General features: G+C 46.6%; 1 protein-coding gene and 1 pseudogene across 1 annotated transcript; one reads left to right on the top strand and one right to left on the bottom strand.

Moving 5' to 3' along the window:
* Positions 1-24,147: 24,147 nt before the first annotated feature.
* LOC148091924 (LHFPL tetraspan subfamily member 7 protein-like) lies at positions 24,148-25,613 on the bottom strand. The gene is given in 2 exon segments (XM_087822142.1): positions 24,148-24,410; positions 25,610-25,613. Coding segments are annotated over 2 exon segments (267 nt in total).
* LOC148091925 (m7GpppN-mRNA hydrolase-like) lies at positions 25,612-26,829 on the top strand (annotated as a pseudogene).
* The last annotated feature ends 45,260 nt before the right edge of the window (positions 26,830-72,089 follow it).

The following is a 72,089-nucleotide window of genomic DNA, read 5'->3' on the forward strand; positions in this document are numbered from 1 at the left end:
ATAAAGGGCTTGTGATCGAGCTGGGAACCAACTTGGTGGATTCTTTAGAAACAAATTATTACTAACAAATGATTACTTACTGACACAAGGCACTGCTTCTATACTCCTGGCACTATGCTGAGTGTTTCACATGCATCATGGCCTCAAATTCTCTCCACAATCCTGGATTCTGGAAGCTCACTGATTTAGTGTTGTGGAAGCGTTAACAGATAATGAATTAATGAGTTAATGAATGAGAGAATGGGAGCCCTGAGGGTAGTCTGAGGAGGCAGGGCCCCTGGTTGAATGTGAAAAGAGGGCAAAGGTCAGAGATTATTAACCCCACATTTACAGGTCTGGATCCTCATTGCACTGAGTTGCTTCTTTCTGGAAAAAAGGGGGGACTGGAAACATACTGAATAATTGATCCCAGTACCGATGGGGTACCTTATTGAAAAGGAAAGACAAAACTTTATTGTGAGGGAAGAAACAAGATGGCACCTTAGGGAACAGCTGCACCCACTGCCTCCCAAAACCACATCAAAATGACAACTAAAATACAGAACCACCATCACTGAGAACCTCCTGAGATCTGGCTGAACAGAAGCCCTACAACCAGGGAACAGAAGAAGCACCGAGACCCGTAGGAGGGGCGGCGACTCAGGCGGATCGGAGGTGGACCTGGGAGAGGCGACCACAGGACCACCCCCAGTGCCGCGGTTTACACCCTCAGGAACATCTGGGGGGTGGAGGTTTCCTGGAGGAGTGGGGTGTCCCAGCCACACATTGAGCCCCCAGACCAGGGGTCTAGGGCTGAGAAGATAAGCCTCCAAAACTTCGGGCAGTAGAAACCAGCAAGGACTCTCGCTGAGTGTCATGGAGGCTGTGGGAGCCCCAGCAGCTTCCCTTAATGGGCGGGACACGGACTCACTCGGACGCGCTCCCTCTGAGCCCAGCACCAGGCAGCAGCCTGAAAGGACCTGGGACACTTAGGGAGGAACTAACCTGCCTGAAGTCAGGGCGAGAGCTGGAGGGGCACCTTCCTCCCTGATAGAGGAGCTGGCAGAGGCCATTGCTCCTTTGGCGAGTCCTCCTGGCACAGCCCGCAGGCAGGAGCCATATTTGAATGGCCAGCACCTGACTCACCTTTGGCCCAGCCCCATGATTCTTGTAGGCCCCACCCCTCCCTACCTGCAAGCTCATCCTGGTTATTTCAAGGGGCTTTTCTATGTAAGTGGCCTCTCAAGCCTCATGCTTAGGTCTTTCCTAAAATCTGAAAAGAAGCAACAGTTGGCCCCATACGGCTTGATAAGTGGTCCCAGGACTGGCACTAGCAGCAACCTGCATTGGCTTGTAGCGTGGTCTCTCCTGGACTCCTCCAAGCCTAGCACAAGAAGCAGCCAGCTACACTTTCTAGTGTAGCTCATGCTGTGTGGCCCTGGGTAAGGTACTGGCAGAGCCTGACCTTGCACTTCCTGGGAGGCCCCAGAGGCTCCCTTTACACCTGGTGGTCAGACCCACCATGCTGGATTTAATCCTTCCACTTTCAAGAGCGACACACTTAAGGGGGGCACTTGGTGAACACCAAAGCTCCACTGAAGTAAATCCTGCTCCATAGGGGTGTCTCCAGCACAGCAGCTCTTTGGCTGTAGTTGCAGCTGGTCCTCACAGCTGATTGGCCTGGGGGTCAATGCCTCTCAGTGATGCCAACAGTAACCAAGGCTAAACTACAACAGGTCAGAACACGCAGCCCACACAGGGGAGCACCTAGAAGGCCCCACTCAGCAGACTGGGGAGGCTGAGCCACTGGACCCTACAGTACACTTACTACACAAAGCCACTCTACAAGTTCCAGGAGACATAGCAGCTCTACAGAATACATAGAAACAAACACCTGGGGGCTACCAAAATGTGGAGGCAATGAAACATATCACAAAGGAAAGAACAGGAGAAATCTCTAGAAGAGGAAATAAATGAAATAGAAGCAGGCAAGCTAACAGATACAGAGTTCAGAATTTTGTTTATAAGGATCCTCAACCATATTCATAAGAGTATGATGAAAACAACTGAGAAAATCGATGACATAATAAGGCACCAATTTGAAATGAAGGCTACACAAACTGAAATGAAGAATCATTTACAGGGAAGAAACGACAGAGTACAGGACGCTGAGAATCAAACCAGCAATTTGGAACATGAGGAAACAAAAAACACTCAACCAGAAGAGCACAAAGAAAAAAGAATCCATAAATGTGAAGATAGTATGTGGAGCCTCTGGGACAACAACAGCGGCCCAACATTCATCTGATTGGTGTGCCAGAATGAGAAGAAAGAGAGCAAGACATTGAAAACCTATATGAAAAAATAATTACAGAAAAGTTCCCTTACCTGGGGAAAGCAATAGACGTATAAGTCGAGGAAGCACAGAGGGTCCCAGACAAGAGGAACCCCAAGAGGCCCAGAGCAAGACACATCATCATTAAAATGACAAAGGTTAAAGACAAAGAGAGAATCTTAATAGCAGCAAGAGAAGAGCACTTAGTTACCTACAAGGGAGCACCCATACCACTGTCAGCTGATTGCTCAACAGAAACTTTGTAGGCCAGAAGGGAGTGGCAAGAAATATTCAAAGTGATGAAAAACATGGAACTACAACTAAGATTGCTCTACCCAGCAAAGCTATCCTTTAGAACTGAAGGTCAGATAAAGAGCTTCACAGATAAGAAAAAGCTAAAGAAGTTCACCACCACCACACCAGCACTACAGGACATGTTGAAGGGTCTTCTTTAACAAGAAGCTAATGAACAAAAGAATCTGATGAACTAAATAGATCCAGAGACATTGACAGATGTAACAGACTATCATATTTCAGAGGAAAGAGGGAAGGAGGGTGGAAGGTAGGAAGAGATTAACCAAAGCAGTTATATGCATATAAGCATAACCCACGGACACAGTCAATAACGGGGTGAAGGTCTGGGGAGGGGGTGGGAGTGAGGTGGAGGGGGTCAACTGGGGGAAAAAATGGGACACCTGTAATACTTTCAACAATAAATATTAAACAAACAAAAAAAACCCACAAAACTTTATTTTGAAATAGTTGTGGCTTCACATGCAGTTGTGGAAAACAATGCAAAGACATCTATGGATCCTGCACCCAATGGTAACATTGGGTGATTTCGCCAATGGAAACATTGTATGGAAATATTGTACAAGATACTGACAGTGATAGAGTCAAGATGCCGACCAGATCCATCACCATTAGGATCCCTCATGCAGCCTTTTGATAGCCACGTCCACCCTCCTCTCACTGGTTTCCAGCCGATCCTTATTTGCCGGTTTGACCATTTTGAGGATGGCTGCTTTAAAATCTTTGTCCAGTGTTTCCAACCTCTCTGTCATCTCCGGGTTGGCAGCTCTTGATCATCTCAGTTCAGCCCACTGGAGATCTTCCTGGTTCTTGGTAGGATGAGTCTCTTTTTATTGAAAACTGGACATTTAGGGTCTGATGAAGGAGAGTCTGGGTCTTATTTAAACGTTCCGTTTTCGCTTGACTTTCTGACACAGCTCCGGAGGTGAGGGTCCTGCCTCGTTTCTGCCAGGTGAGCCTGGACACCCAGGTCCCACTTGGCCTTCAGGAGCCCTGAGCGCTGAGGTTGTCCTGAGCGATGGAGGCTGGATGGAGGTCCAGCTCGCATTAGGCCCCCGTGACATCTGGATCTGAGGAACCTGTATGAGGCAGGCAGAGCCTCTCTTAACCGAGTGGGAACCCTGTCCTTGTCTTTTGCGCCAGTTCTAGACAAGTTTAAAGACGCTCTGCGGGCCCCCCATCCCCCCAGAGAGGTCCGTTCTGCGCATGCGCGGGTGGCACACCGCTCCAAGGCCAAGTGCCTTTGGAAAGCAGAGCTCCGCTTGGCGCATGGGCTGATACCCGACCCCGTGCTGGGCCTCGCAAAGATTCCTGAAACCAAACAGCTCTGCTTGGCACCTGTGCGGTAGATGCCAGCCCACGGCGGGGCCAGGACAGTTGCCACCTGCGTGTGGGCAGCGGCTCGAGCACCTGCTGTGTGGGGTCCCCGCCCTCGCTGGTCAGAACCGCTCCCTCCTTCGCGCTGCCCAGGGGCTTCCGCGGGGCTGCAGGGCCGGCGGGATGCGGGGGCCTCTGCCTGTCAGATGCTCATGGCCCCGAGGCCACCACAGCCAGCCCGCCGCAGATCGGGCACCGCGGACTCCAGGACCAGCTGCACTTGGCTGGCCCGGGTGCTCGCGACTGTGCTGCACGCGCCCCTCCCCAGGATTCTTGCACCGCCCCCATTCCTCGCGGCCCTGTCCCTGGAGGGTTCCAGGGGATCCCAGCAACAGGCCCAACTGTTCGTTTTTGGTTCTTTGCTCCTGGCTGCTGAAGGAGCCGCCCGGAGCCCGCTCTGCCAGAAGCCAGACCTTCCGAAGTTGCCCAGCGCCCAACCTGCGGTTCCCTGGGCAGGCTCCGCCCCGCCCCGGCCCTGGGGTCCCGGCCCCTCGCTAAGAGGGCGCCCTCTCCCCGGCCCCGTTTTCCCTGGGTGAGCCCGTGGCAGCCAGCTGTCCCTGTGCCGCCGTCTCCTGGCAGGCCACCCTGCGCTAAGTATCTGCCGACTGGCGCCCACCCGTGTCACAGCCACGCTGAGACTGTTCCTGGATCCTGCAGTCCCTGCTGGGCTTGCTGTGCATCGGGACCTCAGTCCGCAGGCGTCCTCCCCATCAGAGGAAGGAGGTGCTGTCTGCTCCCACATCCAAGGTCCCCTGTAGGTCCTTGTGTCTTCCCGACAGAGTCTCTCTCTGTGTGGCCCAGGAGCAGGCAGTCACCCCCATGTGGCCCACAACACTCAGGGCTGTCCAACAGGCCCGCCCAGAGCAGATGGACTTGAGGGCCTGTGGAGAGAGCAGGACAGAGATGGGAAGGGGCCCTGCTGGCTCTGGAGAGGCGCGGTCAGCCTTTAGGTCCCTGAGGATCCATGGACGCCTTACTTCTTTCTTTCCCAGGCCTGGGCCTCTGCAGACAAGCCACAGGAAACCCCAGGTCTCTGTCCTGAGCTACTGCCCCCAAAGAAACCCGATCACGAGCTCCTACAGCTCCACTAGAGGTTTCCAACCAATACAGAGGAAGAAGGGACCCACATCTTGCCAGGCCAGGCTGCCCCAGGGATCCCCAAAGAGAGGGAGCCAGGAGGGCCCTCCAGCTCCCTCTTGCGCTTCCATGACACCCCCGGGAAAGAGCCAGCAGGAAAAGGACCACGATGGCACCAGTGGGCAGACAGGATCCATGAGGAACCCCTCACCTGACCCTGACAGTTCCAGGCCCCGAAGACGCAAAGTTCCTCTTCTGCGACGCAGGCGAGGGGATCCTCTGAGGCTGCCACCAGCTCCTAAGCTGGGCTACAGAGTCACGGCCCAAGACCTGGATGCAGAGAAGAGAGCAGTGCTCCAGAGCATCGACAGGGCTCTGCGGGGTGAGGCTGAGGCCATGCCGGGCTGCTGTGCTCCAGAGCCTCGCAGCCCTTCCCTCCTGCCTGCTGCCAGGACTGCTCCTGTCACCATTCCTAGGACCCCTCCCCCCACCAACCTGTCAATCACTTCTGTGGTCAGTGCGGGCCCCTCAGCCAGCACTTTTGGAGGCTTGGCTCCCCAGCCAGCCTCTGAAACTGAGGCCACCCCCACGGACATCACCCCACCCATCTATGCTGTCCTCTGGGGGGCCCCAGCGGCCTGTAGTGGTGGAAAACAGGCAGCCCAGGTGGCCTCCCACACCGAGGTCACCCCCATGGGCATCACCGCACCTATTGATGCTGTCCCCTCAGGGGGTCCACTGGGCCCTAGTGGTGGAAAACAGGTAGCTCTGTCCCCAGCGCAGGCCCCAACCTCTGCTCCAGGCCAGCCAGCCTTGGGGAGCATCACCCAGGGGACTGTGTGGGCCTCAATACCCACCACTTGCTTCTTGGGCACCCATGCCAGCACCAGGCCAGCCTTTGCCACCACCCCAGCTGTAGTCTTCTCTGGCACAACCACTCACTGCTCTGGGGGGAGTTTGGGTCGGAACCCCCGTAAGCGCCCTCACCAGAGCTCTGTCACAGTGACCAGCACCGACAGCTCCAGCGCTAAGAAAAGCCATAAGTCCTGTTCAGAGGGGAGCAGCCACCCAGGGCCACTCTCCTTTCAGCTGCGGGACTAGCGCCAGGGCTAGCAAGGCTGCCTCTAGCGGGGTGTCCATCCTGGGCTCCACCCCCAGCAGCCCTGCCTCTGGTCGGTACAGCGAGGAAGAACCTTGCCTTTAGGGCCCCCTCATCCCTTGGTCCAGGACTTGGTGGACTGAAAACTGTTGGGCCCTGAACCGGATCATTTTCCTGCAGGTCAGCACCCACTCCCTTGGGGTCTAACAGGCAAATGCTGGCCAGAAAGAACAGCTTCCTCCACAAAAAACCAGTGTCCACCTACCTCGGAGGGTGGACTTCCTTTGGGCCCTGTTTACACAGGCACAGGAATTCTAGGCCTGACCCCTGCCACTTGGAAGCTAAGTGGGTACCCAGAGATACCGCGTCCCACTCCCAGCACTGCCCTGCAGATTTCCCCAAAGCTGGGTGATATGAGGCTGTTGTCCAATCCCACTGGCCAGAGGCCTCAGGACACTACACAGAGGCTCTTGGACATTTCCCTTTGCTTGTCACAAAACTGTGATTCTACGGGGCCCCACGCTCTTCCAGATGCCTGTGTGACTTGCACTCTTACTGAGCTGGGTGCTGGGGAGCATGGGTGAGGCAGGGCCTGTGGAGCATCGTGTCCCTGTCCCTGCTGTGGAGGCCTGTGTCCTGCACAGACTCGCAGCGGGTGGCTGGCGTCCTGCACAGCAACAAGATCGCAGCCTCTTCATGAAGGTGGGCGAGGGCTTCCAGCCAGCTGTGGAGCTGAGCCTAAGGGGCGGGACCCGGACCAGCTGCTAGAGAAGCGTGAGTGCAGAGCATGGGGTACAGGCTGGGGCAGTGCCCCAGAGAGCCCATGCTCCTCCCTGGGCTCCTTGAGAGCTCACGTCTCCCAGCCCTCTCCCTGCTTTCCTTTCTGCTCCTCACGCCTCCAGGCTGTTCCACCCCTGGGCCTTTGCTCATGCTGTACCCGCCACCTGGGCCACATCCCTCATTTTCCAGGTCCGGTTTTTGTCATATTTAGGACCTCCCCTCTCTCAGGGCAAATTCCCAACCTCCCCACTTCTCTCTCCCATGGCCTTGTTCATTTTCTTCTCAAATGTCACCTCTGTGATTCTTCATTTATTCGTTCGTCTGCTATTTATGTGACTTTGTCTGTCCCCCCTTTATGCCTGAACTCCACGAGGACAGGCACCTACATCTGTGTTATTCCCCATTATGGACCCATGGCCCTGGAGAGCCCGGAGCCTGGTAAACGCCCAGGAAACAAGTGTTGCATGAGTGCCTCCTGTGAGCCAAGCCCTGTTCTAAATGCAGGGAGACCAATGTTTATTAGAAGCAATGCCATCTCTGATCACATGGGCATCGGCTTAAAGCTCACATTGAGGCAGCCACTAGAGGGGAGAGGTGGCTTTGCTGGATCATCTTGGTGGCTAATTGCGTGTGTTCAGGGGAGGCTCATGGCCTGAGTGCTTGTACATAAGTGCCTCCCACCAGTGTCACTCCTAGAGTTCTGACTGCACAGCCAAACCCCCAACCTGGAGCCTGGTCAGGGATGGCAAGTCGGCTGCAGCTCCAGTTGGTGCAGCTGGCTGCCTGGAGGACCGTGTTGTGAAAGATTCTGCAGCTGTGACTGGGCTTCTTGGGAAAGAGGGATGGAGTGATTGGCCATGTCTGTTACGGGCAAGGGAAGGGAGAGAGACATGCAGGCCATGCGTTTCCCATCTCTGCGATGGCAGTCACTCCACTTCACTGGATGGAAAATGGCCCTTTCCTTGGTCTTCAGGCCCTGCCTGGCCAGGGCTGCTGGCATGAGCTGCATGTCGGGCAGGGCTCTGACTTTGGCATCACCAGGCCGCATTTGGTATGTTGTTATCCCCCAGCCACCTTGGCTTCGTGGCCTTCTGCTAAGTTCCCAGGTGTTGCTGAGAACTTCTTAAAGGGATAGTTTTCTAGGCCTTCCATAATGTTGGGGTGACTGGTTACTGGAGAAATTAGAGATGCCCATGCCAGGTGGGGAAGGAGAGCCGTTGATTCCTTCATGCAGCCAGTTATTTATGAACATATATCCTGAGCCCCATCCATATGCCAGGCACTGTGCTAAGCCCTGGAGATACAGACATGAAGAGGAACCATTCTTGTCCTATGGTAGACTCTGAGGAAGTATTATATGTTTGAAAAATAATTGAGTCCCTTGGTCCATGTCCCCAAGACCACACTGTGGAGGGGAAAACAGGAAAGTGAGCAGTAAGTTAGGCTGAGAGTCTGAGGGGGCATAGAGGAGGTCCCTCCCCCACCTCTGACTAGTCTGAGAGGGCTTCCTGCAGGAGATGTCCTCACTGAGCCCTAAAGAGTGAGAAGGGGTTAGCCTGGGAATGGGGTGGGGAGGGAAGGCAGGAAGAAGCAGCAGCTCATGGGAAGTCCTCAGATAGAGCCTGGTGTCCTCAGGGATCTGCAGATATCTCTGTGTGGGTAGATCATGGGTTTAGAAATGGGAGTGATAAGGGGATGGATGGAGAGCGGAACAGGAGCAAGGTCATGGGGCGCCCTGTCTGTCATGTTAAGCTGACTTCTCCAGGGCAGACGGGTGTCACTGAAGGATCTATACTACAAGACTCCTCTTGTACAGCACTCCTTTCCAGCAGAAATAGATGATAAATGATGATAGATAGATGATAGATAGATAGATAGATAGATAGATAGATAGATAGATAGATAGATAGACAATGGATAGGTGATAGATATTGTGAGAGGGAGAAATATCCCTATGAGACTTGGCTCACCCATCAACAGTCTATAAAGTAGTGTTTTTCCACATCTTCACCCTCACTGGGTATTATTATTGTTCCAATTCTTTACCCATTTTCCAGGAGAAATAGGATTTGTTTTAGTTGCCATTTCTTTATTTCCTACAGAGGTTGAACATTTTTCATCTATATTGGTCCTTTCGGATTTTCCCTTTTGTTAATTTCCTGGTCTCGAAGGCGAAACCAGACCCGGGGCCCCCAGGAGAATGTGTGAAGCTGCCAAAGTTGCCTAGCCTGTCCCCACTTGCCATGAAGCACCTGTGGATGCGCACGGCCTTCTTTCGGAAGGTCCCTGACAAAATTGTGCCTCCCCTTGTGGCAAACAGCAGGTGACCTGGAAAGGCAGCCACCTGGGTGCCCTCTGCCTGCCCTGCTGGCAGCCTCTGGAATCGCACCCCTTACCCAAAACCACTTTCTCTATTTCCCCTTGAGATGCAGTTGATCTTAAAGTTATTAAATAGTGGTCGTCTGGATAGTTGAATCTGAACTATTCCAGCTTAGAACCTTGGGGGATTCAGGTGTTTAGTGGCAATGCAGCGTCTTCGCATTCGGTATGGGGTAGAGCCTGGATCTTGGTGACTCCTTCTCTAGTGAATTAGGCCCACAGTCTAATCCCAACCATGTGGCCATGGGGAGGTCACTTAACTTCCCTGTGCCTCTGTTTTCTCTTTGGGTAACTAGGGTAAGGATTGTTGCCGCTCCGAAGAAAAAGAGAAGAAAGGGGAGTTAGTGAGGACATAGCATTCTGGAAGTGTGTAGTGTCTCTTTTGACCTTTTCTCTCCTGGCCCGAATTACCTGATGAAACGCTTTTAGAGTATGACTGTCTGTGGCAAGCACTCATCCAGCAGGTATTTAGTGATCATCTACAGTGGGCCAGGCACTCACCTAGATACTAGGGATACATGCATCTCATCTCTCCTTTGATGCCAAGAGCAGTGGGGAGCCCCTGAAGAATCTATAATCTGAGACTCCTCCTGGGCAGCACTTTTTTCCAGCCAGAGAGAGACAGACACACAGACAGAAGTTCTGTGACCCTCCCATCTTTTGGTCTATGAAAGTGCCCATTTCACTGGATCTTCACACACGGTGGGTATTATCTTCTATTCGTTGCCGCTTTGCTAGGAAAATATGTATGAAAGCACAGAGCAAGGTCCTTCCCCTCAGGAAGCTCACGTTGTAGCAGGGAAAACAGTGAAATAGTGATTGTGATAAATGTTGTGCGTGTCCCAATGTTGTGAGGTGGGCGGTGTTCAGTCTCCTCCAGGTGGCCATGAACAGTGTCCTGGAAGCTATGACAGTTCAGCTTCCATTGGAGGGTGCTGAGGCTTATCCCAGGGAGAGGGTGGGGAACTGTTCCCAGCCGGGGGAAGGAGAGGAGCACAGGCCTCGAGGCAGGAGAGGAGCTGACAGGCATCTAGGCTCCGGGGCTGCAGTTAGTCCTTCAGCTGCCTGTAAACTGCAGCGGGACCCCCCTGCCCTGTCAGGGGTCCACGGCCTCTGAAGTTATGGCCTTTGGTGTAGGACCTTGTGGTTTCCTACCGAATATGTCAGTCAAAAGGATTTGGAAATTGTCTGGGGAGCAATGCCCACCTACTGTTGCTTCATTAAACATTTTGTTTTGAATTTTAGATTCACATGGAAGTTGCAACATTAGTACAGAGAGTTCTTGCCCCCCCTCAGTGATATCATTCTACACAAACAGAGCACAGGTCAAAACAAAAAGTTGCCCTTGCTGCAGTCCTTTTAACTAAGCTACAAACGTTATTTGGATTCCACCAGTCTTTACATATATTTATTTTTTGTTGCTATATCAGTGTTTGAAATGTTAATACATGTACTATTTCACATAAGCAACACACTCAGGAAGAAGAAATGTTTGAAAGGAACATGTCACCTTAGGTCCCATTTATTGTCATATCTTGCTCCCAACTCTCCCTGCTGTATATTTTTAAAGAGTTTTAATTGCCTTTTTATAGAATGAGAGTAAAGGAGAGGGAGAGAGAGAGAAACTTAGGTGTGAGAGAGAAACACTGACCAGCTGCCTCCTGCACACCCTTTACTGGGATTGAGCCGCCATCCGGGCCTGTGACCTGACCGGGAATTGAACCCCCACCTTTCAGTGCCCAGGATGACACCCAGCTAACTGAGCTGCACCGGCCAGGACCCTCCCTGCTATTTTAAAGGCAGCACTTACAAGGTTTATGGTCAGGGATCTTGATCTTTGGGAGGGAGAGGGAATGGTGGAGTGGAAAGTGTCTTGAAGTATGATCCTCATGTCTCACAGCAAAGTAGAATCACAGGGATGTTGCAGCCAGTTAGGGAGAACTTCCTGGGGTCAGACTCTGTGCTCTTGGTGCACATGCAGGTCAACATTTGAGGCTCCCAACAGCCTGGGCAGATGCTTCTGTCATTCTTCCCATTCTGCCCTGATGCTCAGAGAGGGTGGTCACCCGCCCAGGGGCACACAGGGATGGAGGGAGTGCCGAGGTGGGCTCCCATTCAGCCTGCCTGACTCCAGAGCTGTTGTCTTCCACCCTGGGTTGTAGGATGGGAAGAGCCAGGCCACCTGGGGGCAGCCCATGCCTGCATCCACCGCTGTGTGGCTTCCAGCAAGTCACTGACCCTCTCTGGGCCTGAGGTCCCTCAGGAGGTCAGAACAAGGTCCTTTCCATCTCTGAAATTCTGTTTACTCTCTAGACTGCTTGAGGTTTGCAAAGACTTAGAAAGCACTACACAGCAACTCACTCAAAGCCCAAATCCCATCCCTGCCCAGGGGCACACAGGGATGGAGGGAGTGGCCGATCACCATCGGATGCTGGTCACCATCCAAACTTGCAGGTTTTTTCTCTTGCTAATAAATACCATGAAAGGAAGCTGTCCTGGTGGACCCTGTGGATGGCCCCATCATTGCATCTTTGTTGCGTAAGTGGTCCCGGGCTATGAGTCTCACGGGGCATCTCCTAAGGGACTCTCTCTCACCTCCCTCCAGTCTTTCCCATCCATACTTACCTGTTCTCTGTGTCTTGCATGCAGGGTCTTGTGCTGGCCTCTCCTTAGCAAGACCCGGGGGCATCCAGCTGTCTAAAGGGGGGGAGGGGCAGTGAAATGGGTGGCACATCTGGTGGCACACGGGAGGGTGAACTTTGTGTGAGTAAGGATTGCCAGCTCCGCCTGCTTTGCAGGGGGCCCTGTGCACAGAAATACACTGAGATGGGGACTGCAGATTCCTCCTGCCCGATCCCTCCGCTGACCAGTGAGTCCAGAGGCACCGCAGCCACAATTCGCACCTGCGACAGGACTCGCCCACCAAGTGCACAGCCCTCTGTGTGAGTGCGGCGGGTAGTGGGACCCTGTGGGGAGTTCTTGCCTTGATGTGGGGCGGGGAATGGAGTCAGGCCTTGAAGGTCACTCCAACCCTCACCACCTACCTCCTCTCACACCTCAGATCCAGAAGAGGCTTTCCGGTGGCAACCTGGGTGTCCGCCCCTTTGGCAGCATGTCCCCCGTCTTCATGGGCCCTGCCTGACCGTGGTTCCTGTGGGCTGTTCTGTGCTGGTGGTGGTCAACAGCAGTCGGTGGGTGCAAACCAGATGGAACACCACCCTCCCCACATTGGGCTTGAAGCAGCAGCCCCCCATTAATGTCTGGGCTCCCTCACCCCTTTGGCTGTGCGCTGGCCACCTCTGCCATATTGTCATTTGAGTCTTGGTCCCAGTGGAGATGGAAGCGAAACACAAATAGACGCCTTTGTGCTGTTCAGCCTCCACTGTGCAGGATGCAGCTTGGAGCTCTGTGGGCTCAGTAGGGAAGGGATCCCCAGGGCGGGAGGGCCTGGGGGCAGAGGCATGCTTGCCACACCTGGGTGCAACTCATCAGCCCTTCCCTGAGATGGGCTGAGAACTGGGGCCATCTTTCTCGAACAGTTTACAGGGGCTTACTGGTCTTTCTTGGCAGCTCATTGGTGAGTCTCCTTGGGGAGGAGTAGTGTAACAAACCAGTTTTGTTGGCCCCCAAAATCTCAATCTGAAGGCAGCCTTCTACTCTGTCATTGGGTAGAGGCTGACCTTGTCAGCTACTGAGCTGTGATGACAAGTGGTGCTCAGTGCACAAGTCCTTCCCCCTTTGGAGCCCAAGGAGGAGGCCAGGATTACCAGTCACCCTTGCAGACCCATGGCATAGGGGCAAATATTCACCCCTCTTAATTTCCTACACCAGAGCTTGTCAAACTAAGGTCTGTAGGCCAAACCCAGATCATTCTGTACAGCCCAAGAGGCAAGAATGGTTCTTACATTTTTGAGTAACTGGGAGAAAAAATCAAAAGAAGGTTATTTTGTGAGAGGTGACAATGATATGAAACTGACATTTCAGTTCCCATAAAGTTTAATTAGAACACACTCATGCTCATTTGTTTCCATTTTGCTTATGGCCATTTTTGCACTCTGATAGCAGAGTGGAGCAGTTAAATAGCAACCAAATGGCTCAGGAAAGTAAAGACATTTTCTGTGTGGTTGTTTACAGGAAATATTTATTGAGCCTTGTCCTAGAGAAGAGAAAATGAATTTTTTTCACTTTTCTGGAACGACCATGAGGCCAGGAAGTGAACTATAGAAATTGTAATGCATGTGTTATTGTTATGTGTGTCCTGCAGCATTGAAGTTGCTGCGGTTTTCATGGCGCTGGAAAAGACAACAGGAATGGAAACTGCAAGTGCTGTGTCCTAGGAGCAGTTGATCAGGAATCACCAGTGTCCAGGAGTTAGGTCAGTCATGCTTTCTTGGTTCTCAAATGTTGCTGGTATGTCAAAATTGTTTTTGAAATAGAGACTCAAAGGTTGTATCACCAGGGGGTTTTAATCCGTGGGTTAGGGGTGGGATCCAGGCTTATGGCTTTTTAATAAGCCTCCACATGATTCTGAAGGGTCGCCAACCTGTGCGAGACCTGAGTGGTGGAGCAGCTCTATGGGTCAGGGCCAGGGACAGCGCAGGTGCCCTCAGTAGTGGGGACTCCCCTGGGTCCTTGCCCTTGGGTGCCCTCCCTCCTCAGATGAGTGAGGCTTCCTCCAGGTCACCAACAGAGACTCGCTCACCCAGAGAGTCCATTGCTGGAGACGGAGGCCTCCAGCCTTCCCCGAAGCCACTGGTGGCCTCCCCTTCGTTCACGTCACCCTCTTGTGAGGACAGCAGAATGGCATGGTGAGGCCTGGCCTCTTGCTCTGAAACTGACCCTCTGTTCTTGGCTCTGCTCTTTCTCTCGTTGTTGTCTTCTCTCTTCATTGTCGTCAGCTCTGTGTATTTCCTGGGGGCCCTAAGTCTTGGTGCTGGCTTTCATTGGATCAGGTGGGCTCAAGGACTTGGTTCAGACAATGATTGGAACCACTGTTTCCTAATGTGACACTCAGGGGCAGACCTATCTCTGTGCTGGTCTAAGGGTGAGCTGCTTGCTTTGGGGTGAGGTTTGTGTGACCAAAATAGGCTGTCCCTCTGCCCCTTCTACCCACCATAGTGCCCCAGGACCTCATGGATGTCATTATGTGCAAACTGCCATCCCTGGGGAAACCCAGTCCATGCAAATCCTCTTGCTTATCCTGTTCACAGAGTGGTTCGCTGATGGTGGCTCAACCATGAGAGGTATGAGGGGCTTGGCCTGTGGATGGAAGGAATGGAAGGACTTACCAAAGATTTGGAGATGTCCATTGCTTGCTTTGTACTGACCTCAGAGGCTATAGAATCATCCAAGTTTAGGCTGAATCCTACCTTTTGAAGTCCGAGCTGTTGGAGCTTCCTTACATGTGTCAGTCAGGATGATCAAGCTATGTCACAGTAACAAACAGCCCTGAAAATCTCAGTTGCTATTACAGCAAAGGTTCATTGGCCATGCATACCATGTGCCTGTTATGGATCAGTTGGGGACTCTGCTTTCTCCACATTAAAGGGTCCTGATGATGGAGCCACCACCATCTTAAATATTGCCAGTTACACTTACAGAGGGAAAGGTAGCTTGGAGGGCCTCGAACCAACAATTAAATGCTCCAGCCCAAGTGAGGCACCTGTCATTTCCACTCACAACTCACTGGCCCATCCACAAGGGGCCAGGTAGTGCAGTCCTCTCATGCTCCTAGAAGGCAGAAACCAGAAATATTACTTGATGACAACCACCCATGCCTCAGTTTGCTTCTCCAGCCAAGGGGACACTAATGCTTACTTTGTATAGCTATTGTAAGGACAAATCAAATAATGGTTTAAAGTGGCTAACAAGCGGTACCTTGATTTTATAAGGTTAAAACTCTTTCCTTGCAGCACATAGAGCTTTGGTGTCTTTGGAACTACCTAGCCCATTCATGAGCATGGTCCTGTTCCCCACTGCCCTGGCCTAGCCTGGCCTGTGAGAATAGAATCCTTTTTTCCTTCCTGGTCCTCTGTCCCAATGGATGGTCTAATCTTTAGGCATCGGAGCATGAGAAGTGGGGGCTGGATTCCAATTTTTGGAGTCTTCTAAGCCCTGTGGACCAGAAACATGATCACCTGAGCAGATTCTCAGTTCCTCATTCCAGACCCACTGAGGCAGAATCTGCATTTAAAAAGACCCCAAGTCCATGTGTGTAATTTCAAGTCTGAGAGGCAGTGATATAACTGGAGAGTGTCATATTTTAAATGGCATCAGACCCACCTGGGGGAGGTAGCAAAACCTACTGGTTCCTCGACTGCTTCCTAGAGGTCGTGATTAAGCAGGTCTGTGCAGGGCCTAGGAAGCCACGCAGTGGAGAATTTCCAGTGATTATGGATCACTGAAACTGCCTTTCTGACCTACTCCCCTCTCTCATTGTATCTGCTTACACGCCTCTAGTGACAGGGAGCTCGCCACCTTGCACATAGTCAGGGACACTGTGGAAGACCTGTCAGTGAGATGCTGTCCTCATGCAATCTGAGCAAGCCTGAGCCTCACCAACTTGAGGATACAAAGAAGGTGAGTTTAAAGTTTAATGCGTCCATGTATAACTGGAGGCCTTCGGGCATGCCTATTCCTCAGTCTCCCTGGATTTTCCTGACTGTCCCCCAATGTCTTGGGGATAATTATGCAGATATTGCTCTACTCTGTTGTTTGGAAGAACACACAGCATTCCCTTCAGCAGTCCTTGTTGATTCCAACAGTGCCGGGGCCTCATTCCTCTCTCTTCTCTCAGCCAACAGAGCCCCACAAAATTTCCATGCAAGGAAAATCTCTGAGCCATCACTACTTTGTAATCAGCCAGGCTCTAAATCCCAGTTTGGTTCAGTTCGGTTTCCGCTGGGTCACTTCAGAAGTCAGAATTCTCTGTGAAAGTGTCTGAAACTGAGTTCAGATTAGTTCAAGTAAAACAGAAAATCTGCTGACAGAAATGAGATGTCCATAGGTGCTGGGGCCTCAGGTATGGCTGGATCCAGATGCTCAAAACAGGAATCTCTGTTTCTTGAGCTCTTGCCTCTGCTTGCCACTATGATGGTTTCATTCTCAGGTTGATCCTTCTATGCATGCACCAGCAAAAAATGGATCCCAGCTACCACTGTCCCATATCCCATTGGCTTAGGAACTCAATCAGGGAAAAGAGTGTGTGTTTCCCAGTTGTTTCAACAAAAGTCCCAGGGCTGATTCTCATTGGCCCAGGTTGGATCACATGACAGCCTCTAATTCAATCACTGTGACTCCAGTGTGAGTCACATATGGGGTAGATTCAATACCACCTAAACTATCGGGACAGAGTTGGGGTGGAGGTGACTCCCAAGGTTATTGTAGAAGGGCCAGTGTTGCTGTGTAGTTGCAAACAATACTCCTGCAGTTCCCTTGACCAGCTGGCTTTAATCTGCTCCTAGAGATAATGAGTTGTGCTTTCTCCAGGAAACCTGGGCTTGTGTTGATTTGCTCTTAGTATCTCTGTTTTTTCCACCTATGGGCACCCCTGAAGCTTCTCTGTGACAATGTGAAGTACCAGATCCTTTCTGGAGCCTCCTATGGGTGTGCATATTGGCCTTATTTGCTATCGTGGTCTCCAGGCAGCATTCATTGAATGCCTACTCCATGCCAGCAATTCCAGAGAAAGCAGCCTGGCTCTGGAGTTTGGGTCTAGTTGTGCAGTTCTCTAGTTTAGGTGAAGTTACATTAACTTTATGAGTCTCAGTGTCCTCATGTACAGACTGGGAATAAATTGTCTTTTTTGGTCCTAAGAGAGGGTAGTGCACAATAGGGTTCCTTGGTGGCAGGGCTTTGGTTAATCACCGCAGCATTCCCAGTGCCCACCTTAGAGGGTTTGTTTTCAAGATTGAAGGAGAAGCATGTGTAGTGAGGACCCTGGAACCCAGCATTGCATGTCATTGGCTCTCAATAAATGTCAGTTCCTTCTGCTGAGGGCAGTAGCAGAAGAAAAAGGTGTTTTGTTCAATCCCTTGCCAAGAACTTAAAAATTAAATTCACAATACAAGTACCCTGATTATTTCACTTTTACAGATGAGGAAACTAAGGCACAGAGAGACAAATTGACTGTCCCAAGGTCACACAGCTAATAATCAACAGAGCTGGGAGTCAAACCCAGGCCTGCCTGACTGCAGAGGCTCAGTTTTTTCCACTCTGCTATATCAAATCTTAGAAGGTTTTATTTCCCCAGCCTCTCAGCCTGGATGAGGAAGATAAAACTTTTGTATTTTCAAAATTCTAGAAAAGTGTTAAACCATCCTGCATGGGCCTGTGAAATAGCACAGCAGGTCCTACCCCTGAGTGCCTGGAGATCAAGGTTGCTGCTTGTTCTGTTCCCACCCATCCCCAGTGCCTAATGCAGGGCTCCATGGAGCAGGCATTGGGTATTCATGGAACCCAAATGGAAGAGCTTCCTGGAGGAAGGGGAGGGGTTGAGATGGGTCTCGGGTGATGTCATCACACGATGTGGCTCAGTCCCGATGGTGGTTGATAGCCCAGGTTCTGGAGCCACCCAGTTGGGGTTCAAATTCCAACTCCACACTTCTTAGCACTGTGACCTGGACAAGTGATGTAACCAGTTTGTACCTCAGTTTCTCCACCTATAAGATGGGGATAAGAGTACATACTTCATAGACTGGGGGTGGAACTCAATGAGTAGGTTATGTAAGCTCCTGAACAGCTCCTTGGCACTTGGATGAGCTGTGTAAGTGTTCACCATTATAGCAGCAGCAGCCACTCAGACTCTAAGACTAGAGTCAGGTTGTAAACTATGCTTTTAATTTTGGAATGTGAAGTTCAGAGGTGAGAGGAAACAGGATCCCAGTGCCCTTCAGAGTAGCCTTCCAGCAGCCTTTTGCACTTTACACACACGCACCGACACACTCACAGATAGGACCTGCTGGTCCCCCTGCTTGACGGACTGTAACTGCAGAGCCCTTGCCTCAAAAAGGAATTTAAAAAAAGAAAGCAGAGAAAATCTACTCCACAAAAGAACAAACCATTGTTAAAGTCATCCTAGTGTGCCCCCAAATTACTAGTGTAAGCAGAACCAGCTGTAATTGTTCATTGTGGATTTATTTGCTTTAAAACAATTTTCTTAGAACTTACTCAAGATGAAAAACTCTAAGATAATATTCCCAAATAAGCACAATGTATGAAACGGACTGAAAATTAAGTAGAAATAGAAGTTTAGTGTCCACTGGCCTTTTCTTCATTTTCCTTTCTGTAACAAAATAGGGCCCACACTAGACACGACCTGCAGGTTGTTTCCCTTTACAATACACATCAAACAGCTTTTTGGGTAGGTTCGCATAGACGCATGTCTCACCCTTTTTACTCTGTGTGGTTCCCATGTGGGGGTGCACTGTACCCCGCTGCTGGGGTATGGAGGGGCTCCCCGGGTTTTTCCCTTTCATGCTATTTTACTGTGGATACTGGGTTCATATGGCTTTGCTCCCTGTGCCAGGATCTCTAAGGGCTAAGTCTGAAAAGCAGAACTGCTGGTTCACAGTCTACCCCTGGCTTTCTGTGGACCACACCCTTTGCTCTCCCCTGTCCCCCCACCGCAGAGTTACAAGAGCAGGAGCCCTGAGGAGCAGGAGCTGCTGTGCCTCATCCACTATGGGCATCCAGCCTGGGGTGTGCAGGGCCACGTGGCCCTTCCTGCCGGGCACTACCAGTTCGGGGTGACAGAAATAGAAAGAAAGGACGTTGGTTACCCCTGAGGGCAGAGGGTGTTTGGCAAAACAAATGAGCCAGGTACTGTGGGCTGGGGGAGCTCCGGTACCATGTTGGACAAGGCGGGGAGGGAGATACGGGGAGGCCGGGGAGCTCGAGGGGGGCGCTGTGCAAGAGTGATACAGCACAAGCCACAGCTGTCTGTTTAAATGTGATTTCTACAATTTTGAGATCATTGTAGATTCACATGCAGAGAGATGTCGAGTATCCTTTCCCCAATTTCCCCCAAGGGAACATCTTGCAGAACCACAGTATAACATCACAACCAGGGCACTGACTGGGTGCAGTGTGCCAATCTTGTTTAGACTTCTGGAGTTACTTGTCCTCGTGTGTGTGTGTGTTTGGTTCTCTACAGTTTTATCGCACTTGTAGGTTTGTGTGTCACCAGCACAGCAACATAGTGAACCTTTCTGGCGCTGTGAGGGTCTTGGTGCCTCACACCCACCCCGTCCCTACCCCTGGAAACTGATGCAGTCCCCATGTCTATAATTTTGTCACGTCAGGAATGTTGTATCGGTGGAATCAGAGAGTATGTAACCTTCGGGGATTCCCTTTTTCCCCTCAGCGTAATTCTCTGGCGCTCCATCCAAGCCCTGTGGGTGTCAGTGGCCGGTCGCTCTCCCGGCTGAGAGGGCTCCGTGCGTGGGTGCCGCACAGTGTGCTCGCCTCCCCCTGTCGCTGGGCCGGGGCGCTGTTTCCAGGGCTTCGGGCTCTTACAAATAAAGGTGCGCTGAGCATGTGTGTACAGGTTTTGTGTGAACTTAAGTTGTCATTTCTGTGGGATAAATGCTCAAGTGTGTACTTGCTTGGTCATCTGGTTAGTTTAATAAGAAACATAAATGCTTGCTTTTGCCTGCTTAGTTTCATAGGAAACTGCCAAGCGTTTGCAGTGGATGTGGGGTTTTATATTCGCACCAGCAATATATGAGTGGGCGCCACCTGCATCCTCACCAGGGCTGGGTGGTGTCACCAGTGTCAACGCCCTGGTTGTGATATTGTCCTACGGTTCTGTTGAACACAGGTTAAAATTTTTGATGAGATTCAATTTATCAATTTTTCCTCTATGGATTGTTTTTGGGGTCAAGCCTAAGAATTATTTTGCCCTAGATCATGAAGATTTTCTCCTATTTTTTTTTCAAAAATTTTAATACTTTTTCCGTTTATGTCTGTGACCCATTTGAGTTCATTGCTGTATACAATGTGCTATTTAGGTCGAGGTTCAGCTCTTGCCTATGGACGTCTGGTTCCTCATGAACCATTTGCTGAAAGGCTCTCCTTCCTCCGGTGAATCGCTTTTGCATCTTTGTGAAAAACCAATGGGGCACGTGAGTGTGGGCCTATTTCTGGATTCTCTGTTCTGTTGCATTGATATATACTACACTGTAGTTAGTAATCTTCAGCTAATACCATGCTGTAATTTTAAATGGTTTAGGAGTTTAAAATAAACAAGAAACAGATACCATTAATATTTTACACTTATTCTTTTGAAATAAGTGTAAGTTCACAAGAAGTTACAACAAGATTATAGATGTCCTGTGTCCCCTTAACCCAGCTTCCCCCAGTGGAAACTAGAACTGTAGTGAGTTATGAAACCAGGACATTGACATCAGCACAATAGCACTGACTAGATGACAGACTCTACTAGGATCTGCTCCAGTTTTTGCATCTGCTCGTGTGTGTCTGCACTTGTGTGTCATTTCATCAGTGACATTAATTTTCATAATATACTTTATTTAACCCAGTATATCCAATAGGATACCATTTCAGCATATATTCTGTAGAAAAGTTGTTAATGAGGAATTCTAGATTCTTTTATTCCTACTAAATTTTCAAATCCTCATGGTATTTTATACTGCATAGCTGTGCCCCATCTGTGCTATTTACCTAATATTTGTCTTTGAAACTGGACTCACTTAAAATGTCTATAACTCACTTAAGAAGTGATTTTATACCCGTGTTGTCAATATGACTTGCCCTGAATAAGAGGAAACAATAAGAATGAGTAGAATATGAAAACATGATATATTCCATCTACATAGGAGCAGTAGCCTGTCTGAGGCCTGGTCTCTCTTCAAGGGCAGATTATAAAGTGTTAAGGAGCCTGCTGTCCTCTGATCAGAGAAGTCGAAGGAGAGTTGAGAATGGAAACTTTCCCACAGTGCGGTTCCATAGGATGAGGCGGTGCCAGTGAACTGTCATCTCGGTGCCAGCCTGAGGCCCCTCCACGCTTCACCCCCTGCCAGCGGGTCCTGGGCAGACAGTAACTGAGAAGTCCGTCGTGCCGGGCCCTGTGCTCAGGCCTGGGGACCCGAAGCTGCCTTAGATGAAGTCCTTGCCAGGTGAGAGGGGTTGTGCAGTCAGACGGAGGCAAACCCAGGGCCTGTGTGATCACCCAGAAGGCACCTGTGCCAGGCAGAATGCCACCCGAATTCTTGAAAGGAATTTCCTTCCAGGCAAGGAGGGTGAGGAAGGGCCTCTAGGAAGAGGGGACAGAGGAGCAGATCCCCAGAGGAGGCTGTTGCGTGATGTGGGGTGTGTGCGGGTGTGCTTGTGTGGGGAGGGGTGGAAGGGCGAGATGGAGGTGGGTGGCAGGAACATCCAAATGGGTGAGGGGCAGTGGTGAGAGGTGGGCTGCAGCGGAAACAAGGGGTAAGGCTGCTGAGTGGTGGATGGCGGAGGGGCCAGGCTGGGACAAGCAGGCGCCGGAAGGAGGCTGCTGGGGTCGTCAGGTGCAGGGCCATGGAGGCCTAGCCCAGGGCGGCGGTGGGAATGGGGAGGTGGGTTTGGGCGAGTCTTCAGGAGGTTGATGGGAAGGAGCCACTCGGGAGAGGCCCTCGGGCAGGGCAGACCCAGAACCTCTCTGCTAAAGCCCTGAATAGCTAAAGGATCCCCCCAACTGGGCAGGGGACAGTGTCCCTGCCCCCTGACCTCCCGTCCTTCCCCTCCACGTCCTTCCATCAGCTTTCTGCTCCGTCTGTGCCCAGAGGTCTGGCCGACCCAGAACCTGGGTCACCTGGGCTGTGCAGCACAGAAACAACTCGAAGGCCCTGCTCTCTGCTGAAACCCCACGAGGGAAGGGGGTGAAATCTGCACTCTGCTCTGAGGCCACTGCTGTAAGGGAAGGACGTGGGCAGCTTTGCTCAGGTTTGTGACCTCAGCACCCAGCCCCGTGCTGGGCGTGTGGGAGGCCCTCGGTACTTCCAGCGGCCAGTGGCTGGAGGCATGAGTGGCCCGCCTGCCCAGAAGCCGAGCTGGGTGCCTAGCACGTGGAAGGTGCTCCTCAAATTAAATGAGGCCGGGGAGCAGGAGGGTAATAAAGGTGGAAGAAGCAGTCTCCTCTCTTCAGTGTGCCCAGGTCTCAGTGTACTGCCTGGCTCAGGGGAGGGGCTCAACAAATATTTAATATGTGCAGGAGGGAGGGAAGGAAGGGAGGGAGGGGGAAAGGAAGGATGGGTTGGAAGAAAGAAGTAGCCTTGCTCACTTTTGTTTGTTCCCAGAGCCTAGCCCCTGCCTGGCGCATAGTAGGTGCTCGGTTTATGTATGTTGGATGTTACTCCATGGATGTTCAATGGGTGTTTCCAGGGCACAGGGTCCCAGGTCAGAGCCACCCTTTTCCTGTGGGATTGGCTCTCTCCAGGGTCCCGGCGTTTCCGGTGACCGTGCACCATGTGCCCTGGCAGGCGGATGAGCAGGCTCAGGCCGCTGCCCACAGACCCCGGCAGAGTGGCTGGGCTGTGGGGCAGTCGTGCGGCAGAGCCTGCGGGAGCCCCGCACAGCTGCCCTGGCTAAGTGCTCACCAGGGGCCAGCCTGGCGGTCACTGCACCAAATGATGCCCGGGCCTCCACCGTCAGCATCAAGGTGACGGGCAGCTTATCTCAGGGAGCGGGGAGGGCGTGAAGGCCAGGATCCACTCCCTCAGGGTGCGGCAGGCATGGTGAGGGATGGGTGTCTGGGCCCTCGGGACAGAGGGTCACCCTAGCTATTGGGTGGACGGTGACTGGAGTCTGACCTGAGTTTGAACTCCGGCCCCACCACTTCCCAGCTCTGGGGCCGCAGGCAAGCACCCATAGTTGTGGGCCTCACTTTCCTAATCTATCAAATGGGAATAATGGTTTAGAGGGGAGGTTTGTGTGCAGCTTAAACAGATAGTGTGTCCAGAGCCCCTAGTACTGTGCTAGACTTTCATTTATTCACCAAATGCTATTGAGTGCCTGTTATGTGCCAGGTACCATCAGGAATGTCCTGGATGGTCAGGAATACTTCAGTGACCAAGACAGACCCTTCTGTTCTCACAGACTCCCCAGTTCATCGGCCCAAAGCAGGAGGGAGTTCTCTTCACTACTGATGTATCAGCCATCAAGGGCCACCCTACTACTGCATAGCAGGCAACCCCCGAAGGTCAGTGACTTCCAACATCACACATTTCCTTACTTGTGAGTCTGTGGGTCAGCAGGACAGTTCTGCTCTGAAGGTCAACTGAAAGTTTTGTTGACCTTCTCGGGTCTCGCAGCTGCCTGGGTGACTTGTCTGTGCTGCACAGGTCATCCTCCAGCAGGCCAACTTGGGCATGTTATCATAGGGAACACACACCACAGAGACACACAAGCTCTCTTTAAGTCTGTGCCGTGGGGATTTTGCTAACACCCCATGGGCCAACGCAGGCAACATGGCCTAGCCTAGCTTCAGAGTGGCAGGAAAATCATTGAGCCCATTTTGCAAACTGTGTATCATGTACCCCAAGGCCCATGCACAAGAGGGCTCCCCAGATGGCAATTATTTTCTGGTTGTGACCTTAGTGTCCCTGGCTTCTCAACCTAACAGCTGGATGAGGTAGGAAATATTTCACCTTCTCCCCCCATTTCACAGAAGAATACTCTGACTTTCAGAGAGGTGAAGTGTCTTGCCTAAGGTCACACAGCAAAGGAGCAGCAGAGTTGGGATTTGAACCCGGGTATGTGGTGATTTCATATAGCTGTGGTATGAGCTCTTTTTGCTCCTCCTGGGAAAATTTTATTTGCTCATTTCTGGCATAAGGATGATTTTCTCAGTGTCGCTGGAGAATAGCATGGCCCTGTCCTGTATTTGGGTCCTGTGTGGCCACCTGGTCATGGGCAGGAGGCTGGCCAGGACTGAAATGAGGATGACAGTCACTCAGCCCCAGCCCAGCTGGCACTGTCCACTGCGGTACACAGAGGAGGCTCCACAGGCTTCCTTGGGGAATGGGGAGGCCAGGCTGACAGGGAAAACAAGCAGGCCCACGGCGGTGGTGGCAGCTGGAGACAGCAAGAAGGAAAGTCAGTGTGTTGCTCAGCGGGCTCTGGGCTACCCTTTTATCCAAGGACTCCCTCACTCATCCACCCGCCTGTCTCCCTGCCTGCCCATCCACTCATCCATCTATCCACTTATTCACTTATATTTCAACTTAACTATCCTTTAAAAATTTTGTTCATTAATGTATAGTTGGTATTCAGTATTATATTAATTTCAAGTGTACAACATTGTGACTTGTTATTTGTACACCTTACAATGGGATCAAGGCAATACATCTATCACCATACAAAATCAATATCGGAACAACTCATCTTTCCTCTTATCCAACCACCACTGAACTGCCCTTGCACACATTGGCCCATCTACTCCTCCCCCCATTCAACCATATTCTAATCCACTCAAGGTCTCCATCCCTCTATCTGTCTGTCCAGTCATTCATCTATCTAGCCACCTGCCCACTTGACCACCTGTGCCCCCACCCATCTATTCACATACCCATCAGTCCATCCATCCATCCATCCATCCATCCATCCATCCATCCATCCATCCATCCATCCATCCATCTCTCCCTTCTCCTTTCCCATGGCCACCCCAACATTGTCGCTGCCATTGTCCACTTGAACACTATGTAAGGATGATGAAGACCCAGACAGAATGAGCAAGAAAGCGTTTGGAATTTATTTCCTTTCCTCTCTGTCATGTTCTCTCTTTCCTACCCGTAAGTTCCTCTTTGAAACTCATCCCCAGCCCCTCATTTTATGACTCTCACCATGAAGGACCTGGTCTCATCCAGGCGCTTGAGCTCCAGGGATCATCGATGGTTATAGTATCTCCCCGAGCTCTCCACTTCCACCCTCTTAGCCCCTCCCTGGCTCCTGATCCCTGCACCCCGTCCGCACTGTGGAATCACGTTGAGCAAGCCTGAGTGGCCTGGGCAGGGAGCTGGCCTGGGAGTCAGGATGGCTGGGCCTACCCTGCTGCAGGGGCCCTGTTATGTCTGATTCTGCCCTGGGATCCCTCACATGGGTGGCTCTGGTCATTAAGGCTTGTTCCCTTCCTTCCATCCCTCAGGAAATTCTCAAGGAGACGCTTCACGCTCCGGAGCAGAGGAAGCAATTTCGGCAGAAGGGGAAGAGCTAACACAAAGTTGGTGTGCTTGAAGGAACCTGCTCCCTGGTGAGCCAGGGGCTCTGTGCCATACCCATGATCCTCGACAGCATCCTGCACAATCTCTGAAGCCGATTTATTTTGCACAGCCCCAGCACACAATGCTATTTCATTGTGTTTTCAGATTGAACCTGCCCATTGGTTTTACTTGGATTCCTACATGCAGGACGCACCAGGGTTCCCTCGGTGTGGGATCAGAGACTTTGCTAGAGTTGTCTTGAGTCACTGTTCACTTTTGCTGCCTCACGGAGAGGATGTCAAAGACGTTTTGGATGACTGGATGGAATATGAAATGGGATATCAACATATGGTGCGATTATTCTTGACGAGACACTTGAACATGTACTGTTGGTTCAAGGATACCTAGCGAAATCCAGCTGAGCATTTCTAGAGGAAAAGTAAATAAAGAAGCTCCTCCTGGTGGGACTGCTAGAGTGGTCTTTTAAGAAACCGGCTTTGATAGCAAATATTGTAGTTGTAGCGATTACATTGCACTGCAAATCCATGACCAGCTTGCTTGTCTGAACATCATTCCAGGAATTCCGAAGACACAACATGTGACCTGAAAACCAGAAGAGAGATTCAGAACATTGTGCGGTTCTCCTGTCATGGAAATTGCCCTGTCACGGAAATGAAATGACCCCCAAATCCGAACTTGGTTTGGCTCCTCACAACTTTTTGATGGCCGATCCTATTATCGGACCTGTATGGCACTGGCTTTCTCCAAGCTTTGGAGATGCCTCAGACTGACAGTGGGTTTTCCCCAGCTCACCACCTAAACCTTTACACTGGAAAAATGGAGTCAAAGCAAATCCCAGCACAGTCGGCAGTTATTTCCCAAAGGTTCTTCTGGTGCCCGGTGGGTAAAGCACAGCCAAACACTGCAGCAAAATCACGTAATACTTTTTCTGAAATGTCTGATATTTTAAAAGCAAAGAATCAAAGTGTGAGGGGAAATGGCAGAAAGCAGTGTCAAGAAGAGAACAAATGGGTCCACAGCCAGTCAGCCAGCCAAACAGTGGAATCCCTTGATGAAATATGTATAAAAACAAGCTTCATCCATGAAAACTTCAGGATAATTTTGCAACCGATGCTGCACGTGACTTAACTGCCTCTGGGGAAGGCCAGGGACCAGAACCTGCCGAGGGACAGTGTGGGGCATGTGATGGACACTGCAAGTTCCCCTTTCCATCCAGAGCCTCTCTGAGTGTCAGGTTTGACCATGACTCTGTAACGAAATTCCTGGCCCTTTGAGAGCATCAGGTGTTCTGCGGGAGCCCCAAGCACAGAGGTCAAATGCATTTGAAGGGGGGTCTCTCTGCGCCTTACCTTTTTCAGGTGTTTTAAAGAACTGCAGGAAGGCAAGGAGGTTTCTGAAGATATTGCTCTCTGTACAGAGTAATATCCATGAGTTTAAACTGAAAATGCACTTACAAGCTTTTCTACAGGTGCATCGTTTTACTGTTTGGCTAATAAATTTATGTTGCTTTTTTTAAGGTGTTTTGCTCTCTGATTGTGGTTTATATTCTTTCAAGAAAAATGTTTTTATTCATTTTTCAGAGAGAGAAGGAGGAAGAGTAAAAGAGAGAGAAAAGCATCGATGTGAGAGAGAAACATCCGTTGGTTGCCTCCCGCACGCCCCCCAACTGGGGACTGAACCCACCACCTTGGTGTGTTCCCTGACTGGGAATCAAACTGCCCACCTTTCAGTGCCCGGGACTGTGCTCAGCCCACTGAGCCACACCGGCCCGGGCTTATTTTATAATCTCATCAAGAAAATAGTATTTGAGTTATGAAGCAGTCAATCTCCCCATTTCAGTGATTGCAAGAGTGTCTCTTATACTGCAATTAGAAAGGGAAGTTAAAGCACACAGTTATGAAGTGAACCCAGAGCTGAAATGTCACCGAGGTCAAGATGGCTGGTCCCCTGCCTTGGTGGCATTGGCACCTTCCTTGGCTCCTCAGCACTGAGGCTGTCCGACCCTGCTCTGCCTGGAGCTGGGCTGACAGGTTTGACTTAGAGCCAGCATCCGCCAGGCCACGCTCACGTTCAAGACGAACCCTTAGCCCTTCACGAAGGGACACGGTCCTCGCCTGCAGAGGGGCTGAGTCCGGGTGGCAGCTGCTGCTCTAATTCGGCGTGTGCTGGATGCAGTCAGCGCACCCACGAGCCTGCGGGAGAGACGGCAGCAGGGAGCAGAGGCCGGGCCCAGGGCTGCCTTGGCCGTGTCCTCGCCCCCGGCCACCAGCCCTCCGTGTGCACAGGATTCTGCCGGGTGAATTCTTCCACAGCGCTGCTGGGTAAATACGCAGGACAGCTGAGGCCATTAGGTTTTAGGCTGCAGCTCAGGGTGGACCTGGGGACCCTGGTGTCTTGTTTGGTTCCGTCGCAGCAGCAGCAGAGACCGAGCTGCTCTCATCAGCCTGCCGAGGCCCCTGGGGGCCGGGCGGCAGCAGAGGGTGGGAAGCTGCCCCGAGCACAAGTGAAGCGTCTCCCTGGGGGGTCAGAGCATGACGGTCACACGCACAAGGCTCCCAGGAATGTGCTTGGCTCCTTCAGGATTCTTAAGTCCACGTCAGGATGGCAGTGCCCACTCTCAGGAGAATTTCAGCTGCAACAGGGGACAGTCACCCGGGCGTTAGGGGGACTCCAGTGTCTGGGCGGCTTCTGACCTCAGCGAAGATGTTTCTTTGTGGGGGTGGGGAGCGTGAGCACATGCGTGCGGGCGCATCTGTTGTGTAGGTTTCAAAAAGCACCTTTTAGCATGCAGTATCCACAAAATACACCTCTGTCAAAAGTTTATTGTGGAAATCTTTATTCTGTACAGATAGCCTATTTCATAGGAGTTCTAGGTAACTCCTTGGGACTATCAAAGGAAATGCTATTGTAAGAAATTCACTGTAGTATTTTTCTTCAGCTTTTAAAAGACTTGATTATAAAGGACAAATTCTATTTATTAATAAAAGTGTCACTCCCTTTATGCTAAGCAGGAGAACTCACAATTACGGCATTGTGTTTAGAATTAAGTTATTCACAATCTTCCATCTTGAAATGCGACTAATTTGTGAACCCTTTGGTGACTTTATATATATATATAATTTTTCATTTAAAATTTACATTCAATATTATTCTGTAGTAGTTTCAGCTGCACAGCAAAGTGGTTAAAAATCATGTACTTGACAGAGTGCCCCCCACCCCCCCCTAATTCAAGTACCCCCTGGCCCTGCACATATTCATCTTTGCATCACTGACTACATTCCCTGTGCTGTGATCTATAGCTCTGTGGCTGTTCTGTGGCTACCAATTCGTCCTGTTTAATCCCTTCACCTTTTTCAACCGGCTCACAATCCCCCTTCCTTCTGACACCTGACAGTCTGTTCTGTGTATCTAAGAGTCTGTTTCCATTTTGTTTGTTCATTTTGTTGATTAGATTCCACATGTAAGTGAAATCATATGGTATTTGTCTTTCTTCATCTGACATATTGAACTGAGCATAATGTTCTCTAGGTCTATCAGTGAGGTTACAAAAGCTAAGCTCTTTTTATTTATTATTTTATTTTATTTATTTATTTTATTTTTTAAATTTCATTATTGTTAAAAATATTACAGATGTCCCTTTTTCTCCCCAATGACCCGTTCCACCCCGTTCCTTCCCCCTCCCCAGTTGCTCTTCCACCATTGTCCCTGTGCTTGGGTTGGACACATATGCACATAAATTCTTTGGTTACTCTCTCCCCCCCCCCATTCCCCCACCCCTTCCATTCCTCTGACATTCGTCAGTCTCATCTATGCTTCCATGTCATTGAATCTATTCTGTTCATCAGTTTATTAAGTTCTTTAGATCCCATGTATAATGAAATCATGTGATATTTGTCTTTCCCTGCCTGGCTTATTTCACTTAGCATAATATTCTCCAGGTCCATCCATACTGTCCCAAAGGGTACGAGATTCTTCTTCTTTACAGCTACATAATATTCCATGGTGTGAATTTCCCACAGCTTTTTTATCCACTCAGCTACTGATGGACACTTGGGCTATTTCCAGATCAGCTAAGATCTTTTTAAAAAAGTGCACTACATGATTGTGCTCGGAAGCTCTTACTGTTCTTCCAGAAGCACAGCTGCTTTACCTGGTCTCCTTGAGGTCTATGTAGAGTTGGTCTGAGAATTCTAGACTTCTCTTCCTTAGCAAGGGGTGAAAACTTCGTTTGCCTGACAGGTAAATAATTGTCCCTTGTTTACTGTCATCTGGAAACCATTTAATTTTTAGTAATTTTGTGTGTGGTTTCTTTTCTAAGTGAGTCCTGTACCATGGTCAGTCTTTCAGGTTCCTAGAGCTGGAGTTTTCAGCTCTCAATACTGTAGCAAGAGAGACTCGAGTTAGTTATCAGAAGCGTGTCTTCTAAGGGTGTTGAGCCTCCTCGAGAACCAACAATCATCTCTTCAGTTTGGCCGGTTTGACAGTAGCTCAGTATTGATGATGTTGTGTTGCTTTACTCAGTGCCCGAGGAACAAAATGTTGTTGGGATGGCGTTTTGGTACCTTGAGGCCTTTAGCTATCTTGACAGTTTGAGATAAAGTCTATGTGAGTTAAAGTCTATGTGTGTGATGTGACTCGAGTGTGCAGAGCCCGCGGAGGGTGGGTGTGGGGGCGATCCGCGCATCTGCTATGCTCATTCCCTCGGACCCGTGCATGCGTTTCTCAGGGTCCAGATTTCCCTGAGAAAGGCCAGGCGTAGCCTTAGAGCCGGACTTCCCCTTTGAGAAATTTCAGACGGTTTGGAGAAATCGAGCGACAAGGAGTGTGCCGAATATGCAGTGATGTGCTTGTGTGTGCTGCAGGCTGAGGCGAGAAGAGGCCTTGTGTTGGTTTCATTATGTCTTTGAGAGAGAAAGTGGTCTTTGAATTTACTTTTTAAATGTTCTTATGTTCCACCTGCCTGATCTGCGGGGTCCAGGCAAGGATACCTGCTGCCACTGGGCCACGGACCCATGACCAGCAGGCACCCCGAGGGGGGCCGCCCGCAGTGGGGGGAAGCCCTGTGCACAGCAGGCTGCCCTGCGGTGGCCCTGGAGGTCAGGACGGAGGCACAGGGTCGGGGCAACTGCAGAGCTGCCCTTTAAACGGGAGCTGCCTGAGAAATCCCAGGGTTCCAGTAGAATATATCTTTCTCTTCGGCAGAAATGAACAATTAAATGAGAAATTAATAAAATTTATTGGAAAAAGAGAAGATATGTTTGTGAGCTTGGTTTGGTGGCACAGACAGTCCCTCCCCAATACAAGTTTCTAATTGTGCCCCTTGGCACTGCGGGGTGTTGTGGGAGTCAGGGTTCCCCCTGAGTAGAGCGAGGAGGAAAGGCTTTTTAAAAAGCAATGTCTTATAATCTGTCTCCATAATCTCTTGCCTTTGTTACTGACATAACCTCCTAAGGGGTCATATTCTACCCCCGCCTGGTGCTCCTTCAGTTTCTTCTGCACACTGCGCCATGATGAGCTTCCTAAAGCACAACTCTGATCCCCTGAGGCCCCTCTTTAACCCGTCAGTGTCTACGCATAGCCTCTGGGATTTATCACTAAGGGTCTCTATAGGAAACAACTTATTCCAGATGGTTCAGTGGAAGAGACTTCTAATGAAAGCACTGTTTGCAGATACACAGAGAGGGTTAAAGAAGCACACAAGGAGTGGGGAGCCACCCAGGGGGGAGCCACAGGGGGGAGCGTTTCCCCCCTAGACTGAGGGGACCTGAGAAGGAAGAGTTAGGGGCTCCCAGGGAGAGCTGGGGAGGGGCCGGTTCCCGGAGCTCACCCAGAGGGCACAACTGCCCTGGAGATGAGACGCCAGAGTCGCACCTGAGGAAGACCATTACTTTCCTCCCTGCTGCCATCGATGACCCTCGGGAGCTCCCCATTATCCCACTTGTGTGGGAAACCAGCTGGCAAAGGCGTGGGTGACCCAGTGCAGGGCTCGGCTTGCTGGGGCGCAGGGCAGGGCAGAAGAGAGAGAGAGGGGGCCTGGGCAGGGGTGGCGATGAGACTTGGCAATTGATGAACGATCAGCACAGGGACTATTAAAAATAATATTTAGCTGGCTGAACAGTATTATTACGAGGACTCATGAGATGCTGGTGACAGTGCTTGTCACTGCGTGGGCGCTGGGTGAGTTGGTGTCCTTTCTTGTTTATCGCACCCACCCCGGGGAGAGAGTGAATGTTAGCTCAGTGTTTGCTCAGCTAGTTCTTGTGTTCTGTCCCTGCCACTTTGCTGTTGTTATTTCCTGTAGGAGAAACGCAGAGATTTTTCACCTTCTCTCCCTTAGACTTCCCTGCCCCCCTCAAACAACTTCTTTTCTTAGCAGGACAGGAAACCTGTGATTTTTTCAACTTCTTCCCATTCTCTTTATTTAAAAATTTTCTTATTAACAATATGTTTTTATTGATTTTAGAGAGAGAGGAAGGAAGAGAGATAGAGAGATAGAACAGCAATGATTAGAGTCATTGATCGGCTGCCTCCCGCAGGCCCCTTACTAGAGATCAAGCCCGCAACCCGGGCTTGTGCCCTGACTGGGATCCGGTGACCTCTTGGTTCCTGAGTCGATGCTCTACCACTATTTAAAAAATTCTTAATGGAAACTTTCAAACAAACATAAAAATAAAACAGTAAAATGAACGAACTTCCGTGTGTCTCTCAACCACTAATTGATAATTAAAAAATTATCAACAGCTTGTTTTCATTCATCCCCTCTACCCTTTTTCTTGCTGGCACATTTTAAACAAACCCCAGAGATCAGGACATTTTACTGTGGACCTCTTTAATGAAGAAATTTTATCTTTGACAAAACCACTGTGTCTTTGTCATTTTCGATAAAGACAAAGATCAATCTTTAACTGTATCTAAGCTCAGTCCATGTCCAAATTTTCCCAATTGTCTTGAAATGTCGTTTTTCGTTGGATGGTTCGCATCAGCTACCAAACAGCCCCCACATCTGTCATTCTTTTTAGTTAAAATTCCGGTCTGACTTGAGGGTAGAGCCTGCCCGGGAGGGAAGATGTGGCAGCCACCTGGGTGTGGGGCATTTTGTGCCACCCTCAAGGTAATTATTCCCCTGATGTTTTCCTTACCATGCCCACAAGAGGCAGCTCCAACCGCCCCCGAACGGTGGGCAGCCCTGCAGCCCCCAGCGGGTATGAGCTCCTCCTGGGGGCCTGGGAAGAGGCATTTGGGGTGAGGTATCTGTCAAGCACGAGAACTTGCAGTGCTGCCTGTTCCAGCTCATTTACTTCAGACTTTTTATTCGCCGCCTTGTGGGGTAGGGCTGGGCGTGAAAAGGCGAAGAGGCGTGAGGCCTGGGTGGGGGCTTGGGCAGGTCCGCAGCCCGCATCCTACAGCCGTCTCTGCCTGGCTGGGGCGCTTTGCTTTTCTGTTGACCGATTGGTGGGCAGCTGGTTGTGTCCACTTGGTGGCTACTGTGATAGTGCTGCTGTGACACGGATGTGCAGGCTTTTGTGTGAGCTTCGGCGTCTTTAATTGCTCCTGGGCATGTACCTAGGAGCGGAATTTCTGGGCCATATGGTGATTCTGTTTAACTTTATGAAGTGCTGCCGAACCATTTCCTCTCTTGCATTTGCACCAGCCCTGTGTGCAGGTTCCAGCTTCTCTGCATCACTGCCAACCTCGGTCGCTTTGGAAAGATATCTGCATCCCAGCGGGCGTGAGGTGGCATCTCACTGGGGTTTTCATTCGCATTTTTCTGAGGACTGACAATTTTGAAGGAGTCTTCATGTCCTTCTTGACAGTTTGTGTCTCTTCTTTGAACAATGGACAAATCCTATTTCTATTTTAAAACTTGCTTATTTGACATTGTATTGTTCAGGTGTCGGTATCCTTTATATATTGCAGATAATTGGATTTGGCGGAGGTATCATTTGTGAATATTTTCTTCCATTCCATAGGCTGTATTATGCCATTCTCCATGGTGTTCTTTGAAGAACAAAAGATTTTAATTTTGATAAAGTCGTATTCATTTCTCCTGTTGTTGCTTGTCCTTCTGGTGTCATATTTAAGAGTTCACAGGCCAATTCAAGATTAAAGATTCATGTCCCTTTTCTTTCAGAGACTCTTATAGTTTAGCTTATGCATTTAAGTCCGATCCATTTTTTATTTGGAATCTATTTTGTCTGATATTAGTACGGCCACTCCTGCTTTTTTTTTGCTTAGTATTTATGTGGAATATATTTTTTCATCCTTTCACTTTCAACTTGTTGTGTCTTTGGATTTCTGGGAGGTTCTTGTAGGCTGCGTGCCTATAGTTGGATTGTGTTTTCATTCATTCTGCTAATCTCTGTCTTTTCACTGGAGAGTTTAATCCGTTTACATGGAAAGTAATTGCTGATTGAGAGGGGCTTCCTCCTGCACTGTACTGTTTGTTTTCCACATGCCCCATAGCTTTTTTGTTCCTCATTTCTACATTCTTGTTTTCCCTAATGGTTAGCTAATCTTTTGCAGTGAAGTGTTTAAATTCCTTTCTCAGTGACTTTTGTATATATTTCATAGCTATTTTCTTTGTGGTTACCATGGGATTACCTTTAACAGCCTAAAGTTATAATACTCTAATTTGATTTTATACAAGGGTAACTTCAATGATATCCAAGTTCACAAAGCTAATAGATCGCCTATTATCTCAATGCAAAAAGACCTTCTTCAAGACATATTATAGTGAAATTGTCCAAAATCAAGGATAAATAAAGAATTCTAAAAGCAGCCAAGGGAAAAAAAATTGTGACCTGCAAAGGAACCTCGATTGTGCTATCAGATTTCTCAACAGAGAACCTATGAACCAAGAATGGGTGAAATGACAGATTCAAAGTGTTGAGAGAAAGAATTTGCCAGCCCAAAGTACTCTGTCCTGAAAGTGACCTTTCAAATAAGAAAAAGAACTTAATATTTTCCTAGGCAAACAAAAGCTGAGGGAGTTCATCACGACTAGACCTGCCTTGCAAGAATTGCTGAAAGTGTTCTGGGGTGACTCCCAACAGACCCACCAGAGTTTGTGTTTGAATTTTGGAGCCTTTATTATAATAGCTGAGCAGCAGCTAGAGTTGCAGCGTCTGACCCATGTAAGAGCCCAACTACAGCCCTGACCCTCGGTTCTTCTCTTACTTTATGCTCAGTAACCACAAAGGCACTGGAGTAAAGGGGTTTCCAATAATTTGTCAGGCTGTCAACTTTTGGTACAGGAAACAAGAGGGGACCTTTAGCAACACAAAAGGAACGATTTAAACACAGTGTCTTACAATGAGTAATGGGGTTACGCTTGGCCAGAGTGTGACTGGTTTGTTCGTTCTATGGGAACTCAGGGCGGGTGGTGATTACTGGGCTGGCTTGTTGGGCCTTCTCCTGTACAGTAGGAATCTTGCTCTGCCTTTACTGTTAGTTCCTTAGGTATATTCTTCTGGCCATTGTGGCCAGAACAAAAGGAGTTCTTCAACCTGAAATGAAAGGACACGAATCAGTGACCACACAACGTATGAAACTGTACAACCCACTGGTGAAGGTCAATATACAAGCAGAGCCCGAGCACGCTGTCTGTCAGAGGGCAGTGTGTTCACGACTTCCCCACAGCTCGGCCTACCTCGGAGGGCCTGCCGATTCGGGTCAGACCACCGGCCGCAGCAAAGCCAGTGTCACCAAGCGGGTTCAGGGATTGTGTGGTTTCCAGTGCATATAAAAGTGATGTGTACACTCTACTGTCATCTAGTAAGTGTGCAACTGCCTTATGTCTAAAAATACAATGTGGATACCTTAATTTAAAAACACTTGATTGCTAAAAATGATCCAGGCATTCAGTGAGGTGGAATCTTTTCTGGGCGGGAGGTCTGGGCTCCGTGCCTTTGGCTGCTGACTGACCAGACTGGGAGTTGTGCAGGTCGGGGTGGCTGTGGCAATTTCTTAAAATCAGACAACAGCAGTTGACTCTTTGTTTCAAGAGTGATTTCCCAGTAGCATATGATGCTGTTTTTAGCATTTTCCCCACAGTAAACCTCTTAAAAGTGCAGCCAATCCTTTCAAAGGCTGCCCCTGCTCCATCAACTAACTTTAGGGAACATTGTAAATACTTTGTGCTCATTTCCACAGTCTCCACAGCATCTTCCCCAGAAGAAGTTTACATTTCAAGAAGCCACTTTCTTTTCTCATCCACAGAAGCGACTTCTTGTTCATTGAAGTTTATCATAGGATTGCAACAGTCCGCGCATATCTTGAGGCTCAACTTCTAACAAAAATGTTCTTATTTTATTTTGTACTTTCAGTAGTATTTCGTAGTTCTTTCAGGTGTACAATTAGTGCTTAGACAACCCTGTACTTTACATAGTGTTCCCTGACTGTTTCCAATACCCACCTGGCACCCCACGCAGTATGTGCAGTATTATTGACTGTACTCCCTAAGCTCACCTTACATCCTGGGCCTATTTTGCTACTAACAAATTGTATTTCTTAATCCCTTCACTTGTTTCCCTGGGACCCAAACTCCCCTCCCCTCTGGCAACCACCAGTTTGCTCTCTATGTCTAATAGGCACAGATTTTATAGCCTTTGTTTGCATCATGTTTGTAATGTCCCCTTGGTTAAGGCAAGTCACAGGCCTGCTTCAACTGATGGACAAAAAGGCTCCACCTCTTGGGGGAAGGAACTGCAAGGTCAGCATGGCAGAAGGTGTGCACACTGAGATGGGAAAGTTTGAGAGCATTGCTCTAGATTTTCCTGGGTAATCTCTCTCCCCAGGGCAGGGAAATCACCCTACTCTCCACCAGGATATACGCTGCTACCCATAAAGACACCTGTGGGCCCCATTCAGCCATTATGTGCTTGGGCATCAGGGACGCTCACGGGAGTTCACACCCACCCCAAGAAGCACCCCTTGACCCAGGGAGAGACAGGGAGTCGGGAATGGGTGCTGCCCTCTTGCGCTTCTCCAGTGAGCACACTGTGCGCTGCTCCTCAGAGGGTCCCCAGGGGTCAAACTCCAGCTGCACACAGTAGGGATCAACTTAATACTATTCTTTGGGGTGGGGCTGCCTCCTCCTCTGTCACCCACAATTGTCTCTTGGTATCATTTGCCAAAAGAGGCCACGCTCATGCAAGCCCTTGTCTCACACTCTGCTTTCAGGGAAACTCAAGCTAAGGCAACGCCCCACTTTATGACCTAAGAGGGAAGCTGGGAGCTGCAGGAACAAAGGAAGAGCAACAGAAGTGGTGAGGATCTGGACCTATGATGGGCTCCTTTCTCCTCTCACGTTAGGTAATAAGTGCATGACTCAAGGGAACACATGTATATATTCCACAGGCTCAGAGGGTGACCTTCCAGGCCTGTGAAGGCACCACATATGACAGCTGTAACCGGGGAAGGCAAAAGAACCCGTGTGGCTGTCAGACTCACATTTCACTCAACTGATGGAATATTAACCCTGAGCAGTAACTCAATGTTCCTCCCAGAACAACTGAAAACTAATTACAAATTCACTCAGACAAGCTGGACAGCTTCAAGAGTCTTTCATCCAGTAATGGCGGTTAAAATAGCTAAAAGATTCTCATACAGGATATTGGGAAACGTAACTTTATTTCTGTTGGTCAATAGCCTGGAGGTGGAAGTGGAAAGTCATATGTGAAGTATGCCCCCCCACTCCGGAGCCTGTGATGGCTGCCACTTCAGGTGTCACCCCAGGCGATCTGAATGGTGGGGGCACTTTTGATCTTACCTCCCCTTCCCCTTGGTGTCCTCAGGGAAGAGGGAAGGAAAACTCACAGGCACTGATGACAAAGCTGTCACCTGTGTGTGGGCCACTGAGCCAGGACCCTGCTCCCCAGAGTTCCCTCCCTGCTTCACAGAACCCCTCCCCTCTAGGGCTGCACAGCTGCTCCCTAGGGGTGCAGGGCCGCCCGGGGAGGCAGGGTCCTCAGCAGGCAGTGGAGACCAGAGTTGTGAGCAAGAGAATCTGGTCCAGCGTCAGGTGAATTTCTCCCTCACATTCTGGCTTCAGTGGGAAGGCGCCTTTCAGACCGTGAGCTCAGGTTCAGGTCCAGCTCCTTGTAGCAGATGGAAGTGATGAGTGGACAGTGCGCGAGGACAGGGACAATGTCTGCCTACGAGGCCCAGTGAGGTTTCCCGCAGGATCCCAATGGACAAGTGGGATTCGGACCTGGAAAAGGGGCCGGATGGTAAGCACAGGGCAGGGAGATCTGCCAGCTGCGTTCACTGTCGGGGTGGGGGTGAGGGTGAGGACATGGGGAGCAGGGAGAGAGGAGGCTGCTGACATCAGAGTCGCCTCGAGCCACGGTCTCATTAAGAGACTGAAATTTAACCTTAGATGCGGGTGGGGCACCACGGGAGCATTTAGACAGCAGGAGGACATTTTCCTGTGATGAACTCTTTCCTCTATAGCAGGCCATCCATTTAAATATAATACAGGCATACAAACCGAGCATAGTTGTTATGAACTTGCATTTGACAAGGCTTCCCATGGAATTGCAAGTAGATGAAGTAGGCCTACTTCAGTTTAGGAACCTTTATTTTATAAGAAGAAAGAAGAAATTCTTGAGGCATCCAGGGCTCATTGCAATGACTCAAGGTCATCTCTTGGTTGAAAAGTCTCCTAAAATTTAAGCTTTGGGAAGGTTGTCAAATATGCTTACCCAAAACATTATGTGATGAACTTTTTGTAAATCCAGTTAAACAAAGACATCATTTTATGGTAATAACTCTACAAGACATTCATCAAACTTAATCCAGATTTAATATTAAATATTTTGTCCAGACAACAGAATTCTACTGAATTTATAGAAGCACTGAATCTTTTTAGAGCAATACATTATTATCACTTAGTAATGCCATCCAGAGGCAGAAAACACACCACATATAATACACAAACATGTAGAGAACACACACATGAAGACTAAATACCCAAAGACCATATACGTAATCCGAATTTATTAATGTTATAGAGAGGACAGAGGAATTTTTTGTATAAACTTCAAACTTTCACCAATTTTTTTTACCTACATATTTTATACAACTTTCACAAACTTTCTTACCCATTCAGAAATAACCAGCTTTACAACAACTCACTTTCTTTTTCCCCTTCAAAATGAATCTCCATACCTCATGCCTTCTTTTACCAACACGACACAATTTCTTTCCAATTACTTAGAATTCTTACCTCTTAGAAACCTTAACTTTTTTAGGTCACAAGTCAATAATTAGTATTCCTCAGATTAGCAATGCATTCACAATTTTCATAGATATATTTTAAATAAAATACAACACATAGTCATTAACTGGTTTAAATCCATCCCCTAGATTCTCTGTAGTAAAAGGTCAAAAGCAGGCAAAGTCAGATTAATTAATATTTCAGTATCCTGTTATTTTAAAATACGTAGATATTTAATAATTTTTATTATTTCACCCAGCAAAACTCCAAAGTTGTAAGTTACCAAAGACTTTGGAAAACCCTTTACATACATATATGTATGTGTGTGTGTGTGTGTGTGTGTGTATATGTATATATATATATATATATATATATATATAAAATGTAATTATTAATGGAAAGGCTTATCAAAAAACGGTGCAATTTAGTTAACATGTAATTATTGTGTCTTAAGGACTTTATGAGATTTTAAAGGCCATTACTTTTTCCCAAGGCATTTTCTTGGCAAATTTTGTAACTGCCTGGCCTCAGGTGGCCTTATCATGAAAGTATCTTTCTTTTCCTTACACAGAAGGACGACATGCCCCCTCCAGGGCAGCTCCATGCCCTAGGGCATTTCTGCAACTTAGGCCTTTCTGGGAGGAAAACTTGGGGGTTCAAAGATTTCATTTGCATGTTTATTGTTTTTTCTCTGACTAGAATGTAATGACATGAATCCTTGCACATAAGAGATCTTATCCTATTTCAAAACAGAAACAAAACAACCCCTCAAGTAAAGGAACTGGTACTATCAAAAGGAGGGTCCGGGCACAGTGGCCTTGGAATTTTCATTTCACTCGAACCCAGCCCAGCAAAAGAACTTTGGTCTGAGCTGTGCAAAACCCAAACAGCACACAGGATTCCCAGTGTTCATAAAACATCAAGGAGCAGACTAAGTCCCCAAAGACACAAAAGCAAGCGGAGAACATCTGTAACCGAAGTCACATTGCAAACAGACAGACAAAACACACACTCGAGAACAAAATTTTATTATAAATTATAGGAATACATAACTACAAACCAGCAGAAATAAATAGGCAATAAAATCGAAGGAACAAATTTATGTCAGTACATTAAAATGTGTAGGAATGGACAAAATTTTAGGAAAGAAATCACATTCCCAAATTGACATATTAAGAAATGCAAACCCCCGGCCGGGCAGGTAGCTGGTGGAGTGGCTGTGGGCTCCCCAGCTTTCCTGAGCAGGGGCCTCTCTGTCCATCCAGGTCAAGTCCTGTGCCTGCACCAGTGGCAGCAACGTCCCCAGAGGCGGCGTTCATGTGCAAAGAGTGGCCGGGGGCATCGTGTCCAGTGTGGAGGCAGCAGCAGTGAGAGCAGCGGTGGCAGCGAGGAGCCCACGAGAGGAGTTCATGGGCACAACAGTCCCAGGGGGCACCATGTCCAGCAGGGGGCAGGGGACAGGGTGGTGGCCGCAGCAGCAGCAGTGGCTGAGGCTGACCGAGCCCAGGAGAAGGTCCCGGGCTGGGCGACACCCCCTTACCCAATGCTGAGGGCACCTGTGGCCTGGGTGGGGAATGTGTGCTCCTGCCACCAGGCCTGGCCCCCTGCCCAGCGCCTCAGGGCACAGGATCAGCCCCGCCGGGTCCCCCCGGCCTCTGGCTCCGCTGCGCTGCACACCCGGCTGCTCTGGGCCTGACAGAGGGCAAAGGAGAAAGGAAAAGCGCAGTTTAGAAACCGTGAGAAACGGATTCCGTGAGTGGCAGCTGTCCCTCTGCCTGCCGTGCTGACTAAGGACATAAACAGACGCCTCCCCTTGGGCTCCACGTGCTCAGCGTGGGCGGGTTCCCTCCGCCTGTTTGTCCAGAGGGGCGCGAGCTCCGGGGCTGCTCCCCAGGCCCCACAGGCCATTTCCCCGTGAGCCCCGGGTCCAGGACATTCCTATGTTCCCTGCGAGGCTGACATTACAGGAACGATTGCTGTACCCAGATTTCTAAATATGCTATTTAATGTTGTGGGATAAATCTAGCTGAGATGTGGTAATTTTGACTCTTCCATTAAGCTTCTGAAAAATTGTTACTGCGTTTTGTTTGTCTGAGAAGTTGATAGAAGTGGAAATGTGTCCCCATATTGCCAGCTCAAGGCGTCCTCTTGAAGCAAAACAGTAGGGCAGAGAGATGGAAACGGGCTTCTGAGGGAGGAAGACCGGAGTCTGAATCCTGTGACCTCTCTACTAATATGAAGTAACATGGGCTCGGGACAGAGATTAAACTCTGCACACGTGTCCCGCTGCTGAGAATCATAACAAGAGGCAACTGCCCAAGAACAAGTAAAAATTAAATGCGCGGGGTCCACAGTAATCTCTGTCACATGCATTACCCCAGTCGGAATTAGCACACTTGGAATACTTAGTGTGCGAGGCCGCCTTCAGTGCACTTCACTCATTCTATGTGATTAAACCTCCTAATAACCCCCTGAAACAGGGACACATTTCCTTCTCATTTATACACAGCCAAGGAGTAAGCTCATGATCCTGCCGTTATTAAATAACAGCCAGAAGAGGTCCTGGCGGACTGACCCAAACCCTGTGTTCCTCAGCATCGGACCTGCATAGACGCAGCATTTCCTCACAAGGACACACCACCTGCGTGTGCACTACACGTGTGCACACGATCCACAGGATCAGGACGTGCAGCTGCCCGGGACTAAGACTGAGACGGTTGTTTGTCCTCTGAGTAAAAGGGATGCGTTTGCCACCCGAGTGAAAGAGACATTGGCATTTCTCACTCTGGCTGGGAAAAAGTTTTCTAGTTTTTACTTACCTTTTCATTGACGTTTCACCATCAAATGTAATGGGGAAAAATATCCCCATTTTTCCCTGCACGCTGTTTTTTTCATGGAGTTCTCCACTTTGTGGGATCTTTTCTTTAAAATAACCAAATCTGTCTGTATCATGTGCCCCTCACAGCCATGAGGGTGATAGAAGACCTGTGAAAAAAAATTAATTTAAATAGGTATCTTTAAAATTAGAATTTCCATTACAGTTGAGATATTGAATGTATTTCCAGGGCCACTACTTCGATTCCCCTAACATAATCCATTTTCTTGGCCTTATATGAACTCCTGCCATGCTTAATGACTATCTGTTCATATAATAACAAAAAATCAACCCTTTGACTATAATAAATCAGAACAGATTATCCATGTGAGCAAATATAACTTTTTAAAGATAATTCCACTGGAAGCAGCTTATTAGTGGTTATTTCATGCAATATACATAAAGTATGAATTAAAAATTCATTTCATGCTGTTTGTTTTAATGCATAATTCCCTGTATCATATAGAAAGCCTTAAGTTGTTGTATTTTTCCAATTTTTTTCTTCTAAGTACTAAAACCGCCTTTATTTTAAAGAGCTGAAGGAATTGGCACACAGTACTAATTTGTACATACGATGATTCAGTATTCTGTCAAGTCCAAGGAACTGGTTCAAACACTGCTGGAAAGTAAAACATTAGAGGTTCTTGAAACCCAAGGATCACAGCTTGTTCACCTTGCTGAAACCCAGTCTGTGGTGTGCTATGGTAAAAATAATTCCAAGAGTTTTGTGTCCTCGCATCAGGAAGGTTTTCAATGAATAATTTCAGAAAGATTATAGTTGAAAAATTTGGATATGTAATATAGGCCAGATTCTTATCTCTGAAAATAGACTGAAAGTGAGAGACTATGAACACAACATTTCAATCCAACATAAAGAAAAGGGGCCTCACTGGTGAAGTTCTTCCCCTTTTTGCTGGTCCCTCCACGCCGCTCCCAGCTGCACCTAGGGGAACACAGACCCCCGGTCAGTACATGGGCGGATGCTGGTCCTGGATTCCTTAGGGAGCTTTGCTCGACGTGGACAAGGGGCTGTGGTGCGTGCAGGTGGCTGGGTGGGAATATGCATGAGCCACGGCTGGGCCATCACACTGGGTGGGAAGATGACAGAGAGGAGGAGCAGTAAAGATACAAGATGAAATATCTTTCTATAGGTTTTTCTCCCTACACATGAGAGGTTGAATATGCTACAATTATTAAAATGGAACCAACTTAATGATTGGATTTCCACAGTACCTTTTATGGGCCCATCCAGGGGGTGGACCTTGACCTTTCCCCTGACGGGATCCTTGCCCTTCCGGACACACTGAATGTCGTGGACTTTGGACCTTCCTGTAGGAAACCCAGCGGGAGAGATCGTGAGACGTGCGTTCACAACACATAGAGCTATTGCCATCTTGCTGGTAAAAGACCCCAGGAAAATTACGAACAATTCTCAGTTCACTCTTTAGACCCCTTTGCTTAATGGTTTTCCAGAGATGCCACCTGAGTGAGTCAAAGCTGGACTTCCGAAATGTCTCGGAGTTTTGTGTGCAATTAGGGCACCTGTCAGACTGAGTGTGGGACAAACACTTTATTCCGAGGAGACCACAGAGAGAGGCAGCAGAGCACAGTCACGAGACTCTGGGTGCTGAGGCCTCATGACCTGGGTTCAGATCCCACAGAGAAGCCACAAGATCTTACCTGGGAGAGTCGTGTTGGCCCTTGGCCCTCAGCTTTCTTCTCTGCCATTACAATTTGAAGGAAGTTCACCTACAGTATTTTGTTCCCAGGCTAAATGTTTCAATATAGGTAAATATGTAGCATAGAGGACTAGTCCTGCATAAGTGATCTCTATGTGCTTAATTATGTAATATGTGAAATATCAGTCAGACTCTCGGTATTGGTTCAATTTGGGTAAGTGATTGGCTCACTCTAGGACAGTGGATGCCGGCAGTTTCTCTCCAGTGTTGACAGGGATGTGATGCATTACAGCTCATGGAGGAAATCGGGTCTCCCCTCCTGTGATGCCACAGCCACCCCGTGTGGTGGGGAAAGTCAGTCCTGCATGCGCTCAAGAGGTATCTGTGCAAACTCGATGAACACGAGGTTTCTAGATAGAGAGTCTTATCTATTAAAAACTCTTGTGTTCTCAACCTTTGAATCAATACCAGGCTCCAAGTTTCCTCCTCAAAGGTATAAATTTTTCAATGAGAGACTGGTGACTAGTCATAGAAAAAGCCCTCGATGAAGGGTGAGACTGAAACAGGTGCATTACCCTGAAGAATCCTTAAGGGAGACCCCTTGTTTCTTAAAGCTACACCTTATATAACAAGTACATAATTTTCTATTGATATAAAGTATTCTTTCTCTCCTTCCCTTGGCCATTGTCTCCTTTTCTCTGTATGTAACTCGCCCTCTATGAGCTTGATTGTCTATTTGTCCCAGCATCTCATTACCCTGCTTCTCCACCTGTCATTGCTTCTTTAAAACACTGCCTATTAATTGGTAATTCAGTAAAAACAAACACTACCTTTTCACAGTTCTTACCTGTGGTGAGGTTAGTAAGTGAAGTGATAGAGTAAAATTGACATCTTTGTAAAATCATTTTTGACAACACGGAAGGTACGGAAATAAATGTGTGGTTCGTGTCACAAAAGACACTAGACACACATTCTAATGACATGACTGGAAAACTAATGCAGAATGACATGCAGAAATGGAAACTACCTGCCCCCATAATACTGGACACAGGAAATATTTCAGGATAAAGGGGAGATAAGACAGGTTAAAAACAATGTTATTTCCCTGCATTGTGTGCAAGGTTTACCTAAACAACTCTACAATTCTGGATTCACCTGGGATTTCTGCAAGTGATCATTTAATAAGTTTCTGTCAAAATAAAAAGGTACATTTCATATTTTCCCAATGAATATCTCTGGAAAAGTTGAGAGTGCTCCATAGAACAGGAAGCTATATGTTTATAACTCCATGACAAAAGCAAAGCAGCAAATTAACATGATGAGAAGACACTGAGAGAAATATTAACTGGCCCAGTAGAAGGGGCACGTCCAATGGGCCACCTCTGAAAAAGAGCATACCTTTGAAACAAGAGGAAAGGTTCCCCATTCCAAGATCTGTCGCAATCAAAACCGGTACGATTCTCCTGCTACACACTCAGCACAGAGAGTGGCCGTTAGGACCGAGGACATGATATATGTAACCCCAGGACCATTGTGACAGAGCACCCCAGAACTTTCAGTGTGACCTCACAATCCAGCCTGTGGGGCACAGCTGCTGCATTTCAGAGCAAATGGTTTCAATGCCAGTCTCAGAGCCAGGCATTATTACTCTCAGGCTTTGAATACAAGATTCATTAAAAAAATTTACCTACCCCCACACTACAGTCAATCCTGAGAATTTCAAGGTGAAAAAACACATAAAGCAGACACATTGAGGACAACTGTGACCCTCTTATCAATTGGAAGTACCATCATCACACCTTCCTGCCATTCTGTGCCGCCAGAGACTTCACCAACAAATCATGTCAAATGTGTTTTGGACTGGATGAATTACAACAAAGAGCATTAGGAAAATTTCAGATTTTAGAAACTACATTTCTAAGAATATAGTTATGGATTTCTTGCCTCTCTCTCCTCAGGTATGTGTACAGCTGTCCCCTCCATCCGAAGGTATAGCAGCCCCAGGAAACTGCCCCTAAGCCAAGATGTTGTAAAGCAAAAAAGCAACAACCTCAGGTCACACCATGCTCACAGCTACACAGAATCAGTGGAGATAAAGCACAGATGCCACAGACACTGTTCAAAGCTCGGGCGGCCTGAGGCTGAGATGCTGAGTTTGGTTTGTCAGGAACAAGCCTGGAGGGGCCACTCTCCCTGCTTGGGTTTCCTCCGCCTCTACCATGGGTCCTGCAAAACAAAGGCTCCACGCATTTTCAACTTCGCCTCTTTCTTTAAAGAAAAAGTCCTCTTTGAAATTTTCTTGTTTTATGAACAGAGTGGTGAGTGTAGGTTATAGAAGTGAGTGAATGAAACAATCTTTTGAAAAGGGCGGGTACCTGTATTAACATAGAACTAAGAAATTTATAAAGACATACTTCAGGGTAATCCCCAAAATACCTGCTTGAAATGTCAAGTTTTACTCCTAGGTCAATACTTCTCACACACATTCCTATAGTGTCTTCATGAAAAACACCTATAGAAACAGAAGTGACCAATTCCCAAAGCGGTGTGGTTATCTTCCAATATTCTTGGTCACATTCAGAAAACACACACCCACAAGGGAAAACAAAAGTTACAGAATGACCACACCTTGAGCGGGACCTCCCAGGAGGACAATGCTGAGATGGGAGAGGCAGGACACGTGAAGCCCAGGATGCCCCTCCTCCCACCCCTCGGGCTGTGTGAGCAGCAAGTGCAGACTGAGCACAGCTGCGGGAAGAGCAGGCCGGGCTCAGGGCCCTCAGATGGGGATTAAACTAGTGCCCAGAAGGCAGAGGCACACTGAGTCAGGAAAGGCCAAAATATGCGTCAGCGGGAAGAAGGCTTGTCAGCAGGAGGCCTTTCAGAGCAGGTGTGGTTTCAGGCGGGCCAGGTGTCAGGAGCAGGGACAGCCGGGGACATGGTGGCGTGGAGAAGCCTGAGGGTCTGTCTACCGATAGGAGTGAGTAGAATCTGATTGTCACCAACAGTCCCGGACTCCTGGCGCTAACCAAACATTCACTGCAAACGTGAAGGTTTTAATCAAAATATAAAAATAAAACCCATGAATTATACAAAGATTCATGGCTTTATGAGCTGAGCCATCCCCCAGCTTGGAGGTGCCCTGAGGGGGCAGCCCCGGTTCTGATCAGGTCTCTGCTGCTGCAGGGAGCTGAGGCCCCTCCTTGCCCAGCCCTCGTGGCCGCCTGTGCCCACCCGTCCTGCCCGCCGTGCCCTGCAGAACCCGCTGGAGGGCTTTTCTCCCTTCACCTCCCGTGGGCATGTCCTAGTGCTCAGGCATCTCTCTGGGGGCTTTGAGCCCAGAGTATTTCGGGCAAATGCGTACAATGCCCGCAGAGGAAGAAGTCAGCATGGAAGCGAACAAAACTCTTACCCAAACCCTTGGAGGGGAACTGACGACAAAGCTTTGCAGCCACTCAGGGCGCTGAACCTCCTTGAGGATGCGACTGTTCCCCTGCAGCCCAGCCCTGTCCCTTAACTGCTGCCACTTACCCCGGACGACTAGCTGCACCTGAGCTTGTTCAATCTGTTCCTTCTGTTGTCATCAAAAGCTCATCAGTATTCGAAACATCAGAGTCCTGAGGAGATTCCATGATGGCAGCACATTGAGTAGAAGCCACACTGACCCTGCCAGGACCAAACTGCAATTACAACTAAAATCCGGGAAAACCACCCGCGTGATCAACTGCAGCTGAAGACGAGCTGGAGAGCACCCTCACGACCAAGGAGGAGAAGCGCAGGCCACAGAGAGTGGCAGGAAGTGGGACAGGCCAGGGCCGCTGGGCTCCCACAGGCAGCCGCTAAGGGCCCAGGGGGAGAGCTCAGCTGTGGGGGTTCCCCCTGAGGACGCTGGGCCTCAACCTCAGGCTGGGCTTCCCGGCCCAGAGCACCAGAACCGGGAAAGGTGCCCACACAACATCTGGCTGTGAAAGTGTTTTGGGGTGACCCACGACAGACGACCACCAGAGTTTGTGTTTCAATTTTGGAGCCTTTATTAGCTGGCCAGCGGCTACAGCTGTGGCGTCTCAACTATGTGAGAGGTGAACTGCCCCGACCCTCGGTTCTTCTCTCACTTTATGCTCAGTAACCACAAAGGCACTGCAGGAAAGGGTTTCCAATAATTTGTCAGGCTGTTAGTTTTTGGTACAGGAAACAAGAGGGGACCTTTAGCAACACTAAAGGAATGATTTAAACACAATGTCTTACAATCAATAATGGGGTTATGCTTGGCCAGGGTGTGACTGGTTTGTTCTTTCTATGGGAATTCCGGGGGGGGGGGGGGCGGTAATTATTGGGATAGGCTGTCAAGCATTGTCCTGTGGAGTAAGGATTTTGTTTTATTTTTACTGTTCGTTCCTTTGGTATATTCTTCTGGCCATAGTGGCCAGAACAAAAGCAGCCTTGGTTCTGTTTGCCAGGGAGAGATGGCTGGAAATGCAGGTGCCCTCTTAAAGGGCCAAGACACAAAGTTTCATGTGCAAACACTCACCTTGGGCGAAAGCAGAGGGAGGGCAGAGTGGACTAGATCTGTGTGAAGAGAATCCAGAGGGGCTGTCAGGGAAAATAGATCTCATAGAGCATCTATCCAGATCTGTGTCCTGAGTCATTTCCCAATAATGCAGAGGACTTCTTTCTCAGGAAGACATTTACCTTCCAAGCTGCTTTTGCCTCTGGGGTGGGGAGGAAGCAATTGCTCAACCCTGCTGGAAAACCACTGGCTCCCACACTATGGAGTTTCTACAGCCTGAGGCTCATTAAGAAACTGAATTATATCCCCTTGGTGCTTTCAGCCTTTACCTGATTTGCTTCTGGACCTAGGGCTTGGAAAAGCACACTTTGGTGGGCAGCTTGGTCCTGCCAAAACACACCCAGCCTCAGCAGAAAGAACCACAAGTGTGGAGTGTGGAAAACTGCAAACAAGGTACTCAAGACAAGTCACAAACAGCATCTGACACTGACCTGCACCAGAGGCCATCCAAGACTGGGAGTTTTAATACATCTACCTAATACATAGAAACAAATACAAACAGGCTACCAAACTGAGGAAACCAAAAAACAGGCCCCAAATGAAAGAACAAAATAATTCACCAGAAGAAGAGCGAAACGAAATGGGGAAAAGCAATCTATCTGATATAGAGTTCAAAATACTGATCATCAAGATGCACACCAGCATGAGAAAAGAAATGGAAACCATATAGGAAATTAAGAATGACATACTAGAAATTAAAAAACAAAACAAAACAAACAAAAAACAACAATGGGAAGAATAAACAGCAGATTACCAGAAGCTGAGGATCAAATCAGTGAAATAGAAGATAAGGTAAAAAAAAAAATCACTTAATCAGAGAACAACAAAAAGAAAACCCCAACACAATTAAAAAACAAGAGGACAGCTTAAGGGAACTGTGGGACAACATGAAACGTATCAATACTCACATCCTGGGAGTGGCAAGAGATCTAGAAACGAAGCAAGGGTTAGAAAACCAGTTTGAAGAAATACTGGCAGAAAACTTCCCTTTCCAGGTCAAGAGAAAAGTCATACAAGTTCAGGAGGCACAGAGAGTCCAAGCAAGAAGAACCCAAAGAGGCCCACATCTGGACACATCATAATTAAAAATTCAAGGCAAAGAGAAAATCTTAATGGGAGCAAGAGAAAAGCAAGCTGTTACCTACAAAGGAGCTCCCATAAGGCTGTCAGAGAACTTCTCATCAGAAACTCTACAGGTCAGAAGGGAATGACATGAAGTACTCAAGGTAATGGAAAACAAGGATCAGAAACCAAGACTATATGCAGCAAGGCTATCATTCAAAATAGATGGTGACATAAAGAGCTTCCCAGACAAAAAAAGGCTACAGCAGTTTATCACCACCAAACAAGTATTGCAAGAAATGTCAAAGGAACTGCTGTAATAAGAAGTTGAAATAGGGAGAATGAGAAACATAGGCATGAAGAAATAAAATGGCAATAGATAAGTACCTATTAATAATAACCTTAAATATAAATGGATTAAATGCTCCAATCAAAGGACACAGGGTAGCTGAATGGATAAGAACAAAATTCAAATATAGGCTGTCTGAAAGAGACCCACCTCAGAAGAAAAGATTCATCCATACAGGCTGAAAAAAAAAAGAAGCCTAAACACTTGTGGAGCACTCTAAAGGAGAGATTGAGAGCATGATAGTCACAGTAGGGGAGTTTCACAGTCCACTGACTTCACTGGATAGATCTTCGAGACAAAAATCAACAAGGAAACGGTGATTCTAAATGATACACTAGATCAGATGGACTTAAATGGCATTTTACAGAACATTCCACCCCAAAGCTGCAGAATATGCATTTTCCTCACGTGCACATGGGACATTCTCAAACATAGACCACATGTCAGTGATGGGGCAGAGATGTTGATCGTGCTCTGACCATGATTGTGAAAGGGGCAGGGCACCTGACAGGAAGCAACAGGACCATAGTTGTTTAATGATCATTCACCTTACTAACTTAGATAAAAAGTTTTCCTATAGACCCTGAGAAACTGGAGGATGTGCTGCGAGAAGTAAATTGAGCCATAAAAAGATGAGACACCTTGGGCCTTGGATGGGTCCATTGCTCAGAAAAGAAAATATATTTTGAGAACAGACAAAGGATAGGATTAGCTTGGATTTGGTTGCTGTGCCTGGACCCTGAGCCTGCCACCTCCACGAGTTTCCCTCAGGAATGCCAACCTTCAACAGGTCCTAGGGTCTGGCAGAACTGGGTTTTAACACCATTGAAAATGAACTACCTTCTTATCAGACTTCAAGATCATGGAAGGAGACACATGGACCACAGTCCCTGCATCCATCTCCTGCCCCGCTCTCCTGTTTTCCAGCAATAATGGCATAAATGTTCATATTTGATTCAACCTTGTCTCTGCTTAACTGGCTGAAGTAGTGACAGGCAGGCTGGACCCATTGTGTCCAGTTTCATATTCTGGTAACCACTAAAGGATGTGAGTGGGGGACTCCTTGAGTGAATACCAGGGATCCCACTTGATGCCTGGACTGGAGGTTCCTGGGGCTGAGGCCTGGACTCTATTTGCAGTGCTGCCAGGAATTTTCCTAGTTTGAGTCCCAGTCACAACCCCAACAATCCCGGTTGTTTTGTCTAAGGCTTAAGTTCAATCAAGTATTTTTTGTAGGACACAAGAGGCATTTACTGCCTCTCATCTGGCATGTGTCTGGTTCACCTGATCAGGTTTGGGTGGCAAGAGGCCACCAGTGGTCCTTGTGGGTCTCCAAGTCTTTAGTCTCATCCATTTTGGGATGAGAGACAGTGCTCTGATTCGGTGGTGTTTTTATTTCTTTTTAACACAGGGCATTCTGCTGTGGCTGGACATATAAGAAGCATGGTGCGAAGCTCTTGTCTGTGGGTTGTGTGTGCTTGTGAATATTATACATGAGAATGTCCTTGTTGTTTGTTTTGTGTTTCTTTGTTGTTTGCTTTAATTTGTTTAAAGATGGGGGTATATTCCACTGCTTGTAACTGACTGAACCCAGGAGAAAGGGGGGGATCGCAGGAACTTGCTGCCCTGCTCTCCCCTCAAGGCATCAGTGGCCTCAAATGCATAACTAGTGAGAGTTTTGTCTGTCTGTCTGCAATGTGACTTTAGTTACAGATCTTCTTTGCTCCCTTTTGTGTTGTTGGGGACTTAGTCTGCCTTCTCCATTTCATGAACACTGGGAATCCTGTCTGCTGTTTGGGCTTTGCACCGCTCAAACCAAAGGTCTTTGGCTGGGCTGGGTTTGCGTGAGATGAAAATTCTAAGGCCACTGTCCAAGCCCCTCCTTTTGAAAGTACTCATTCATTGACTTTAGGGGTTGTATTATTTCTGTGTTTGAGATAGGACAAGATCTCTTACGTGTAACATTTCATTTTGTTATATTCTACCCAGAAAATAACAAATATATAGCAAAAAATTTAACTTCATCGTGATTGTTAAGAATATTACAGATGTCCCCTTTTGTACCCATTGATCCCCTCCACCCCACACCCTCTCCCAGCCCTAGGCCTTCACCACACTGTTGCCTGTGTCCATGGCTTATGCATATATGCACGTAAGTTCTTTGCAAATAAATCTTTTAAAACCCCCTATGTTTTTCTCCCAGGAGGGCCTAAGCTGCAGAAATGCCCTCGGGCAGGAAGAGGCATCAGGGGGCCACACCAGCTCTGTGAAGAAGGAAAGGAAAGATGCTTTCAGAGTAAGGCTGCCTGAGACCCGGCAGTCAACAAACTTGCCAAGAAAATGCCTTGGGAAATAGTAATTGGCTTTAAAATCTCATATAGTTGTTAAGACACAATAAATAGATGTTAACTAATATGAAGTGTTTTTGATAAGGTTTTTCAGTAATAATTAATTGTATATCTCTAAACAGTTTTCCAAAGTCTTTTGTAATTTAAGAATCTGGAATTGTGCTGGATTAAATAACAGAATTATTCAATATCTAGGTATTTTGAAATAACAGGATACTGAAATATTAATTAACCTGAGTTTGCCTACTTTTGGCCACTTATTACAGAGAATCCAGAGGATGGATTTAAATCTGTTAATGAAAATGTCTTGTATTATATTTGAAATCTCTCTTTAAAATGTGAATGTATTACTAATCTAAGGAATGTTAATTACTCCTTGTCACCTAAAAATTAAGGTTTCTAAGAGTTAAGAATTCTAATTAATGGGAAAGAAATGGTATGGTTTTGGTAAAAGAAGGCATTAGGTATGGAGACCATTTTGAAGGGAAAAAACGGAAGTGAATTATTCTATTTCTGAATGGGCAGGTTTGTGAAAGTTGTAGAAGGGTTGTGAAAGGTTGATTTCTCTAAATCTTAAAAGGAAATTATAATCTGAATAATAAATTTAATTAGATAAATTTATACAGAATTTGTTTAGTTCTTTCCAGTCTGTTAAAAGAAAAAAAAAGTGTTTCCTGTATTTCCTAGGAAACAAATGTTTTATATATTATTGAAATGCTTGTATATTATGTTATGTTAATCAGGTACTTGATTACTTCAAAGACACTAAGTAATCGTTAAGTGTCTAAAAGACTCTATCTTCTTAATCATGGGAACTGAAGTTTTGCTAACCATTGTTTGTGTTTAATATTTTTTGTGGAAACTTTGAATGAATAGTCTAATGTTGTTTCATAATAATAATGATGATATATGATCTTTTGGTCAAATAAGTCTGACAATCTCCCCAGGGCATGAATTTTAAGAAACTTTTGCTTGACCTAGAATTGGCTGTAGGTCATCCCAATAGGCCCCGGATTGCCTCAAGGAAGGAAAAGCTTATACTTAAGGTTCATGGGAAGCTTTGTCAAGTAAAGAAATGACAACTATATTCTATTTATATGAGCATAGTATTAAAATAGAGGTAAAAATCTCGAGGAGTCTATAAATTCTGATATACTTCCTTTTATAACTCTAATTGTTATTCTAGAATATTGAGTTCTGCAGAAAGGACAGTATTCCATGTCAATTGCATTGAAATCAAATCCAGAGCCATGTCATTTTAAATCTCTTCTTATGTAGAGACAGCCACTGCTTTGTTGTAGTGCGTTTGCAGAAATGTCACATCTTCTGTCAGATCCATGGAAAGGACTCCGACTTATTTGAAATTACATATCCCTGAGAATACATTTTCAGATACTCCCCGTCGAACTGGATGAGAATTTTAGAACTCCATAGAGTATCTGGATTTATAGAATTACTGGCAAGAAAAATCAGGAGAAACAGAAATTGTTTACAGGACTGAATGAACTGAAATTAATGGTAGTTTTTGTAACTTTTATTGAAAGTATTGCTGGTTTTTAATCTGCTTGTTTTTCAGAAAGAAGGAAACATTTTTAAAGCAATTTAGTAATTTACATTTTTCTCCCCCCACTGATCCCTCCAGAATTTGACAATTCTTAATGAGTGAGTCATGGCAATACCTTTCTTTGCATAAATTCAGTAAGACCAGTTTCCAATTGTGGTTTTATCAGCCAAGACTTTGACTGGAATGTCATTTCTAAGAGAGAGACATGCTGGCTCTGGACGTCACCAGAAAGCCTTAGGAAATAAAGACCGACTTTGAAGCCAATAAGAGCACCTTGGACAAAGCCAGGCACTTTCTTTGATCACGTGGTTCAGGGCAGTCTTTCCAGGTAAAGGACGAAGGTTGCTTTCCTGAGAAATGGCAAGGGAGGAACCTCAAGACATTATTGGGGACCTTGAGAACTTGAGGAATTCCCCCAAGTCTATAGGTATTGCAGGCAATCCTGATGGCAGCCAGGCGCCTCAGCTTCTTTGTCCAGGGGGGCTATTAAAGCTCAGTCATGAGATTCCAGCAAAGCAGATTTTAAAAAGCCTCTATGATTGATTGCTACTCTTATTGTGTTCATACAAACAACCAGGCCAAATTGAAGTTGAATAATATAGTAAATAAATTGGTCTTAATTTGGCACTTTAATAAAAATTGAGGGTGATTTTAGGGGGGCAAATGTGTTTCTATAGGGAAATACTCAAACTGAAATGGGTTCTTTTCCCCTTCCACCAGAACATTTGTCATAATTCTTGTTGTTTTAGCTTTGACTAAAATTTATAACGGACTATCTCCAGTAAGGTACAAGCACTACCTTTACTAAGGAAAACATTGCTTCCCTCAGTGTCCAGGCCTCATTGTCCCTCTGACAGAGAGCGAGGATGGCTGGGCCTTGAAGAAAAACCATCATCCCTCCTCAGCACAAAGCAGATACAGAAATGAAACTGCGCCCCTTTCCCTGAAAGAGTTGATCTGCACGTGTAGTAGGTAGACAGAAATGAGCAGAGCAAGGACATGGGCCAGGTACAGGTCACCAGGGTGGAAAATTTCAGGGATCTACCAAGGAACAATTGTAGGGCAGGGTGGGACTTTATCCCCAGGGACTTATCTGTCACAGGTCTGTTCCATTCCTTCCAAGCCAGAGACAGAATTCTACTAAAAACAAAAGCCCTGATGGCCAGAGATCAATGGAGGAAGAATGGACGGGACCCCGTCTGCAAAAGGACACAGGGATGTTTTCTCAAAAGGTGCTGCAGGGGCTTCATCTGGCGAATGTCTGACTTCTACCGGGTGTTCTAGTTATTGCCTTTCAGTATCTAATAGCTACAATCTGAATTGTTCTGATTAGTTCCTCCCCCTTATAGTCATGGACATATTAAGCCACAGGCTTGTGGGTTTCTGATAGGTCGGGAAACAGTTTATTCCTATATCCCGGCCAACAGCACTTGGGGGTCTTGTTATTTTGGATGACTGACTGTTTTTATGCCCCAGAAACATCACAGGGTCTGAAGAAAAAGAGACCTACTCATGGCCGTGGTACCAGACTGCAACAGTGATCTTCCCTGTGGAGCCCTGCTGACTTTATCGCTTTACCCATTTTTGTGATGTCAGTAACGGTAGGCTCCCTTTATGTAGAGGTGGCCCGGCTGGCAAGGAGCATGGTTAAAGCCCTGAATGCCACTTCCAGGCTATACACGGGATAAATCAAGAGCTGAGCTAGGTCAGGAGGCAGTTCTAGAGAATCAGGCAGCAATAGATTACTTGCTGTTGCCACATAACCACGGTTGTGAGCAAATCAAAGGAATGTGCTGTTTTAATCTTCCTGCCAGTTCTCCTCTTTTTAGTTCCTGCATTTACTGTATTCCATCCTCACAAAGTGTTTTAAAGTTAAAGCCAACGCAATCCAGCAGGATGAGACTTTTCTCCTAAAACACCTAATTTCATAGATATTAAATGATGGAAACAGCAGTGGGGAAGGTTGGGGGCGGAGACATTGACCATGCTCTGACCATGATTGTGAAAGGAGCAAGGCACCTAGTAGGAATAGGACCATAGTTGCTTAATGATCATTCGCCTTACTAACTGTAGATAAGAAGTTTTCCTATAGGCCCTGGGAACCTGAAGGATGTGCTGCAAGAAGGAAAACAGAGCAGTAAAAAGATGAGACATCTTGGGGCTTAGATGGGTCCATTGTTCAGAAAATACATTTTGAGAACAGACAAAAAACAGAATGCTCTCTGATTTGATTGCTGTGCCTGGACCCTGAGTCTCCCACCTCCACGAGTTTCCCTCAGGAATGCCAACCTTCAACAGGTCCTAGGGATTGGCAAAACAGGGTTTTAACACTATTGAAAATGAACTACTTTGTTATCATACTTCAAGATCATGGAACGAGACACATGGACCACAGTCCCTACAGCCATCTCCTGCCCCGCCCACTTCTCCCTTGCAGGCAGCCTTATATAACCAGCCAGGTAATAGGGAAGGGCGGAAGAGATTTTATGTGCACAAATCCCACTGCTCTCTCATTTCCCAAAAAAATAAAATAAATGCTCATATTTGATACAAACTTGCCTCTGCTTAATTGGCTGAAGTAACGACAGGCAGCATGGACCCATTGAATCCAGTTTAATTAGGACACAAAACAAATTTCTACAAGTTAATGAAGATTGAATTACTATCAAGCCACCAGCACCCTCAACCCAGATCACCAGGGACTGAGAGAAGAGCCTGCATAACAATTGGCACCAAAATGTAAATGGGAAATTGGCTCACTGGAAAGGGGAGGGAGCCCGCCTGAATCCAGGGCATTCTCCATAAAGGCCACCACACAGGGACTTGCTCTCAGGCACTCACCCGGGGCTCTGATGGAGAGAAGGAGACTCAGTGCGTACAGAAGCCAAAAGAAGAAGTCAGCATGGCACAGCGCTGGAGATCGGGAAGACAGGCTTCTAAGGTCCCAATCCCAAGGCAACATCCCACACCATTCCCAGACGCCATCTCCCATGGTCCAGCAATTCTATTCTTACAGCATCAGCTGGAGAAAGTGCACTAACTCTGTCCTCCAAATACTGGAGACTCCCACCTGCCAAGCCTGAGTATGGCATAAAGAACTGTAAGCTGTACCCAAAAGGGACCTGGCAGTGCTTTTTCCTCTGGAGAAACTATAGACAGCCTTAGAGAACATGAAACTGAGTGGCTGGGGAATGAGAAGCAATACCCCGTTCCTACAGGGGAGGGGTGCAGTCCCCTAAGGAATCATCCTGGGTAGGGCCTCAGGCTACAGGCAATAGCCTGTAATAAGGGAGAGGTGTGCACTTGCAAGCCTCCCTTCAGGACCTTTGACCAGGCTACCCAAGCTAGAAAGCCTATGGCTAACCTGCTGAGTTCCTGTACCACCCCCAACTATTGGCCTCCTGAATTCGCTTTCCCAAAGTTAGGATTTGCATTCCAATCCTACCTGCACCACAAGTAAAGCACAGATCCACATCTAGAGCAATGTGCAAGCCAAAAGTAGGATTTTGGAGCCCCCTCTTTAAAGGCCTTCACTATGACCTCTGGCAGTGAGCTGCAAAGATAGAGGTGGTGACAAGCTCTCTACTCCCCCCACAAGAGCTGGAGCAACACAGAGCAGAGGGGATAGCCTTGTGCTGTCACTCCCAATCCCACCTACACCATCCCTCATGTTCAGCCTCAAAGGGTAAAGGGGTCACAAATCAGAACTGTGAAATCTGGTGTGCCCTCATAGGACCTACACTTCCTGAGCTCTGGCATGGAGCTTAAAGGAGAGCACCTACCTCCCCTCTTGAGGGCTAAGGACCCTCACGACATCTAGCATCCCCAGATTCTGCTAGAAACACTCTTCTAATCTCATATCCACAGGGGGGAGGGATGCAAAGTAGAGCTTGGACATAGGACGTAACTCTACTGGAGCACTGTATGAAGGCTTCAGGCAGAGAACTGCAGAGATAGCAGGAAGCTAGAAGCTCTCTCTCCTCCCAATGGAAGATGACACCCCAAGTGGAGGGGGCAGCCTTATTCTCATCCTCCAAGTTCTGCCTGCACTTTCCTGATGGAGAAGCCACACAGAGGAAAGGGGACATATCCCAGAACTGGGGCATCTGGTATGACTCCTCTGAGTCTCCCTTCAGGGTTTCTAACAGGGCACCACTGAGCTAGAAGGTAAACCGCTAGCTCCTCTTTTGAGGTGTGAGGGCCTGTATCACCCCATTTGAAGGGAGGATTGGATTTGCACTTCCATCTCCAGCTGACTCCATCCTGCTAAGCACTATTCTGCTGGGTGAAAGTCAATCCCACCCATGAACAGGCCAACAACAATCAGCTCCCAATCCCAATAGGAGGGTCCACATAACCCACACAAGGGACATTACTAGTGCATTCATCTCAGGAGTTCAAGGAGAATTTACAACTGTGTCCCACAGGTCACTTACTACATGAGGGCACCCCATAAAGACTAGGTGTCATAGTAGCTCTATCTTACACAAGGGAACAAAAGCAAAGAGACAGCTAAAATGGAGCAACAAAGATACAACCCCCAAATGAAAGAAAAGGAAAAATCTCCAGAGAAAGAACTAATTTAATGAAAGCATTCAATTTATCAGACACAGAGTTCAAAACAATGGTTATAAGGATGCTCAACCAACTTCATGAGGACTATAAAACACTCAGTGACAACTACCTCAATGTGAAGAAAGAGATAGAAACTGTAAATAAAAAGCAGTTGGAAATAAAGAATATCATATCTGACATCCAGAGCACACTGGAAGGAATTAAGAGTAGGCTGACCAAAGTGGAGGACAGAAGCAGTATTTGGAGGACAAGGTAGGAAAAAGCACCCAAACACAGCAACGAAAAGAATAAAGAATTGAGAAGAATGAGGATAGTTTAAGGGACCTCTAGGGCAACATGAAACGTAACAACATCCATATCCTAGAGGTGGCAGAAGGAGAAGAAAGGAAGCAAGGGATAGAGACCCTGTTTGAAGAAATAATCACAGAAAACTTCCCTAGCCTGGTGAGAAAGAGCTACACAACTTCAGGAAGCACAGGAGTCCCAATCAAGATGAACCCAAAGAGACCCACACTAAAATACATCATAATTAAAATGGCAAATGTTAAGGACAAAGAGAGAATCCTAAGGGCCGAAAGAGAGAGACAATCAGTGACCAACAAGGGAGCCCCCTTAAGGCTGTCAGCAGATTTCTCAAGAGAAACACTTCAGGCCAGAAGGGATTGGCATGAAGTTCTCAAAGTAATGAAAAGCAAGAACATGCAACCAGGACTGCTCTATCCAGCAAGGCTATCATTCAAAACTGATATAAAGAGCTTCTCAGACAAAAGTAGGCTAAAGGAGTTCAGTACCACCAAACCAGCATTGCAAGAAATGCTAAAAGGGCTGCTTTAAGAAGAAGAAATAGAGAGAATGAGGTGGATAGGCAAAAATGGGGAAAATGGGGTTAAACAAGCACATATCAATAATAACCTTAAATGTAAAGGGATTGAATGCTCCAATCAAAAGACATAGGGTAGATGAATGGATAAGAAAACATGACCCAAATATATGCTGTCTAAAAGAGACCACCTCACAACAAAAGATTCACACAGACTGGAAGTGAAGAGATGGGAAAAAAAGTATTCCATGCAAATGGAAAGGAGAAAAAAAAAAGCTGGGTAGCAGTACTTATTTCTCACAAAATAGTCTTCAAGTAAAGACCATAAGAAGGGACAAAGAATATCACTACATAATTCTAAAGGAATCTGTCCAACAGGAGGATATAAACCTAATAAATATATGTGCACCCATTACAGGGACAACTAAATATATATATTTTTTTAATTGTGGGCTTTAAGGGTGAGATCGACAGCAACACAATCATAGCAGGGGACTTTAACACCCCACTGTCATCACTGGAGAGATCATACAGACAAAAATCAGCAAGGAAAGAAAGACCTTAAATGACACACGAGAGCTAATGATTTTAATTGACATTGACAGAACATTTCATCCCAAAGCAGCAGAATATACATTCTTCTCAAGTGCACATGGAACATTCTTAAAGACAGATCATATCTTAGGACACAAAACAAGGCTTCTACAAGTTCAAGAAGATAGAAATCAGACCAAGCATCTTCTTGGATCACAATGGCATGAAACTAGAAATCAACCACTATAAAAATACTCAAAAGCATTCAAACACATGGAGGCTAAATAGCATGTAATGAAAGAATGAATGCGTTACCAATGAGATCAAGGAAGAAATCAAAAGTTCCTAGAAAAAAATTGAAATCAACAGACAACCACCCAAAATCTGTGGGCCACAGCAAAAGCAGTCCTAAGAGGAATGTTCATAGCATTAGAGGCCTACCTCGAGAAAGAAGAAAAAGCTCTAATAAACCATCTAATACAACAATTAAAAGAATTAGAAAGAGAACAGCAAGACAAGCCCTGAGGAAGTAGAAGGAAGGAAATAATAAAGATCACAACAGAAATTAATGATATAAACTAAAGAAAGCAATACAAAATATCAATGAAGCCAAGAGCTGGTTCTTTCAAAAGACAAATCAGATTGATGCACCTTTAGTCAGACTCACCAAGAAACAAAGAGAGAGGACCCAAATAAATAAAATCAGAAATGAAAAGGCAATATAACCACTGACCCAAGAGAAATACATAGGATTGTAAGAAAATACTATGAGCAAGAATATGCCAACAAACTGGACAACCTGGAAGAAATGGACAAATTCCTGGAAACACCATCCTCCAAAGCTGAATCAGGAAGAGGCAGAAAACCTGAATAGGACGATAACAACGAATGAAACTGAAGCAATAATCAAAAAAACTCCCAGCAAACAAAAGTCCTGGACCAGCTGGATTTACAGGTGAGTTTTACCAAACATTCAAAGAAGAATTAACACCTCCTCAAACTATTCCAAAATATTCAAAAGGAAGGAAGATTTCCAAACTCTTTTTAAGAGGCGAGCCTTATCCTAATTCCCAAACCAGGTAAAGACACTACAAAGAAAGAAAATTACTGGACAATATCCATGATGAAAATACATGCTAAATTCCTCAACAAAATATTAGCAAATAAGATCCAGCAATATGTTAAAAAGATCATATACCATGACCAACTGGGATTTATTCCTGGGATGCAAGGCTGGTATAATATTCACAAAACAATAAATGTCACACTTCATATAAACAAAATGAAGGACAAAAGTCATATGATCATATCAATAGATGCTGAAAAAGCATTTGACAGAATCCAGTACCCATTTTTGATAACTCTCAGCAAAATGGGAATAGGGGGAACATACCTCAACAAAATAAAGGCCGTAGATGACAAACCTACAGTCAACATCATACTCAATAGTCAAAAACTAAAACCATTTCCCTTGAAAACAGGAACAAGACAGGGATGTCCACTTTCACCACTCTTATTCAACATAGCACTGGAAGTCCTTGCCACAGTGATCAGACAGGAAGAAAGCATAAAAGGTATCCAAATTGGAAAGGACAAAGTAAAACTGTCATTATTTTCTGATGACATGATATTGTACATAAAAAGCCCTAAAGACTCCACCAAAGTATTACTCTGTTTGATAAATGAATTCAGCAAGGTAGCAGGATACAAAATTCACATCCGAAAATTGATGGCATTGTTACACACTAACAATGAACTCTCAGAAATAGAAACAAAAGAAACAATACCATTTACCATTGCAACTGAAAAAATAAGATACCTAGGAATGAACTTAACCAAGGATGTAAAAGACCTGCACTCAGAGAACTACAGGACTGTGAAAAAAGAAAGAGAGGAAGATATAAACAGGTGGAAGAATCTACCATGTTCATGGATTGGAAGGATCAATACCATGAAAATGTCTGTACTATCCAAAGCAATCGATAAATTCAATGCAATTCCTATTAATACTAGCAGCATATTAACAGAGCTAGAACAAATATTCCAAAAATTTATATGGAACTCAAAGAAGACTCTGAATAGCTACAGCAAACTTGAGAAAGAAGAACAGAGTGGGAGGGATCACTTTACCAGTTATCAAACTATACTACAAAGCCATTGTAATCAAAACAGCTTGGTATTGGTACAGTAGGCATTCAGATCAGTGGAACAGAACAGAGACCCCAGAAATTGACCCACACCATTATGGTCAATTAATATTTGACAACGGAGGCAAGAGCATACAATATAGAAAAGACAGTCTTTTCAATAAGTGGTCTTGGGAAAACTGAACAGGCACATGCAAAAAAAATGAAACTAGATACCCAACTTACTCCATACACAAGAATAAATTCAAAATGGATAAAAGACTTAAATGTAAGTCACAAAACCACAAAAATCCTGTAAGAAAACATAAGCATAAAGACACAGACATCTCATGTAGTGGAATTTTCACTAATACATCTCCCTGAGAAAGAGGGGGACGGGGGTGGAATAAATGGGACTACTTCAAACTAAAAAGCTTCTGCACAGCAAAAGATATCAGCCTCCAAAGACAAGGGAACCCCATGGTATGGGAGAACATATTTGCCAAGGATACATCCGATAAGGGGCTAAATTTCAAAGCGTACAAAGAACTCATACAACTCAACAAGGGGAAGATGAACAATCCAATTAAAAGTCTGGCAAAGGACCTGAATAGACACTTTTCCAAAGAGGACATACAAATGGCCAAGACACACATGAAAAAAGATTCGTCGTTAAGCATCAGAGAGATGCAAATTAAAACCACAATGAGGTATCACTTCACAGCTGTCACAATGGCTCCATCCACTGACACATCAGCAAATGACATGTGATGGCGAGGGTGTGGAGAAAGGGGAGCCCTAGTACACTGCTGGTGGGAATGCATTCTGGTTCAGCCACTATGAAAAACAATATGGAGGTTCCTCAAAAAGTAAAAATGGAACTGCCTTTTGACCCAGTGACCCCACTTCTAGGAATATATCCTAAGAATCCTGAAACACTAATCAGAAAGAATATATGCACCCCTCTGTTCATAGCAGCACAATTTGCAATAGCTAAGATCTGGAAGCATCAAAGTGCCCATCAGTAGATGAGTGGAACAAAAAGCTGTGGGACATTTACACCATGGAATACTACGCAGCTGTGAAGAAGGTTCTCTTACCCTTTGGGACAGTATTGATGGACCTGAAGAATATTATGCTAAGTAAAATATGCCAGGCAGAGAAAGACAAATATCACATGATCTCACTGATATGAGGAATCTAAAGAACATAATAAATTGATGAACAAAATAGATTCAGTGACATAGTAACATGGAACAGACTGACGAGTCTCAGACGGTAGATGGGGATGGGTGAGTGGGGAGAGATGAATCAAAGAATTTACATGCATATATGCACAACCCAGGGACACAGACAATAGTGTGGTAAAGGCCTGGGGTGGGGAGAGGGGTGGGTGGAAGGAGTCAATGGCAAAAAAAGGGGACAACTGTAATATTTTCAACAATAAAGATAACTTTAAAAATAAAGTAATGGCAGAATGAAAAGAAAGAAATCCTATCAAGCATCTTCTCAGACACTGACACCATGGAATACTATGCAGCTGTGAAAACAAAAGGCCCCTTTCCCTTTGAGACAACATGGTAGGACCTGGAGAGTATTTTGCTAAGTGAAATAAGCCAGTCAGAGAAAGACAAGTGTCACATGACCTCACTCATACCTGGCACCTAATCAACAAAATAAACCAATGAACAAAATAGATCCAGAGACAGAAGCATGGAACAGACTGATGAATCTCAGAGGGAAGGCAGGGTTGGCTGGGTTGGTGGGGAGCGATTAGCCTAAGAACTTATATGCTTATATGCATAACCCGTGGAGACAGACAACAGTGTCATGAAGGCCTTGGGACAGAGGTACAGGGTGGAGGGAATCAATGAAGGAAAAAGGGGGGACATCTGTAATGTTTTCAACAGTAAAGATAAAGTTTAAAGAAAGAGTCAATAAGTTCCCATAATGCGTCGGAATCCATAACCTGTGACCTGCCACTCAACAATCTCAGTAAAACTCTAAATGACATCTTATTTTTTTAATCCTCACCAGAGGATATTCTTTCCATTGCTCTTCATCAAGAGTGGAAGGGGAGAGAGGGAGAGAGAGAGAAACATGCATGTGAGAGAGACACATCGACCAGTTGCCTCCCGCACGGGCCCAGACGGGTCCAAGGATCGAGCCTGCCACCAAAGTACGTGGCCTTGACTGGAATCGAACCTGAGTCCCTTCAGTCCCTGGGCCCTGCTCCAACCACTGAGCCAAGCAGCCCAGGGCTGTAAATAGCATCTTAGCACACTGTCTTTGTTCTTCCTCATACCAAAGGAAAGAAAAAGGTCAAACAGCAATAATTTACAGGGCTGCTTTACAGAAGAGGGTGGAACCCGAGAGCACCCCTGGATGCAGGTGTTCCCAAGTTCCCATGTGGCGGTTTCTTCAAAAAACTGGACACCACAGAAGTTCACCCTAACTCCCTGTCCTATTCCTCTTTCAGCCTAAAAACCCATAACTCAGTCGAATAAGCAAGAGCCTTTGAGGCATCCTGAAGTCTCACTTGTTCTCAGCTGGCACTTTCTTTATCAATAAACTTTTCTTTGCTCACACCTATGATATTCGGAATTCTGACTTTTGTGAAGTGCTGGATACATGAACCAAAATTCTGTATCAGGAACTGTGGGCTTAGGGGAGTGTCCCCTTGGCTCATTAGCACCCCCTACTCTGCATCCCACAGTAGATTACAAATTAAAAAACAAGGGTCACAGAAAACCTTGCAACTTCTGTTTTTGTTGTTCCCAGATTTCTAAATATGCTATTTAACTTTGAGGGATAAATGTAGCAGAGATTTGGTAATTTTGACTCTTCTGTTAAGCTTCTGAAAAATTGTTACAGCATTTAGTTTGTCTGAGAAGTTGATAGAAGTGGACATGTGTCCCCATATTTCCTGCTCAAGGCGTCCTCTTGAAGCAAAACAGTAGGGCAGAGAGATGGAAGCGGGCTTCTGAGGGAGGAAGACTGGAGTCTGAATCCTGTGACCTCTCTACTAATATGAAGTAACATGGGCTCGGAACAGAGATTAAACTCTGCACACGTGTCCCGCTGCTGAGAATCGTAACAAGAGGCAACCGCCCAAGAACAAGTAAAAATTAAATGCGCGGGGTCCACAGTAATCTCTGTGACATGCATTACCCCAGTCGGAATTAGCACACTTGGAATACTTAGTGTGCGAGGCCGCCTTCAGTACACTTCACTCATTCTATGTGATTAAACCTCCTAATAACCCCCTGAAACAGGGACACATTTCCTTCTCATTTATAGACAGCCAAAGAGTAAGCTTATGATCCTGACATTATTAAATAACAGCCAGAAGAGGTCCTGGCAGCCTGACCCAAACCCTGTGTTCCTCAGCATCGGACCTACATAGACACAGCATTTCCTCACATGGACACACACCACCTGCGTGTGCACTACACGTGTGCACACGATCCACAGGATCAGGACGTGCAGCTGCCCAGGACTAAGGCTGAGATGGTTGTTTGTCCTCTGAGTAAAAGGGATACTTTTGTGACCTGAGCAAAAGAGACATTGGCATTTCTCACTCTGGCTGGGAAAAAGTTTTCCAAATTTATTTATCTATGTACTGCCTTTTCACCGTAAGATTCATGGGGAGAAAACATCCACAATTTCGTACACAAGCTGATCTTAAAACTCATTTTTCCAACTGTCTTGATCTCCTTTTGAAGATGACTGCATCTGTGTGAACCATATGACCTTGACAATTTTCAGGATGAAGAAAGACCTGTGAGAAAAACATAATAATTTAAATATATATATTTAAAATTACAATTTCCATTCCTTTGTTTCCCCAAACATAATCCATTTTCTTGGCCCTATATGAACTCCTGCCATGGTTAATGATTATCAGTTCATAAAATACCAATAAATCAACTGTTTTTCTATAATCAACACAAACATATTACCTATGTGTGCGAATATAACTTTTTAAAGATAATTCCAATGTAAATGGCTTATCAGTTTTTTAATCTAATAAATATAATATATGAATTAGAAATCAATTTCACACTCTTTGTTTAAATGCATAATTATCTGTATCATTCAGAAAACCTTTTATTATTATATTTTTCCAGTTTTCTTTTCTTACTATTAAAACGGCCTCTATGTTAGAATGCTGAGGGAATTAGCAGATAATACTAATTTGTACATTTGATTACTCAGTATTCTGGCAGGTACAAGGAACTGGTTAAAACACTGTTGAAAAGTAAAACAGAGGTTCTTGAGACCCAGGGATCACAGCTTGTTCACCTTGCTGAAACCCAGTCTGATCCTTGCTATTGTAGAAATAAATCTAAGAGTTTTGTGTCATCTCATGATTGAGGTTTTCAGTGAATAATTTCAGGAACATTCTACTTGAAAAGTTGCATATCTAATATAGGTTTTTAAATGGCCATAAAAGCCCTCAGCTCTCAAGAAAAATAAAACCTAGGACAGGTTTATCTTTTATGCAATGTACGTGACAGTTTAGTAAATTTAATCATGAAACTATTCTTTTGTTTTTATTTTTATTTATTAGTTTTAATTCTCACCTGAGGACATGTTTACAGAGAGAAAGGGAGTGAGAGAGAGAGAAACATTGATGTGAGAGAGAAACATCAATTATTGCCTCCTATATGCACCCAGACCAGGAAGCCAACCCACAGCCTAGGCATGTGCCCCACCTAGAATTGAACCTACACAGCGACTTTTTCCCAACTGGACGACGATCCAGCCAACTGAGCCACCGGGGTCAGGGCATCTAGTCCTGTCTGCCTCTCTCCTTCTACTCAGGGCTCCCAGGCTGCTCCAGGCCCAATGGACAGATGAAACTCATACAAGAAGTCTCTGAGATTTAGTTCCTTCTGAGTCTCTCTCTGCCGTTTTTACCATATGGCCAAAGTCAAAGTAAGTGCAGTTGATGAACTTTGTAGGGAATGTCTGCATGGCTTCCTCTCATATTTCTTTCATGATGTATGAGGGAAACTTTTCAAGAAAATGCATTAAGCTATCAAAGTGGGTGCAAATATTACACCCCATTAACTACCTGCTTGACTGACTGTCTTCAAGGGGTCCTTGGGGATCAGGAGAGTGAGGAGAGGAAGAAATAGAATCGGGGGCTTTCATAAGTGTGAACACACCACAATTGTAACCAAAACGTAGCCCTCCAGCGTTATATCTGGAAAAAGAAAAAGGTGGATTAAATGTCCTCTAGTTCCCTTCCCTCAATCTAGAGCCCCGCGGCTAATGTCACTGGAACAAAATCGAGGGGGCACCAGTTCAGTCGTATGTCTGCACTTTGCTGGGAACTTTCAGGCTGAAAGGGGTTCGCTCAGCTTCAGGTGAAAGACACTCTCTGGCGGCTGCTCCTGGCCTTGGTGCAGAGGCCGTGGGGAGAGCATGGTGCTGCTGAAGGTGAAGGTCAGAGTTTATAGGAGCAGCGAGAAGACGGGCAACGTCAAAACGCGAAGTTCTGTGGTCAAAAGATGGTTCACAAAGTGGTTTGTGCCCTTATGGATGGTTTCAGGATATTAGCATTCAATGGCCCTTCAGGGATAGAAGGGTCACCTGCAACATAGACAGATTTGAGTGCATCTCAACACACATCTTCACATGGTGTGTCCTAGGAATTTTTAGTGATGTGACAATAACTCAGGCAAGACTTTGAGTTGGAACAGAGGGTGAGAGATCATCTACTGGAGCCTAATTTTGGGAGAAGAATGAGAGCAGCCCCATCCTTCCAGCAGAAGCTATCCTGGTCCCTGAAGAATGAGTGAACTGGGGAGATGAAGCCTCGTCCCAGAATCTGTGATTGGGGTCAAGCATGTAGACTTGAATCAGGCACAAACAGACAGGTCTTCACACACTTCCCGGGAGACTGGAGCCTTTGCAGGAAGCACAGAGAAAGCATGCGCTCTGCCATCTCCTTGTGAAATTCCCTTTACAACCAGGAGTCAAAGAGAGGAAGGAATCATGCGGGTGCTGCTACAAGACCTGCAAGTTCAGAGCAGAGGATCTATTTCTTATTCACCATGAGGCACACAGTAGGGAAATGTGTCTCCAGTTTCAGAAGGTCCCTGAGAGAGAGTGGAGCCCAACCATCACAGGTCAGTACCAAAACCAAGGCCAGGATCTCTGTGCACAATCTCCAAAGAGCAGTAAGTGTCACACCAAGGCTTTGAGGTTTGGAATGAAAGATGCATGAAAATCAGCTCCACTGGAAAAGATCATCTTGCAACAATGCAAGACAAGATGGTTACAAACAGAGGACACTCAAAGCCCAGAACCCCAGTACATCTTTCTATCATGCAGGTAAGAGGGGAAACTCAAAGCAGCATCCCCTCAGGCTTGCTGTTTATTTCTGAAGCCATCCCTCCTCCCTTATGCTCCAAGGCAGCATGCATCTTCTCACCTCACCTGCAACCTCTCCCACTGGTGCTCCCTGGAATCCTTCTAACTATAGGGTCACATTTCACCATCACCTATGGTCTCAAAACTCCATTCTGTAAAAACACAGGCACCAGGAAGGAAGTTATTAGAGACAGAGTCTCAGCCCCTCCTCCAGACAGCAGTGAGGCCACGCTGGCTGAAAGGAGCTCACCCTGCGCTCTCCTCTGGATTCAGAGCACATCCTTGGACACTGGCTGGCTGTAGATCTTCAAATGTGAGACCTTTTTCCCCCTCAAAACAACCCCATGCCCATTCAGGGCCCAGCATAAGTGTGGCTCTGCTGTTGGAAGGCAATATAGTGCTTTTTTGAAATACAGAAATGAGTTATTCTATCACATATGCCCCTACCACTTTTTCTTGATGGCCAATGCAATTCTAAATAGAAATATTTTCAGTGTGAGTTCAAGCTGTGCAGTTTTACCCATATGTTCCCTCTGATGTCTTTTGTGATTTTTTTAAAATGGGAAACAGTTTTTTAGTCAAGTGTCAAATAACTTGAAGGCAGGTGTTGAGGTTCATTTTCCAAAGACTTTTCCTTGAGCAGATCAGATACCTATCAGGTGCATCGGGTGGCCAATTACAAAACCCTTAATTCAAGGAGGGAATTGGCTCTGAGAAAGAACTTACTATCCATTTCATCATGGATGCTATCACTTAATTTTTGTTTGTTTTGTATTTAAAAACTTTATTGAAACATAACTAACATATAATATAATTTATCTACTTAAAGTATGTGACTCAATAGCTTTTATTATATTCACCGAATTATTCAGCCTTCACTACCAGCCAATTGTAAAACTTTTCGTGGTCCCCAAAATAAAACCAATACCCAGTAGCAGTCCCTTTCATTGACCCCTCACTGTCCCAGGCCTAGACAACCAGTAATATACTATGATTCTCTATGAATTACAAACCTTGTTATAATGGGGGTAAAATGTGCATAACATAAAATTTACCATGTTAACCATCTTTAAAGGTTTTTTAAATTGTGTTATAAATAAAACATGAAATTTGCTGTCTTTGCAACCTTTAAGTGTACAGGTAAGTATGTGGAGCACATTCACATTGTTGTGAAGCAGATCTCCAGAAATCTTTCAAGTTTCAAAACTGAAACCCTTTTACCCCCCAAAGGAGTGGTTCTTTAATCGGTATAGTTTCATTTTAAGCATTTGAAGTGTACAGTTCAGGGGCATGAAGGACATTCACATTGTTATGTGACCATGAGAACCATTCATCACCACACCTTTTTCACCATTCCAAACTGAAACTCTGCATTCCATATTAGTGTCTTTATCTAAATAATACCATTTATGAACTTTGCTTTTCTCATTAGCCCATTTGTTTCATTAAAAGAAAACTCCTCACTTACAAGATGCTAATGCAAATAAAGTGACCAGTGTAAAACCTAACAGAGCTGAAGGTCATAAATTATAAGCCCCACAATCTGCCCCAAAAGCAAACATATACAATAAAAAAGTGACATATAATATTGTAGTAGCTTCAGGTGTGCAGCATAGTGATTAGACATTTATGTACCTTACAAGTAATCACCCCAGTAAGACTAGTCCCCTCCAGTTAGCACACATAGTTATTACAGTATTATTGACTATATTCCCTGTGCTGTACTTCACATCCTAGGAGCTGTCATTTCACAATGTCTTCTTCCATCAGTTATGAACTTGTGGAAGACTTGCAATCAACACTAACTCACAAAATCAAGGGCACTGCGCATGTCTTGTATACTGCTCGTCCTCAGATTCTTACATCTGAAAGTCAACTTCAAGTGAGAGACTATGAACGCAACATTTCAATCCAACATAAAGAAAAGGGGCCTCACTGGAGCAGTTCTTCTTACTTCCAGTGGTGCCTCCACGATGCTCTCAGGTGGACCTAGGGGAACACAGACTCACCGTCAGTACATGGGCGGATGCTGGTCCTGGATTCCTTAGGGAGCGTTGCTTGATGTGGTCAAGGGGCTGTGGTGCGTGCAGGTGGCTGGGTGGGAATATGCATGAGCCACGGCTGGGCCATCACACTGGGTGGGAAGATGACAAAGAGGAAGAGCAGTAAAGACACAAGATGAAATATCTTTTTATATGTTATTTTCCTACACATGGGAGATAGAATATGCTACAATTATTAAAATGCAATTAACTTAATTATTGGATTTCCACAGTACCTTCTATTGGCCCATCCAGAGGGTGGACCCTGACCTTTCCCCTGACGGATACCCTCCCCTTCCGGACACACTGACTGTCCTGGACTTTTGTCCTTCCTCTACGAAAACCCAGCAGGAGAGATCCTGAGAAGTGTGTTCACAACACACAGAGCTATTGCCATCTTGCTGGTAAAAGAGCCCAGGAAAATTACGAACAATTCTCAGTTCACTCTTTAGACCCCTTTGCTTAATGGTTTCCCAGAGTGGCCACCTGAGTGAGTCAAAGCTGGACTTCAGAAATGTCACAGAGTTTTGTGTGCAATTAGGGCACCTGTCAGACTGAGTGTGGGACAAACACTTTATTCCGAGGAGACCACAGAGAGAGGCAGCAGAGCACAGTCACGAGACTCTGGGTGCTGAGGCCTCATGACCTGGGTTCAGATCCCACAGAGAAGCCACAAGATCTTACCTGGGAGAGTCGTGTTGGCCCTTGGCCCTCAGCTTTCTTCTCTGCCATTACAATTTGAATGAAGCTGACCTACAGTATTTTGTTTCCAGGCTAAAATGTTTCAATATAGGTAAATACACAGGATAGACGACTAGCACTTCATAATTGATCTCTATGTGCTTAATTATGTAATATCTGAGAAATCAATGAGGCACTTGGTATTTGTTGAATTTGAATCTGATTGGCTCACTCTCAGACAGTGGACGATGGCAGTTTTCTCCATTTTTTACAGGGATGTGATGAGTTACAGCTCATGGAGAAAATCTGTTCTCCTCTCCTGTAACCTCACAGTAACCCCATGTGGTGGGCAAAGTGGGGAATGTCTCCCATACATTTTTCTTCCGGGTATTTCCTTTAGAGAGGTTAAGTCACTTTCTCAGATTTGCAATACTAAGTTTTTATTGATCCACAAGAGGAGTTTATTACCCTGGAGACAGAGACCCCTGAAAACCTGTATTGTGTACATCGTGTCCCCTCCAGCACTTTTCATATTGTCTTACCCTAAGGTTACAGGTGGAATCATTTGATGGCCTAGAAAAGACGCCCGAAATAAGAGCATTTCCTCCAGTGGAAGCTCTTGTGAGTGTCCTTGGGAGGGCACATGGTTCACCTTTTTCCCCACTGTCTACACTAGCAGTTGCCTCCTGCTCTTCCTGAAGGTTAGGTGACTATGACTTGAGACCAGGGCTCTCCTTGTTTTCCAGAGTGACTCAGAGCTCAGAACAACCTAAAGCAGTTGACACATGATGGCTGTGCAGGAATCAACTCCCCTCTAACTGATAGAATGTGCTGGCAGGTAACTGACAGAATAAGCAGTTAATCGAAAATAGTTGAGGGAGTTACTGTCTGGGCTGGTACTTTGGGGAGTTTAATGAATTAAATCCGCAACCTCCCCTCTCTGCCTGGCTGTTAATAGGAGCAATTCCCTGTTCTGTCTGGAGTGAGGCCTGGCAGCAAATGGGCAGTGGATGCGCTTGACCTGAATGTGTGCATCTTCCCTCTCATCCTGTGCTCAACAAAGGGTAGTTCCTATTCCATGAACTTCTCAGTCTTCTCTGAACTCTGGAGGGTTAGGAAACAGAGTCCTCTCTCCTCTTGGGAGGAATCCTCAATAGCCAAAACCTCTAACCCTGCCCCAGTTCTCTCCCACTGGTTCTCCAAGTCTCCTTCCCTCTATTCTCAAATGTCCATTCCATTAGCCAGATGGCAAGATTGACTCCCAGCACCCTCCCAGGCAACACTGGAACAGCCAGTGGTCCTCTCTGCATACACACTATGGAAATTCCACCAAGAAGTCTTGCTTTCTCTCCTAAAACTGCTCAGATCCAGGGTGCTCTGTTGAATTTCAGATTCGACATCTACTTTCAGAAGAGTTTGGTCTTGTTACTTTTTCCTTTAGTGACCATGGCTTGGGTGGTAGCAACACATGTTTGACCTGATGAAAAATTCAGGTTCTGTTCACTCGACATCTGTCATCTGGAAGTGTGTGTACAAGACCAGGCTCCCTATTTTAAATATTTAGTAAAGTCAGAGAAGGGAAACTGAGTCCAACAATTGCTTTTTGAAATAATGTGTAGTGTCTTAGAGATTTCCTCATTTTTTAATTGTTCTTTCCAAATGACTACTTTATGCTTGTGAAAGTGCCCACCTGCATGGCATTTTAGAAA

This window comes from Miniopterus natalensis, chromosome 11, assembly GCF_054644295.1.
Source record: "Miniopterus natalensis isolate mMinNat1 chromosome 11, mMinNat1.hap1, whole genome shotgun sequence".
Classification (NCBI taxonomy): domain Eukaryota; kingdom Metazoa; phylum Chordata; class Mammalia; order Chiroptera; family Miniopteridae; genus Miniopterus; species Miniopterus natalensis.